Below are 72,089 nucleotides of genomic sequence, written 5' to 3'. Positions count from 1 at the left end.
GAGCTACCTCTGCAATAGGCGGCAGCAGCAGCAGCCAATTCAGTTTGGAAAATATGATGACAACATTTTTACATCCAATACCCCGACTTGACACACATCGTAGTCACCAAAGGGATGATCACCAGCGCCTAAACAACCAGGTTCACGCGTACCTGGACTGTGCCCTTTCTCCGTCAGAAATCCTGATCCCAGACCCCATGGACTTCAGAGTCAGCAGATTGGATCATTGGCAAGAACTGGCCCAGTTTGCAATGGGTGTACTGTCTTGTCCACCCTTCAGTGTAGCATCAGAGAGGGTATTCAGCGCGGCAGCGGGCTTCGTCACCCCTAAGCGAACAAGATTGTCCGCCAACAGCTTGGAAAATCTCTCGTTTCTGAAAATGAATCAAGCGTGGATCGGTGAGGATTTTAAAACCCCTGTGCCGGATGCCACTGATTAGATCTGACATTGCTGCTGCTGCCTGCTACTGCCGCCTTCTACTACGGGATTCTGTCCTGTCCACTCTTTTTTTAATGTGCGGCTGTTGTTGCTGCTACTACTTCTACCACCAATCCACCCCCAGTGCCGTCTGCTACCTACTACTACTACTTCTACCACCAATCCACCCCCAGTGCCGTCTGCTACCTACTACTACTACTACTATCCGTTGCCTACCTCTACTACCACCACCCATGCTGTCCGTTGCCTACCTCTACTACCACCACCCATGCTGTCCGTTGCCTACCTCTACTACCACCACCCATGCTGTCCGATGCCTACCTCTACTACCACCACCCATGCTGTCCGTTGCCTACCTCTACTACCACCACCCATGCTGTCCGTTGCCTACCTCTACTACCACCAATACACCTCCACTGCCGTCTGCTACAAGCAGGCTTGAGGCCAGCCCCACCACAGGGCTTTGTCTGTGACTGTCCAGTCTGTTAATGTGCTGCTACTACTACTACTACTACTACTACTACCCGTGCTGTCCGTTGGCTACCTCTACTACCACCAATACACCTCCAGTGCCGTCTGCTACAAGCAGGCCTGCCCCACCACAGGGCTTTGTCTGTGACTGTCCAGTCTGTTAATGTGCTACTACTACTACCACCACCACCCATGCTGTCCGTTGCCTACCTCTACTACCACTAATACACCTCCACTGCCGTCTGCTACAAGCAGGCCTGAGGCCAGCCCCACCACAGGGCTTTGTCTGTGACTGTCCAGTCTGTTAATGTGCTGCTACTACTACCACCACCCTTGCTGTCCATTGGCTACCTCTACTACCACCAATACACCTCCAGTGCCGTCTGCTACAAGAAGGCCTGCCCCACCACAGGGCTTTGTCCTGTGACTGTCCAGTCTGTTAATGTGCTGCTACTACTACCACCACCACCCTTGCTGTCTGTTGGCTACCTCTACTACCACCAATACACCTCCAGTGCCGTCTGCTACAAGCAGGCCTGCCCCACCACAGGGCTTTGTATGTGACTGTCCAGTCTGTTAATGTGCTGCTACTAATACCACTACCACTACCACCACCCGTGCTCTCCGTTGGCTACCTCTACTACCACCAATACACCTCCACTGCCGTCTGCTACAAGCAGGCCTGGAGGGCTTGTGAAAAGCCATTGCTTGTTGCTTTTACATCCATGTATGGATGAACCCCGGCAGGCATCTGCCACCATAAAGGGTAACTTTTTGGAGGGCTTGTCAAAAGCCATTGCTTCTTCTTTTACCACCTTATATGTATGAACCCTGGCAGGCATCTGCCGCCAAAAATGGTTAATTTTTGTACCTTTTTTAACAATGCATTAAGCATACAACATGCACAAGTGCAGTGGTTTCTGTTAGTTATTACCGTGTCCCATACGTTTTCCTATAGCCATACATGTTGGCGTAACTTTGACACTAACTTTGCCTTAAAGACAGCTCAAAAGTACTTGGATACACTCATGGGTGACCTAAGAGTGTTATACAGGGCTTCTAGGGCTTTTAAACAGTGTTATACACGATTTTTAGGGGCTTTCTTGAATTACAGGTTCGGTCAGAACTAGTTCGGTCCGAATCGAACTTTTTCGTGAAATTCGGCGAACCAGCCGAACCGAACTTTTCATAAGTTCGCTCATCTCTAGTCAGGGAATTTAGCGTTAGGGATCTATAACTGTAGTTAGCTTTAGTGTCAGGGAAGCTCAGAATAATCTAGTTAGGTTTAGTGTCAGGCACCAGTCACCGTAGTTAGGCTTAGTGTCAGGGAAGCTCGGAATAACTTAGTTAGCTTTAGGGCTGATTCAGACGAACATGACGTTTTAGCGCACGAAAAAACCGCAGCGTTTTGCGTGCGCAAAAAGCACTTGTCAGCTCCGTGTGCCCTTTTCATATGGATGTGCGGCTGCGTGCTTTTCGCGCAGCCGCCATCTTTATGACACTCCGTTTGGATGTTTGTAAACAGAAAAGCACGTGGTGCTTTTCTGTTTACATTCATTCTTTTACTGTTATTGCGCGAATAACGCTTGTCCCACGGAAGTGCTTCCGTGGGGCATGCGTGATTTTCACGCACCCATTGACTTCAATGGGTGCGTGATGCGCAAAAAACGGTGACACATAGAACATGTCGCGAGTTTTACGCAGCGGACTAACGCTGCGCAAAACTCATGGACTGTCTGCACTGCCCCATAGACTTCTCTAGGTTCGTGCGAGTCGCGTGAAAACCACGCGGCCGGCACGGACGCAAAACACGTTCGTCTGAATCAGCCCTTAGTGTCAGGGAATCGTTGCTGTAGTTAGGCTTAGCGTTAGGGAAGTTAAAAAAAAATCTAGTTAGGTTTAGTGTTAGGAACCCTTGCCCTAGTTAGCTTTAGTGTTAGGGAAGTCCATTCTCTAAAAAAAAAAACAAAAAAAAAAAAGTTTTGGTAGCATCCGATTGATTTTAGTTAGGGATTTTTATTTTTTTTGCTGTATACATAATACACGTGTCGAAGCACACAATTTACACGTGTCACACAAATAATAAAAGATGTCCCAAAGGTAATTTTCTGCCGAAGAGGCCCATGCATTTCTTGCCTCCGACACAGACTCGTCAGATGGTGAGACTTTTTTATTTTATTTGTCAACCTCCTCATCTAGTGATGAAGAGAAGTGACCCCAACGCAGGTGAAGCCCCCGAGCGAAGTGACCCCATATGGACCCCCACACCAGACAATTTTGAGCCTCAAATCCCCGAGTACACGGGCAGTCCAGGGAACAAATTTAACACGGTAGGGCTCAGTGAGATGGACTTTTTCAAGTTCTTTTTCACTGATGACTTTATAGAGCTAATGGTCTCCCAGACAAATTTATATGCCCAACAATATATTACTAAGAACTCCACATCATTTTATGCCCAATCCCACAGGTGGACCCCTGTAGACGCAGCAGAGTTGGGCAAGTTCTGAGGACTTCACCTGAACATGGGGCTTCTGAAAAAGCCATCCATTAGGACCTACTGGAACACAGACATCTTATACCACACCCCGATGTACCGCATGGCCATGTCCAGGATGCGTTATGAGGCAATACTTTGCTTCTTACATTATGCTGATAATGAGCCGTGCCCACCCCCAGATGACTCCAGTTTTGACAGTTTGTATAAACTGAGACCCCTATTAGACCATTTCAGTGCCCGGTTTGCCAAAGCATACACCACCGAGACGTGTATTTCTATTGATGAGTCCTTGGTACATTTTAAAGGGAGGCTTTAATTCCGCCAGTACCTACCGAGTAAGAGGGCAAGGTATGGCAAGAAGATGTATAAGCTGTGCGAGAGTGCATCAGGGTATACTTACAAATTTAGGGATATATGAAGGGAAGAACACCAGTATTCAGCCCCCAGAATGCCCCCCCCCCCCTTACTGGGAGTTAATGCAAAAATTGTGTGGGAGTTGGTGCACCCACTGCTGGACCAGGGTTACCACCTCTAGCTGGATAATTTTTATACCAGCGTCCCACTCTTCAAGTGCCTCGCTTCCAGAAGTACTGCGGCATGTGGAACTGCTAGAAAAAATCTGAGAGGCCTCCCTAAGATTCTGCAGGGCAAACACTCAGAAGGGGTGAGAGCAGGGCAAAATCTAGCAGCAAAATATTGTGTGTCAAGTACAAGGACAAGAGAGATGTCCTTGTATTGACAACAATAAATAGCCATACCAGTACCCATGTACCTGTACGAGGTACCAGTACAGAGACCCCCAAACCAGATTGCATCCTGGACTATAATAGGTACATGGGAAGGGTGGACTTGTCAGATCAAGTCCTGAAACCCTACAGAGCCATGTGGAAAACGAGGGTGTGGTATAAGCAGCTGGCCGTGCACATCATACAGATGGCATTGTACAATGCGTACGTGCTACATCGATGTCCAGGCCAGAGGGGAACTTTCCTGGAATTTCAAGAGGTGGTTATCAAAAACCTAATCATTAGGGACCAGGAAGGGGGGGCACCCAGTACTTCTGGAAGCGAGGCCACACGCATCGTACCAGGGCAACACTTTCCAGGAGAAGTTCCCCAAACTGGCAAGAAGGGAAAGAATCAAAAGAGGTGCAGAGTCTGTTCAAAGAGAGGGATAAGGAAGGACACAATATACCAATGTGACACGTGTCCCGAAAAGCCAGGGCTCTGTATGAAAGAGTGTTTTAAAATTTATCATACATCCCCTGATTTTTAATTTACCCCAGCTTTATTAACCCTGATGCACGCCGCACAGCTTATCCCCCTCATCTTTCCCTTCTGAGCCCTGCCATGTGCCCAGGCAGCTGACAACAGCCACGTGTAGGGTATTGCCGTACCCAGGAGAACCCACATTACAATTTATGGGGTGTATATCTCCGGTGACGCATGCTGGGCACAATATATTGGACACAGAAATGGCACACATATATTACACTACCGTTCAAAAGTTTGGGGTCACCCAGACAATTTTGTGTTTTCCATGAAAACTCACACTTATATTTATCAAATGAGTTGCAAATTGACTAGAAAATATAGTCAAGACATTGACAAGGTTAGAAATAATGATTTTTATTTGAAATAATAATTTTCTCCTTCAAACTTTGCTTTCGTCAAAGAATGCTCCATTTGCAGCAATTACAGCATTGCAGACCTTTGGCATTCTAGCTGTTAATTTGCTTAGGTAATCGGGAGAAATTTCACCCCATGCTTCCAGAAGCCCCTCCCACAAGTTGGATTGGCTTGATGGGCACTTCTTGCGTACCATACGGTCAAGCTGCTCCCACAACAGCTCTATGGGGTTGAGATCTGGTGACTGCGCTGGCGACTCCATTACAGATAGAATACCAGCTGCCTACTTCTTCGCTAAATAGTTCTTGCATAATTTGGAGGTGTGCTTTGGGTCATTGTCCTGTTGTAGGATGAAATTGGCTCCAATCAAGCGCTGTCCACAGGGTATGGCATGGCAAAATGGAGTGATAGCCTTCCTTATTCAAAATCCCTTTTACCTTGTACAAATCTCCCACTTTACCAGCACCAAAGCAACCCCAGACCATCACATTACCTCCACCATGCTTGACAGATGGCGTCAGGCACTCTTCCAGCATCTTTTCAGTTGTTCTGCGTCTCACAAATGTTCTTCTGTGTGATCCAAACACCTCAAACTTCGATTCGTCTGTCCATAACACTTTTTTCCAATCTTCCTCTGTCCAATGTCTGTGTGCTTTTGCCCATATTAATCGTTTCCTTTTATTAGCCAGTCTCAGATATGGCTTTTTCTTTGCCACTCTGCCCTGAAGGCCAGCATCCCGGAGTCGCCTCTTCACTGTAGACGTTGACACTGGCGTTTTGCGGGTACTATTTAATGAAGCTGCCAGTTGAGGACCTGTGAGCCGTCTATTTCTCAAACTAGAGACTCTAATGTACTGGTCTTGTTGCTCAGTTGTGCAGCGGGGCCTCCCACTTCTCTTTCTACTCTGGTTAGAGCCTGTGTGTGCTGTCTTCTGAAGGGAGTAGAACACACCGTTGTAGGAAATCTTCTTGGCAATTTCTCGCATGGAATAGCCTTCATTTCTAAGAACAAGAATAGACTGTCGAGTTTCACATGAAAGCTCTCTTTTTCTAGCCATTTTGAGAGTTTAATCGAACCCACAAATGTAATGCTCCAGATTCTCAACTAGCTCAAAACAAGGTCAGTTTTATAGCTCCTCTAAACAGCAAAACGGTTTACAGCGGTGCTAACATAATTGCACAAGGATTTTCAAGTGTTTCCTAATCATCAATTAGCCTTCTAACAGTTAGCAAACACAATGTACCATTAGAACACTGGAGTGATGGTTGCTGGAAATGGGCCTCTATACACCTATGTAGATATTGCATTAAAAACCAGACATTTGCAGCTAGAATAGTCATTTAGCAAATTAACAATGTATCGAGTGTATTTCTGATTAATTTAATGTTATCTTCATTGAAAAAAACTGTGCTTTTCTTTAAAAAATAAGGACATTTCTAAGTGACCCTAAACTTTTGAACGGTAGTGTGTGTATATATATATATATATATATATATATATATATATATATATATAAAATTACACATTTCACACTGCACCATCTGCTGCGTATTACCTTTTAGACAATACCTGTGGGCTCAAAATGCTCACTGCACCTCTAGATGAATGCCTTAAGGGGTGTAGTTTCCAACATGGGGTCACTTCTGGTGGGTTTCCATTGCTTTGATACATCTGGGGCTCTACAAATGGGACATGGCACCCGAAAACCAATCCAGCAAAGTCTGGATTCCAAAGAACACATAGCGCTCACAGTAAAATGACCATTAACCCCCCACTCACAGTAAAATAACCATCAGCCCCCCACTCACATTATGACCATCAGCCCCCCAGTAAAGAGACCATAAGCCCCCTCCAGTAAAGTGACCATCAGCCTCAGTCCCCCCCTAAAATAACCATCTGCCCCTCTAGTAAAGTGACCATCACAGACAGAAAGTGTGCTTACTCCTGGGGAAGGAATAAATAATGAGGTATAAGAACAACTCCCAGCATGTCCAGACTGTTATGTGATATCAATGGACATTACAGGGAGGAGATATAAGAGGAGAGAACCGCACCTCCCAGCATGTCTAGGATATTATGTGATATCAGAGAAAGTTTACAGGAGGAGGAGTTAGAAGAGGAGAGAACTACAACTCCCAGCATGTCCAAGCTGTTATTATGGGATATCAGAGGACCCTTTCCTTTTCCCGTCCCTTCCCTTTTTCCCGTCCCTTGGTTGAACTTGATGGCCATGTGACTTTTTTCAGCCGTACTAACTATGTAATTACAGGGAGGAGGTATAAGTGGAGAGAACTACAACTCTGAGCATGCTCAAATAAATTATGTGAAAAAACTGTGGGGTCTAAATGCTCACAACTAGAGATGAGCGAACTTATGAAAAGTTCGGTTCGGCTAGTTCGCCGAATTTCACGAAAAAGTTCGATTCGGACCGAACTAGTTCTGACCGAACCTGTAATTTCCGTGCGCTGAGCATGGTACTGTTCAGGGTGCTGAAAGAGTTAATGGGCTGCACTAACTCTTTCAGCAACCTTGACAGTACATGCTCGGTGCACGGAAAATACAATTTAAATGTAATAAAAAAATAAATAAAATACGTTCATACTTACATTCCTCCTGTCCGGCCTCCAGCGATGACGTTTCATCCATGTCGCCGCTGCAGCCAATCACAGGCTGTAGTGGCGGTCACGAACGTCAGGATGACGTCAGAAGGCCAGTCTCCAGGGAAGACGCTTCAACCCACGTGACCGCCTCTGCAGCCAATCACAGGCTGCAGCGGCCTCTGCAGCCAATCACACGCTCCTCTCCTGAAATACTCTGTGCTGCGCTGCCTTAAACTCTGTGGACAGGTCAGGATCCTGTTTCTTTTAAATGCTGCTGGGGAACCTGCTCGATCCACTATATAAGGCTGCGCTACAGTGCAGCATTTAAAAGAAACAGGATCCTGACCTGTCCACAGAGTTTAAGGCAGCACCGAGTATTTCAGGAGATGAGCACGGCCGGCCACGGGCAGCCGGTCGTTTTTCCGAGCCGCGCTTCCATTATAAAGTATAGGAGCACGGCCCGTAAAATAAAAAAAATAGAACATGTTCTATCTTTTTAACGGCACGGGCACCTTCCCGTGAGAAAATGGGAAGGTACCCGTGGCTAACAGAAGTCTATGGGCCCGCTATTTCGGGTCGTAATTACGACCCGTAATAACGGGTGTTTATACGGTCGTGTGCATGAGGCCCCGTAATGACGGGTGACTACATGTGTGCACCCGTCATTACGGCAGCGTTGCTAGGCGACGTCAGTAAATAGTCACTGTCCAGGGTGCTGAAAGAGTTAACTGATCGGCAGTAACTGTTTCAGCACCCTGGACAGTGAATTCCGATCAGAATATACATCAACCTGTAAAAAAAAAAAAAAAGATGTTCATACTTACCGAGAACTTTCTGCTTCCTCCAGTCCGGTCTCCTGGCCGTTGCCTTGGTGACGCGTCCCTCTCGACATCCGGCCCGACTTTCCTGGGTGCCATTACAGCCCATGTGACCGCTGCAGCCAATCACAGGCTGCAGAGGCCTCTGCAGCCAATCACAGGCTGACGCGTCAGAAAAGAAGGTCGGACTGGAGGAAGAAGAGGGACTCGTCACCAAGACAACGACCGGGTACGTATGAAATGCTTTTTATTTTATTTTTAATCAGCAGCCTCTTTTCTCTATCAGTGATTGATAGAGACAAGTGGCTGCCGATTTGTATAATATTTTTGACCGGGTTCGGTCAAAACGGGTTCGGCCGAACCCGGTGAAGTTCGGATTCGCTGCGAACGGAACTTTTCCTGATGTTCGGACCGAAACCAGGTTCGGTTGTCCCAGTTCGCTCATCTCTAGTCACAACACCCATAAATGAATTCCTTGAGGGGTGTAGTTTCCAAAATGGCGTCACTTCTAGTGGGTTTCCATTGCTTCGATACCTCTGGGGCTCTGCAATTGTGACATGGCACCCGAAAACCAATCCAGCAAAATCTGGATTCCAAAGAACATAGCGCTTTTTTCCTTCTGAGCCCTCCCATGGGCCCAAACGGAAGTTTATCACCACAAATGGGGTATTGCCGCACTAAGGACAAATTGGGCAACAAAATGGGGTGTTTTATTCCTTGTGAAAATAAGAAATTTTGAGCTAAAACTACATATTACTGGAAAAAATTATATTTTTTTTTAATTCACAGCCCAAATCAAATACGCGCTGTAAAAAAACTGTGGGGTCAAAATGGTAAAAACAACCATAAATGAATTCCTTGAGGAGTGCAGTTTCCAAAATGGGGTCACTATTGGGGGATTCCTACTGTTTTGGCACCTCAACACCTCTTCAAACCTTGCATGCTGCCTAAAATATATTCTAATAAAAAAAAGAGGCCTCAAAATGCACTAGGTGCTTCTTTGATTCTGAGGCTTGTTTTTTAGTCCACGAGCACACTAGATCCACATGTGGGAGGACTGATCGGGGGGGCGTGGCCTAGCGGTGAATGTGAGAGGACGTGTGTGACCGGAGCTCCTGCTGTATTCATCCTATAAAGTCCATATATCCCGTAAAATTCGGGGAAAACAGCTTCCCCAGGGTCCTACCAGAGTCTAGAGGTGGAGGAACACGAGTGCCCGTCCAGAATGACGCGCTCAAAGAAGCAGAAGTCGCCGCCAGCGAGTCCCGGGTCCCGCGCTCAAGATGGCGCCGAGGAGAAGGAGGGCCGCAATAGAGGCCTCCGGCAGGAAGTAGTGGAGAAGCTGGAGAGGTTCGCCCGCACGCCGAGAGCAGGGGGGGCGGCTGCACAGCAGCGAAAGTCGGCTGGAGATCAGGCAGCTGGAGGCTCATCTTATGGATCCAGGTACTCTCCTTTGGCGGGGGACATGAGAAGTGAGGAGGAGGAGATGAGTGGCGCCATGCAGGATCAGCCAGGTGCTGGAGGGAAAAGTGGAGCAAGGAAGGAGGAACCCTCCTTAAAAGGACATTTTGGCAGCGGTGAAGCAAAATTCTATGGTCCTTAATACCTTAGCAAGCCAGATGGGTGGATTGAAGGAGGACATTTTGCTGCTCAGGAACGATCTGCAAAAAGTAGCGGAACGCACCACTGCTGTGGAGGGGAGAGTCTCAGACATGGAGGATGCGATTCCTCACATAAAGCAGGATGTACAAGCACACTCGCAGGCAGTGGCGACATTGTTGGCTAAGACAGACGACATGGAAAATCGGCTGAGACGGAATAACGTTCGCCTAGTGGGGGTTCCAGAAAGAGTGGAGGGAGCGAATCCGGATGATTTCTTTGAAAAGTGGCTGATAGACACATTTGGCAGAGAGGAATTGACCCCTTTATTTGCGGTGGAGAGAGCGCACAGGGTGCCGACCAGACCCGGCCCTCCGGGAAGGCCGCCGAGACCGGTGCTGATAAAGATTTTACATTACAAGGATAGAGACAAGATCCTGAGGAAAGCTAGACAACGTCAAGACATCTCCTTTAATGGGGTGAAAGTGTCCTTTTTCCCGGATTTCTCTATGGAAGTACAACGGAAAAGATCACAGTTTATGGATATAAAGAGACGCCTAAGGGCGTTACAAGTGCAATATTCAATGATGTATCCTGCCCGCCTGAGAGTGGTGGCGTTGGGGACAACTTCCTTTTTCGAGACACCGAGAGAAGCGGTTAGATGGTTGGATAGCCATGAAAGTCAGCTGAGACACGGCGCTGATCCGGAACAGACCGGCTGATAAAAGGAGGATGGAATCCGGGACTGAACCAGGTGTCGTAAAAAATTGCAAGATATGGCATTGAGGGTTCCTGGTCATGTTTGGACTTGGAGGGCATGGTTGCGGTGAACGCGGAAGACCGGAAGAGGAGGAATGTGTTTATGGACATTGAGGGGTACCGATATGTTGAAGGGATGGTTGATTATTTGTAAGAAAAAGGCAGCGGGAGGGATGGTCAGTTACGCGGGAAACGTGAATAACGAGTTATGGTATTGTTGAATGTACGGTGGGCGGAGTTGACCTGCCGACGCTTGTTATGGGTAATGGCAGATACGTTCTGTCGCCCCAACCCTTGGAAAGGGGTAGGTTTACAGGGGAGGTTACAGGGGGGGGAGGGGAGGGAGGGAAAGAGGACCCAGCCGGTCGGATATGTAAAATTACGAGAACAGGATAGGATGTGTTGGGATATGTTGAGGGATGATGGGATCACTTAATTGTTTGTCCTGGAATGTACGGGGCCTGCGGGAAGCCAGAAAACGACAGGCGGTATTTGATTTTATTAGGAAGCAGGAGTCGAGGGTGATAGGACTACAGGAGACACATATGACTAGGGATTCAGTCTCCATGATGCATAGGGCCTGGGTAGGCCATAGCTTTCATTCTTACCATACTACATATTCAAGGGGGGTGAGTCTTCTCATACATAGGGCGGTGCCATTTATATGTCACGACTCCTTCCAGGATGGGGAGGGGCGGTATGTGGGGGTACACTGTACGATGTATCATTGGAATTGTGTGTTGGTGGTGTTGTATGTCCCCCCTCCATTTTCTAGCGGATGTATCAAGAAAGTGGTGGAGGAACTGGCTAGATACCCGGAGGTGCCGTTGCTAGTGATGGGGGATTTTAACGCGGTATTGAATACTAATATGGATAAATTCGGCATGACAGGGGGAGGTTTAACAGCGTTTGGCCATCTTGTTGCTGAAATGGGTTGGCGGGACATATGGAGGGATAAACATCCAAATAGCTTTCAGTATTCTTGTGCGTCTTCCACGTATCAGTCTTTATCCAGGATAGACCTAATCTTGTGCTCACCGGCAGCGGTACCCTTTGTAGCCCAGATAGAATATTTGCAAAGAGCGTTATCGGATCATTCTCCTTTGTTAATGAAGGTAGAGACGGAGGGGAGGACAGGGCGGGGGCAAGGGTGCTGGAAACTCAATGCCTTTTGGCTGAAGTTGATAGATCATAAACAAATTTTAGACCTCATAAAGGAATACTTTCAGTTCAACTCAGGAACGGTACCGCAAGAGATACTGTGGGACGCGATGAAGGCGTGGCTGAGAGGGGTGTTCATCCAGCACATTTCGGCAGTAAAAACACGGTCTAGACAATTAGGGGAAGCGCTGTTGGAAAGGGTAACAGAGACAGAAAGGCTACATATAGCAGATAACACACCAGACACACTGAAGCATTGGGTGGAGGCGCAGCGGTTGTTAAAACAGCATCAGTTGGAGAGGGCAGATAACAAAAGGATGTTTTTAAAACGCCAATATTATGAGGAGGGGGAAACCACTGGACGGCTGCTGGCAAGGATGGTGCAGGCTCAGAGGGAGAATAATTACATACACACTATTAAGGGGGAGGGGGGGGAAGTCGGAGACGGATACAGGACAGATTTTGAAAGTTTTTCAGCAGTTTTACTCAGATTTGTATGCCTCTAGGGCGGAGCACACACCTCAACAGCTGGAAGAGTATATAGGGGAGATAGACCTTCCCAGGTTGGGAGGGGAGGAGAGAGGGACATTGGAGGAGCCCATATCTCTGGAGGAGCTCCAGGCAGCCATAGGGATACTAGCCAGTGAAAAGGCGCCGGATGGTCTTCCGGTGGAAGTTTTTAAGGAATATGGGGAGGAGCTCGCACCGCAGTTATTGGCCACTCTTTTGGATAGTTTTGATAGGGGGCGGCTTCCGGAAACAATGTACGAAGCAACTATAGTAGTTCTGCCTAAAGAGGGGAAAGATCCCCAGCTCCCGGGCTCCTATAGACCAGTTACTCTACTGACGGCGGATATTAAAATCATAGCAAAAGTATTGGCGCTTCGACTAGCTAAGGTAGTGGCTGGGGTGGTACATGGAGATCAGGCCGGCTTTATGCCATCCAAATCGACGGCGGTGAATCTGAGACGGCTGTTCTTGAATTTACAAGTTCGGCCGGATAATCATGGGGGGAGAGCCATTCTGTCTTTAGACGCGGCTAAAGCATTCGATTGCGTGGAATGGAAATATTTGTGGTCAGTTCTGGAGAAAATGGGATTTGGCCCTAATTACATAAAATGGGTAAAGTTGTTATACGTAGCCCCGACAGCAAAGATAAGGGTGAATGGGGTGTTCTGCTGCTGCAGAATCAACTGAAGCCTCTGGTGCCGATGTGTCCGACACGATGCAGGACCTGTGAGTGACGTCACAGCAGTGATCAGGCAGAAGCTGGGCGTTCTGAAGAGAAGTGGATGATACTTCTCGTCAGAGCGCCCAGCTAGTAAAAGTATTAAAAACGCCCCGATGTACGCACATAATACACGCCCACTTGGACTTTTAAACACACCCACTTGGACTTTTGCAAGCCTCATTTGCATAACTACAAAAATGGTCATAACTTGGCCAAAAATGCTCGTTTTTTAAAAATAAAAACGTTACTGAAATCTACATTGCAGCGCCTATCTGCTGCAATAGCAGATAGGGGTTGCAAAATCTGGTGACAGAGCCTCTTTAACTGAATCAAACACCCTCGTAGCGTAGCTTTCATAGCGTTCCAGACCATACCTATGTCCGCCGTACCCACATTTTCCAAGAAATAGTCTCCCAACACCTTAGAGATAACAGAAACATCAATAATAGTTAACCAAAAAGCATTCAACCGCCATAGTATTCTATGAGTAGTAGGACCTTGAGATATTGCGATAGCCAACAAGAGGGGAGAATGATCAGAAAGCTCCCTAGATAAGAATTCAATAGTCATAACCGCTCTGACTACAGTTTCAGGGCCCAGACCAAGATCTATACGGGACAGGCAGTTATGTGAGTTTGAAAAACATGAATAATACCTATCGTGTGTATGCTTCAGTCGCCACAGATCTAACAACTGTACCTCCTGAAGGAAAGATCAGAAATTTGTCCCAATAAGAATGTACATAATTATTAAAATCTCCCAGCAAGACAAACAGTATACCTGGCCTAGAACCAGTGAAATTTAAAAACTGTCTAAGCATATCGTAATTAAAGGGCGGCAGAATATAAACTCCAACAAATATATATTGTATAGAATATATAGTGCAATGAAGACAGACATATCTCCCCTCATCATCAATATCCGCCTGAAGACACTGGAAAGGTATCAGACGATGTATCATTAGGCTGACACCCCTCGAATAACTGGTGTGTACAGAGTGATATTCATGGCCCATCCATGCACGGTGTATAGTGGAAAGTTTTTCCCTGGAGAGGTGAGTTTCTTGCAGACATAATATAACAGGAAAATGTGACTTAATATATTCAAAGATAGCTGTATGCTTAATAGGATCCCCCAGGCCCCGCACATTCCAGGATATAATCTTGATATTAAGAGCCATAATGCGTACATAGATTAATAAAACAGGAGAACAATAGTATTTTCACACAGTTATGATATATACCCATAACATCAGAACAAAGATGCATACTCTGGAAGAACCCCAAAAAAATACCCCGCTCCCCCGCCGCCCATACCAAAACAACTAACACATGCCAAAAGACTTGCTTTAGCCAAAGCAAGTTAGGGCACCAGTCCTCCTTGAAACTGGACAACATGAGTCGGATAAATCAACCGTCAGCGTCCTGTAATTACTCCTGGATTCAAAGGAAAGTCAGTCAAATCAACGTATAAGAAGCATGTGTGTTTCAGAGCAACCGGCTCCCTGGAGAGAACAGTTTACAAAGAGGGTAGAGCCCATTCCGCCATCTATCCATCGGCATCTCGAATATGACGCTCACTGCGATCCAACCATCTCACGGCATCTTTAGAGTTTTCAAAAAAGTGCGTTTCCCCCATGGCGACCACTCGGAGTTTCGCTGGATACAGCATTGCATACGGGATTTGGAGAGTATGCAATCTCCTCTTCACCTCTTGAAATAACATACGCTTCTTTTGGTCATCCGCTGAGAAATTCGGAAAAAATGCTAGACGATTGCCATCAACAGAGATATCTTTCATATCTCTGGCCGCTCTCAAAATGGCATCTCTGTTACGGTAATGTAGAAGCTTGACAAGCATGGTCCGCGGCTGTGATCCCGGCGGTAATGGTCTCAGAGGGACCCTGTGAGCATGTTCTACAGCATACAAAGGGGACAAAATTGTATCTCCAAAAGTAGTTTTCAGCCATGACTCAATGTATTCAGTCGGAGCATCACCCTCTGTACGTCCAGGCAGCCCCACTAATCTGACATTATTTCGTCGGAGTCTGTTCTCCAAGTCGTCTGCAGATTCAAAATGGCGCGATCATGCTTTGAGATATCACTTTGCATTGGTAAAATGGCATCCTCAATCTCACTAACACGACCTTCTACAGCCGACATCCTGTCTGATACTTTTTGCAAATCATGCCGGATAAGCCCCACATCTTCACGTACACCTCCCAACTGCAGTGGCATGGAGGACAGTGTGGCATTGCATTTTGTAATGGCCATAAATACATCGCAGATGGAGGGTTCGCCCTTCTCCAGCACAGGCAGTACAATAGGGGGTAACCTACCTCAGGCTGAGAACCCACGTGCACCAACTGCCCGTAACCTGTGGCATCTACGCTCACCTCATCCGTCCCTTCCAGCACTGGAATCTGCAGAGACTTAGGAGTCATAGCCGTCTGTACTTGTTTGCTTGCGGCAGCAGAGGGAGTTCTGGCATAGCCTGCCAGCTCAGAGGCCGCAGCACGTGCGGCTGCAGGCGGGGCTCCGGCGACATCTTGGCTGTCCCTCTCCACCGCCGAGTCTTTATTATGGCGAGTCATGGCCGCAGGATCAGCACAACAAAGAGACCTGCTCTCAAGGATGATCCTCCCGGTAAGTGTGGCAGGCTGTTGCAAATTAATCCAGGAGAAAGCTCCGAAACAGGATGAATGAAGTTCTATCAGGAGCTAAATCGTATATTTACATTTCTATTGACCTCGGACACCTTCCCGTATATTTACGGGACGGTGTCGAGGCCGTAGAAAGCCCCCGTGAAAGATAGGACATGTCCTATCTTTTGCTTTTTATGGACTGTGCTCCCATATTTTGTGTGGGAGCACGGGCCGAAAATGCGGGTGACTGTCCGCGGCTGGCCAGGCCCGTAATCGCGGACCGCGATTACGGGCACGGCCGTGTGCATGGGGCCTTAATGTGTAACCCCACGTTATCTTGCAGAGATGGCACAAATTAGGACTTACTTCCTTGAAACACCTAGTAAACATAGAGAAAAAAGATGCTTACTCCTTACTACGTTTGAAAAGTCCAGATCTCCCCATTGTCTCCTTTAGTTACCTGCAATTCAAGATAGTTCTGTAACAATTACTTGAACGGGAACGGAATCCTTGCCTGTTACATTGTTTCTCTAGACAAAACTCCCCTAAAGGCCAAATAATGCGTAATTACCAATTTATCCATGTGTCGCTTGACTACTCCCAAACCCAGACCCCTTTAACTAAATGGCAGTCTGGTGACAAGACACTTACATACGCTATATTAGCAGCTCTGGAGTAGGCTCATAATTTCCTTCCTTCGGCTCGCTTCCTGGAAACGAAACTTAAAATTGCCCATGGATCTTAGCTAACCCCGCTTATAGGCCATCTAGATAGGCATCTATTCCACCTTTCATTGTTTCAAACGTCATGCTCCAGATGTCAATCTTTAAAATTGTTTATGGTCCTACCCGCACATTCACAATTTTTGGTCCTGCATACAATTATTTACCACCGAACACCTTACAAATTTTGTTCATAATACAGTACTATGGGCAGTCTTTGGATATTTAGACTGAGACACATAGATGTTCCCCCAGAGCACAAACTATTCCACTACATGGCGGCAGCAGCAGCAGGGGCAAAGGCCATTATGCAACCTGGCTTCATACTCAAGCTCCGCCTTTTAAATAGTTTCTTAATAAACTTTCTTATTTGTTAAAAATGGACTGGATGGCAGCATCTCTCCAGAAGGAACACTAGATCAAATAATTTTTTGATACATCGGAAACTTTTATTTCACAGCTTCCACATAATATCCAATTAGAAATAAAACATTAGTCCACAATTTGGTTTCAAGAAATGGTGCTCCCTTACGCCCTTGTGATGGGTTGTCAGGGTCCCAGATTTTCTCGGTGTTGGCGGGATTCATGCATCTATCCTTTTTTGTCATCACCTGCGTTGGAATCGAGGTGGATTGCAGGGTGACGTGGATGGTGCGGAGCAGTTGGATGGTCCCCCGCTTGTGTCTCTGTCCTTGCCAGCGCTATGTGTCACATGACAGGAGGATATTATTGCCTGATTGAACAGTTCAGATGATAAGATATACATACACTGTAATTATACAGCGAACTCAATAGTTGTTTTGTTTCACCCTCCACTCCATATCGGCCTTATCATTTTTGTTTAACAGACCCTGATATGTAACAACTGAGACAGGCGATGGAATGTCAGAGGGGGCTGCCATCCTGTTTCTAACCGCTATTAAATGTGGCATCTAAGGGATTAAACTACCGGGATCCCGCTCGTTACACTGAAGTGTCGGCTGTTACATACAGGCGACACTCATTCTATGGAGCGGGCACAGTCCGTGAGCCTGATCCATACCCCCTCACCCTCCGCCGTATACACGTCAGATGTCGGGAAGGGGTTAAAGGGCTTGTATGGTGTGAAGAGAAAAACAACAGAAATAACAGACATTTTGGTAGAAGACTACAGAAGAATGCCACAGTTCTTTGTTGACGCAAGTCCCAGCCAAGCTCTTTTCTTTAATTTCTGCCGGTTTTTCTTAAGACAATGTTACATTATGTTCCTGTGACTTGGAGATTGGATCCTTAGGCCACAACTGATTTGGCATTGACTAGACTAGGGTGCGGCATCTAAGGGATCCCTTGTCTTCAATCCTACAAGATGGTTTTGACTTTGCTGCAGGGTGATTTCCAGGCAGCAGTCCCCAGAAGTCACCAGTTGGCCGCAGGACGCAGCAGTGACAACAGGACAGGAATGTAGTTTGAAATAGAGCCAGGGATCGTCACCAGAGGTCAGACTACAGAATATTGTAGACAAACCAGAGGATGAGGCAGGAGCGTGGTCAGGAACAAGGCGGAGGGCTGGATCAGGATCACGATAACTAAGTATTCAATAGCAACACACAGGAACAAATGTATGGAATGTACTTCAGGAACAGCAACTGGAAACCAGAATACATGAACGAGGCAGCTTGAGGCAATACCACAACAACAGGAGACGGACAGGTCTGGAACAATAGCTATACATTGCCGACACCGGCCATAAGTGAGAAACCCGTCTGGGTTTAAATAGCAAACCTTGATGACATCTTTAGAAGCAGCCCAGTAGAGAGTATCATGTTGCATAGCCACAGAGCACAAAACAGAAAGAGTTAAACACAGCTTTGCTACAGCAGCAGGGTGTGATCTACAGGCAGAAGGACACAGGAACCTGGAAAATGTTGTAACAGAAAACAGGTGCAAGTAACTTTGTAACTCATCTTCTGCATACCTGTCCAGTTTACTTAAATGAGGGGCTTAGCTCAGTAGTCATGGTAACCATCTGAATTGAAGATTATCAAGGACCGATTTGTTGTCATCATAGCAGGATGTAGCATGGACTGAAAAAGGAAAAATGTTTTATAAACTTAATAATCATAATCTTTTATATTATGTTTATTTCATTAGAGACTTTTTTGAAGATTGAAACAAAAACCTTACATAAAACCAAACTACGATGTGATCAGAGCGGAGGTGAAGTTGAGGCCATAGTTATGTGCAACCCAATTGATTTAAATGCTTCATTGTTTTAAATAGTTAAAGTCGGCTTCTCCAGACTTAGGCTATGTTCACACGGGGTATTTTGCAGAGTTTTTTGACGCGGAAACCGCGTCGCAAAACTCGGCAAAAACGGCCCGAGAACGCCTCCCATTGATTTCAATGGGAGGCGTCGGCGTCTTTTTCCCGCGAGCAGTAAAGCTGCCTCGCGGGAAAAAGCGACATGCCCTATCTTCGGGCGCTTCCGCCTCTGACCTCCCATTGACTTCAATGGGAGGCAGGAGAAAGCGTATTTCTCGCTGTTTTATGCCCGCGGCGTTCAATGGCCGCGGGCGAAAAACGGCGCGATAATCGCCCCGAAAATCGGCGTGCAGGTAGAGGAATATCTGCCTCAAAGTTCCAAACGGAATTTTGAGGCAGATATTCCTCCCCCAAAATACTCTGTGTGAACATAGCCTTAGGAGGCTGAAGACAGACAGTAGACTTGTATTAAAGAGTTACTGCGCTTTTACTTTCGACTGAGCGCTTCTGCCCCTTTGTTTCAGCCGTGTGTGTGTATCTTAAATGGGTTTTCCACTATCTGAAAACTGATGACCTATCCACCGGATAGTTAATCAGTATATGATCGGTACGTGTCAGACAGCGGGACCCCGCACCGATCCACAACTCCGGCTGCCGCCGAGCCCCAGACGATGTTGACAGACTATTCAAGTGAATAGGAGCACAGCTGCAGTTCCACTATGCAGTGGTCGCAGCCATCTGCTTCCGGCTCCAACTATTGCATCCCGTTCGGACATGCACCGATCATATACTGATGACCTATCCGGTGGCTAGGTCATCCGTTTTCAGAAAGTGGACAACCCCTTTAAGATTTGTAGCAGTACAGATAGCGCATGTTCACGTTCACACTGCTTAATTTTTGGCGTTTTACAGGGCATAAAACGGATGCATTATGCTCCGAAATACACCTCAAACACGCCTGCAAACAGCTTTCCATTGATTTAATAATAAAAAGCCGTGTCGTTCATTGAGCCGTAATTTTATGCCACTGTTTCAAAAATATATGCCTCGTAAAAAAGAAGTGAAGTCACTTCTTCAGGTATTTTTGAAGCAGATTTTTAACATATCCAATGGATAATGCAAAAAAACGTTTTGTTTCTTTGAAAAACACTTAGAAACCACTAGGAAAATCTGCTTCATCATGTCTGGTTTTCAGAGGCTGACTTTTCTTGAAATCAGCCTTGTATTTTTCACACATAAGCCGTATAAACATACCCTAAGGCCAAGTTCACACTACCGTTACTATAAGTTTACCTCTCTTCCGTCAGAGGAAGAGAGGATTGACACATTAAACAGAAAGCAACAATTCCGTTAGAATTACTATTGATTTCAATGGTAATTCTTTTAGATCAGTTGCTTTCCGTATTTTTGAACGGAAACAAAAGTTCTGCCAGTAGCCAAATAGCTTTATTCTAGTTAACAATGGGGCTCTCAAAGCCCAGACTTCCTCTGATGAAAACTTCTGACATGATACCTGTCAGAGGTGTAGTTTAACCCCTTGAGGGGAATGTATCATGTTAAAATCATTACTGGAATATTCCAGTTTTCACACTAGCTACTAGAACTTACAAATAAGGACACATCATGTTATATGCAGCTCACTTGTCAACTTCACTGTTTACACTGGGCAGGCTCAGGGGACTTAGGCTACATTCCCACGAGCATGTCCGATTTCCATGCGCAAAAAATAATGCGTTATACACGCGTGAGTTTCTCCGTTGTGCTTTCGTGTGTGCGTATGACACGTGTTTTATAGGCGCGCAAAAAACAGGAGGATCTTTTGTCACAATTTTGGTCCCAACCCTCTGGGAACACCCACAGGAAGTCACATGGTCAGAAATCACCATTTTCTATTGCTGTCACAGCAGAGAACTTTCTCTGATTCCTGTGCTTGGTCTGCTTGGATTTAGACTACTTCTTTCATTGGAACAGGACATCCAAAGCTGTGGACTATGTTCTTATAATGTGGCTGATCTCTCGCACATATGGAGAGCGACGACAGAGAGTGGAGGAAGAACCCAGGAAGAGAAGGAGGCTTTAGGTTTATCCCATTGTCTCCCAACGTGCTTCCAAAGGGCACTTCCACACCCTGTACGAGGACCTGCGGCTGCATCGGGCGAAATTTCATTCCTTCTGTCGGATGTCAGCCGCAACATTTGATCGGCTGCTGAAGGAGCTGCGTTCTGGACTAACTTTCCAGAATACGAAAATGCGATGCATAGCTTCACTCGAGGAACGGCTCATCGTTACCCTGAGATAACAATACATACTGGGACTTCCGGGGGCGGGGCATAGTGGATGGCCGCTTTTACTTTGAGCTCCCTTACGGCCAGCCGAATCCATGCGGTGTCGCCGCCATCCTGCTTCATACCTGGGCATCAGCACCTCTCTGGATTACAGAGTCAGGTGCATCAGAGGAGCTCGCCATTTCTACTCCCCGGAGCCTCGGGCGGTGTAACGCTGAAACTGACCCAGCCGCCGCTGCTGCTGCCACCACCATCTTGGAGGACACACGCGGGCTGACAGGAACACCGGGGCCTGCGACGCAGAGGTAAGGGAAAGCCTTCACCCCACCCCACCCGGCTAGTGGAGGTCCTCTGTCCTGCTCCCCGTTACAGCCTTGTTGCTGCCCACCAGACAGCTACAGAGGCGGTCACAGTAGCTGCCTAGGCCTGCATTCACAGCGTGTTACTCCAGTCTCCTGCCTGGAGTATATACTCCTCAGGGCTGTAGGCCACAAGATCAGATCCTCTGAGCTCCCTGTGGTGGAGCAGAGGGAACTACACCATAAGAAAGCCCACTCTGAGTCCTGGACATTTTGGGCCACATATAGTGGAAGCGGGGTCCCGCCATAAAGCGACACACGCACGGAGACTGGACAGGCCTGTGACTATTTAAAAACGTGGGACGCTGTTGCACCTAGGGATGTCACGATACCAGAATTTGGACTTCGATACCGATACTTCGTTTAGTATTGAGATTTCGATACCAATTCGATACTTTGCCAACAGTAATAAAAAAAGTTCTTCCATTTTCTGACGTGAGGCGCGTGGTTTGATGATGAATTTAACCTCCATGTGCCTCACATTAATAGTAATTAACCCCATCATGTTTCAGTCATAATGGGTTAATATGTAAGGTACATGATGGGGTTAAGTACTATTAATGTGAGGCACATGGAGGTTAAATTCATCACACCTCGTGCCTCACAAGAACTGATCGAAAGCAGTTTTTATTTTTTTACAGCGTACACATCATAAATGATGCAAAAAAATTGTTGCACAGGTTATTACGGCCGAGCCAATACCGAATATGTGTATATTTTATGTATTGAGACTTATTTTAATGTTTATTGTAAAAAAGGTGTATGTGTATTTTTTTTAATTTAACATTACTTTATGTTTTTACTTTATTTTTTAAACTTTAATGTACTGGCATAGATCTATATTACAGTACATTAGCCTGTGTACTGATAGTACACAGGCAGTTGTTAGGACATACCCAAGTATGCCCTAACAACAGGAAATATGGTAAGACAGCCCTGGGGTCCTTCAATGGACCCTGGGCTGTGTGCCCATATATGGCATGTCCCTCAATCGCGTCACAGGAATTCCCTGTGACGCGATCCAAGGGGCATCCCCCTTCTCACTTTCCCCTGAATGCTGCAGTCCGCTGTGATCGCAGCATTCAGGGGTATAACGGCGGCGATGGATACTCTGATCTCCGCCAGCAGGGCTGCGGCTGTGTAATAGTCATTGCCCCGCTCCTGACAGGAAGTGCGTGCGTGGTCAGCCTGAGGAGATGCGGCTGGCGCTGCACTAATGAGCGGCGGTTCAGGCAATAAAGACAGAACATGGGGGGTCTTTGGTAGTGCGTCCGCCATGTTGTTTTCAGTGCCGCCACTCATTAGTGCAGTGCCGGCCGCATCACCTCATGCTGACCCCGCACACTTGTTATCAGGACTCAGGAGCGGGGCAATGGCTATCACGCAGCCGCAGCCTCGCTCTCATACATTCATGTGTTACTGTACTGAGCTGTGTGGCCGCACAGCCAAGTATCGAAATACCTGAAATAACGGTATAGAACCGTTTGGGGATGCAGAGTATCAAAACAGTATCAAATATTTAGGAGTCCAAATCTCACGAGACCCTGCTAAACTCTACAGACTTAATATCACACGTTCTATAGAGGAATTAGAAAAGATTCTCTCAAATTGGAAGCACTTCACCTTTTCATACCTAGGGAAGGCCAATCTACTTAAGATCGTCTCCTGTATATTTTCGACCCATGTTATGCGCCCTTTCCTAGTCAAGGTTTAGACGACGGAGGCACATTTTCAGTTATAGGCTAACCAGGGCTCGTTGCTATGTGGAGTGTGCCTTCGGTATTCTGTCAAATAAATGGAGCGTGTTAATGTCGACAATCCAGATGGATGCAGACAATGTAAATCAAGTCATCAAAGCCTGTGGCATCCTGCACAACTTCACACGGACTGATGTACGACTCAACAGGTGATGGTGACGTGGAACATCACATGGCCACTGGAAAAATTGACTTTGAACGACACAACGCAAAGAAGAATAGGAACATCTGGCCACAGGATCCAGGAATTCTTTGCAGATTATTTCATGAGCCCTGAGGGTGCAGTGCCCTGGCAGCAGGACTCTATCTGCTAGAGATGCCGTGTGTGAAGTTTTATATTGTTATTCCTGTTAGGTACATTTTTTTTAGTTTTGATTGGTTAGTGAAGGGACTTGCAAGACAATGAAACCATGACGTGGGTTGCGGGCGTTCATAAATAGATCAAAATATTTATTGTAGCAAACTCAGTTGACATCTTTAACTCTGATGATAAAAAAACAGTACAGCAAGACACATGCCCCCATTAAGAGCATTTCCGCATAATACATATTGGCAAACAACTATATATACTATAGTCACATTGGTGTACAAATATTTACCAGAGTAAGCAAGTTCCTAGCGATCTTCAGTGAAATCAGACAGGGGTCTTGACACTTGAAATGCACTGTAGAGATCAGTAGGGAGACAAGCACCCAAAAAACCCCAATCCAACCGACAATCTATACGACATACTAATGATCAAGTATGATCATTTACTTGTATTTCATGGGGGCTGATTTCTTCCACCACTATGGTCTACTGGAGAACCACTGATGACAAACGGATCTGAAAAATACCAAGTGAGAAAATCCTTTCCTGCACTCACCTCAACTGAATGGGAAACTGCACTGCACTTCTTATACTTCACTGCTCTTGTCATTATCCTCTCATAGATCTGTAAAGAGTTCCAACTAAAGACAGTCTCCATCGACACCTGAATATCAAATGATGTCACTAACATTCCCACGTCAGGACCATTCCACCATAGTATAGGATAAATATAGTAGGCTAATATAGTGCTCATACGTCTCTGGATGGGGGTTCTGTAGTAAACTCAGTTGCCATCTTTACCTCTGATGATAAAAAAACAGTACAGCAAGACACATCCCCCCATTAAGGGCATTTCCGCATAATACATATTGGCAAACAACTATATATACTGTAGTCAAATTGGTGTACAAATATTTACCAGAGTAAGCAAGTTCCTAGCGATCTTCAGTGAAATCAGACAGGGGTCTTGACACTTGAAATGCACTGTAGAGATCAGTAGGGAGACAAGCACCCGAAAACCCCAATCCAACCGACAATCTATACGACATACTGATGATCAAGTATGATAATTTACTTGTATTTCATGGGGGCTGATTTCTTCCACCACTATGGTCTACTGGAGAACCACTGATGACAAACGGATCTGAAAAATACCAAGTGAGAAAATCCTTTCCTGCACTCACCTCAACTGAATGGGAAACTGCACTGCACTTCTTATACTTCACTGCTCTTGCCATTATCCTCTCATAGATCTGTAAAGAGTTCCAACTAAAGACAGTCTCCATCGACACCTGAATATCAAATGATGTCACTAACACTATGGTCTACTGGAGAACCACGGATGACAAACGGATCTGAAAAATACCAAGTGAGAAAATCCTTTCCTGCACTCACCTCAACTGAATGGGAAACTGCAATGCACTTCTTATACTTCACTGCTCTTGCCATTATCCTCTCATAGATCTGTAAAGAGTTCCAACTAAAGACAGTCTCCATCGACACCTGAATATCAAATGATGTCACTAACATTCCCACGTCAGGACCATTCCACCATAGTATAGGATAAATATAGTAGGCTAATATAGTGCTCATACGTCTCTGGATGGGGGTTCTGTAGTAAACTCAGTTGCCATCTTTAATTCTGATGATAAAAAAACAGTACAGCAAGACACATCCCCCCATTAAGGGCATTTCAGCATAATACATATTGGCAAACAACTATATATACTGTAGTCAAATTGGTGTACAAATATTTACCAGAGTAAGCAAGTTCCTAGCGATCTTCAGTGAAATCAGACAGGGGTCTTGACACTTGAAATGCACTGTAGAGATCAGTAGGGAGACAAGCACCCGAAAACCCCAATCCAACCGACAATCTATACGACATACTGATGATCAAGTATGATAATTTACTTGTATTTCATGGGGGCTGATTTCTTCCACCACTATGGTCTACTGGAGAACCACGGATAACAAACGGATATGAAAAATACCAAGTGAGAAAATCCTTTCCTGCACTCACCTCAACTGAATGGGAAACTGCACTGCACTTCTTATACTTCACTGCTCTTGTCATTATCCTCTCATAGATCTGTAAAGAGTTCCCACTAAAGACAGTCTCCATCGACACCTAAATATCAAATGATGTCACTAACATTCCCACGTCAGGACCATTCCACCATAGTATAGGATAAATATAGTAGGCTAATATAGTGCTCATACGTCTCTGGATGGGGGTTCTGTAGTAAACTCAGTTGCCATCTTTAATTCTGATGATAAAAAAAACAGTACAGCAAGACACATCCCCCCATTAAGGGCATTTCAGCATAATACATATTGGCAAACAACTATATATACTGTAGTCAAATTGGTGTACAAATATTTACCAGAGTAAGCAAGTTCCTAGCGATCTTCAGTGAAATCAGACAGGGGTCTTGACACTTGAAATGCACTGTAGAGATCAGTAGGGAGACAAGCACCCGAAAACCCCAATCCAACCGACAATCTATACGACATACTAATGATCAAGTATGATAATTTACTTGTATTTCATGGAAGCTGATTTCTTCCACCACTATGGTCTACTGGAGAACCACTGATGACAAACGGATCTGAAAAATACCAAGTGAGAAAATCCTTTCCTGCACTCACCTCAACTGAATGGGAAACTGCACTGCACTTCTTATACTTCACTGCTCTTGCCATTATCCTCTCATAGATCTGTAAAGAGTTCCAACTAAAGACAGTCTCCATCGACACCTGAATATCAAATGATGTCACTAACATTCCCACGTCAGGACCATTCCTCCATAGTATAGGATAAATATAGTAGGCTAATATAGTGCTCATACGTCTCTGGATGGGGGTTCTGTAGTAAACTCAGTTGCCATCTTTACCTCTGATGATAAAAAAACAGTACAGCAAGACACATCCCCCCATTAAGGGCATTTCCGCATAATACATATTGGCAAACAACTATATATACTATAGTCAAATTGGTGTACAAATATTTACCAGAGTAAGCAAGTTCCTAGCGATCTTCAGTGAAATCAGACAGGGGTCTTGACACTTGAAATGCACTGTAGAGATCAGTAGGGAGACAAGCATCCGAAAACCCCAATCCAACCGACAATCTATACGACATACTGATGATCAAATATGATAATTTACTTGTATTTCATGGGGGCTGATTTCTTCCACCACTATGGTCTACTGGAGAACCACTGATGACAAACGGATCTGAAAAATACCAAGTGAGAAAATCCTTTCCTGCACTCACCTCAACTGAATGGGAAACTGCACTGCACTTCTTATACTTCACTGCTCTTGCCATTATCCTCTCATAGATCTGTAAAGAGTTCCAACTAAAGACAGTCTCCATCGACACCTGAATATCAAATGATGTCACTAACATTCCCACGTCAGGACCATTCCTCCATAGTATAGGATAAATATAGTAGGCTAATATAGTGCTCATACGTCTCTGGATGGGGGTTCTGTAGTAAACTCAGTTGCCATCTTTACCTCTGATGATAAAAAAACAGTACAGCAAGACACATCCCCCCATTAAGGGCATTTCCGCATAATACATATTGGCAAACAACTATATATACTATAGTCAAATTGGTGTACAAATATTTACCAGAGTAAGCAAGTTCCTAGCGATCTTCAGTGAAATCAGACAGGGGTCTTGACACTTGAAATGCACTGTAGAGATCAGTAGGGAGACAAGCATCCGAAAACCCCAATCCAACCGACAATCTATACGACATACTGATGATCAAATATGATAATTTACTTGTATTTCATGGGGGCTGATTTCTTCCACCACTATGGTCTACTGGAGAACCACTGATGACAAACGGATCTGAAAAATACCAAGTGAGAAAATCCTTTCCTGCACTCACCTCAACTGAATGGGAAACTGCACTGCACTTCTTATACTTCACTGCTCTTGTCATTATCCTCTCATAGATCTGTAAAGAGTTCCAACTAAAGACAGTCTCCATCGACACCTGAATATCAAATGATGTCACTAACATTCCCACGTCAGGACCATTCCACCATAGTATAGGATAAATATAGTAGGCTAATATAGTGCTCATACGTCTCTGGATGGGGGTTCTGTAGTAAACTCAGTTGCCATCTTTACCTCTGATGATAAAAAAACAGTACAGCAAGACACATCCCCCCATTAAGGGCATTTCCGCATAATACATATTGGCAAACAACTATATATACTGTAGTCAAATTGGTGTACAAATATTTACCAGAGTAAGCAAGTTCCTAGCGATCTTCAGTGAAATCAGACAGGGGTCTTGACACTTGAAATGCACTGTAGAGATCAGTAGGGAGACAAGCACCCGAAAACCCCAATCCAACCGACAATCTATACGACATACTGATGATCAAGTATGATAATTTACTTGTATTTCATGGGGGCTGATTTCTTCCACCACTATGGTCTACTGGAGAACCACTGATGACAAACGGATCTGAAAAATACCAAGTGAGAAAATCCTTTCCTGCACTCACCTCAACTGAATGGGAAACTGCACTGCACTTCTTATACTTCACTGCTCTTGCCATTATCCTCTCATAGATCTGTAAAGAGTTCCAACTAAAGACAGTCTCCATCGACACCTGAATATCAAATGATGTCACTAACACTATGGTCTACTGGAGAACCACGGATGACAAACGGATCTGAAAAATACCAAGTGAGAAAATCCTTTCCTGCACTCACCTCAACTGAATGGGAAACTGCAATGCACTTCTTATACTTCACTGCTCTTGCCATTATCCTCTCATAGATCTGTAAAGAGTTCCAACTAAAGACAGTCTCCATCGACACCTGAATATCAAATGATGTCACTAACATTCCCACGTCAGGACCATTCCACCATAGTATAGGATAAATATAGTAGGCTAATATAGTGCTCATACGTCTCTGGATGGGGGTTCTGTAGTAAACTCAGTTGCCATCTTTACCTCTGATGATAAAAAAACAGTACAGCAAGACACATCCCCCCATTAAGGGCATTTCCGCATAATACATATTGGCAAACAACTATATATACTGTAGTCAAATTGGTGTATAAATATTTACCAGAGTAAGCAAGTTCCTAGCGATCTTCAGTGAAATCAGACAGGGGTCTTGACACTTGAAATGCACTGTAGAGATCAGTAGGGAGACAAGCACCCGAAAACCCCAATCCAACCGACAATCTATACGACATACTAATGATCAAGTATGATAATTTACTTGTATTTCATGGGGGCTGATTTCTTCCACCACTATGGTCTACTGGAGAACCACTGATGACAAACGGATCTGAAAAATACCAAGTGAGAAAATCCTTTCCTGCACTCACCTCAACTGAATGGGAAACTGCACTGCACTTCTTATACTTCACTGCTCTTGTCATTATCCTCTCATAGATCTGTAAAGAGTTCCAACTAAAGACAGTCTCCATCGACACCGGAATATCAAATGATGTCACTAACATTCCCACTTCAGGACCATTCCACCATAGTATAGGATAAATATAGTAGGCTAATATAGTGCTCATACGTCTCTGGATGGGGGTTCTGTAGTAAACTCAGTTGCCATCTTTAATTCTGATGATAAAAAAACAGTACAGCAAGACACATCCCCCCATTAAGGGCATTTCAGCATAATACATATTGGCAAACAACTATATATACTGTAGTCAAATTGGTGTACAAATATTTACCAGAGTAAGCAAGTTCCTAGCGATCTTCAGTGAAATCAGACAGGGGTCTTGACACTTGAAATGCACTGTAGAGATCAGTAGGGAGACAAGCACCCGAAAACCCCAATCCAACCGACAATCTATACGACATACTGATGATCAAGTATGATAATTTACTTGTATTTCATGGGGGCTGATTTCTTCCACCACTATGGTCTACTGGAGAACCACGGATAACAAACGGATATGAAAAATACCAAGTGAGAAAATCCTTTCCTGCACTCACCTCAACTGAATGGGAAACTGCACTGCACTTCTTATACTTCACTGCTCTTGTCATTATCCTCTCATAGATCTGTAAAGAGTTCCCACTAAAGACAGTCTCCATCGACACCTAAATATCAAATGATGTCACTAACATTCCCACGTCAGGACCATTCCACCATAGTATAGGATAAATATAGTAGGCTAATATAGTGCTCATACGTCTCTGGATGGGGGTTCTGTAGTAAACTCAGTTGCCATCTTTAATTCTGATGATAAAAAAAACAGTACAGCAAGACACATCCCCCCATTAAGGGCATTTCAGCATAATACATATTGGCAAACAACTATATATACTGTAGTCAAATTGGTGTACAAATATTTACCAGAGTAAGCAAGTTCCTAGCGATCTTCAGTGAAATCAGACAGGGGTCTTGACACTTGAAATGCACTGTAGAGATCAGTAGGGAGACAAGCACCCGAAAACCCCAATCCAACCGACAATCTATACGACATACTAATGATCAAGTATGATAATTTACTTGTATTTCATGGAAGCTGATTTCTTCCACCACTATGGTCTACTGGAGAACCACTGATGACAAACGGATCTGAAAAATACCAAGTGAGAAAATCCTTTCCTGCACTCACCTCAACTGAATGGGAAACTGCACTGCACTTCTTATACTTCACTGCTCTTGCCATTATCCTCTCATAGATCTGTAAAGAGTTCCAACTAAAGACAGTCTCCATCGACACCTGAATATCAAATGATGTCACTAACATTCCCACGTCAGGACCATTCCTCCATAGTATAGGATAAATATAGTAGGCTAATATAGTGCTCATACGTCTCTGGATGGGGGTTCTGTAGTAAACTCAGTTGCCATCTTTACCTCTGATGATAAAAAAACAGTACAGCAAGACACATCCCCCCATTAAGGGCATTTCCGCATAATACATATTGGCAAACAACTATATATACTATAGTCAAATTGGTGTACAAATATTTACCAGAGTAAGCAAGTTCCTAGCGATCTTCAGTGAAATCAGACAGGGGTCTTGACACTTGAAATGCACTGTAGAGATCAGTAGGGAGACAAGCATCCGAAAACCCCAATCCAACCGACAATCTATACGACATACTGATGATCAAATATGATAATTTACTTGTATTTCATGGGGGCTGATTTCTTCCACCACTATGGTCTACTGGAGAACCACTGATGACAAACGGATCAGAAAAATACCAAGTGAGAAAATCCTTTCCTGCACTCACCTCAACTGAATGGGAAACTGCAATGCACTTCTTATACTTCACTGCTCTTGCCATTATCCTCTCATAGATCTGTAAAGAGTTCCAACTAAAGACAGTCTCCATCGACACCTGAATATCAAATGATGTCACTAACATTCCCACGTCAGGACCATTCCTCCATAGTATAGGATAAATATAGTAGGCTAATATAGTGCTCATACGTCTCTGGATGGGGGTTCTGTAGTAAACTCAGTTGCCATCTTTAATTCTGATGATAAAAAAACAGTACAGCAAGACACATCCCCCCATTAAGGGCATTTCCGCATAATACATATTGGCAAACAACTATATATACTATAGTCAAATTGGTGTACAAATATTTACCAGAGTAAGCAAGTTCCTAGCGATCTTCAGTGAAATCAGACAGGGGTCTTGACACTTGAAATGCACTGTAGAGATCAGTAGGGAGACAAGCATCCGAAAACCCCAATCCAACCGACAATCTATACGACATACTGATGATCAAATATGATAATTTACTTGTATTTCATGGGGGCTGATTTCTTCCACCACTATGGTCTACTGGAGAACCACTGATGACAAACGGATCTGAAAAATACCAAGTGAGAAAATCCTTTCCTGCACTCACCTCAACTGAATGGGAAACTGCACTGCACTTCTTATACTTCACTGCTCTTGCCATTATCCTCTCATAGATCTGTAAAGAGTTCCAACTAAAGACAGTCTCCATCGACACCTGAATATCAAATGATGTCACTAACATTCCCACGTCAGGACCATTCCTCCATAGTATAGGATAAATATAGTAGGCTAATATAGTGCTCATACGTCTCTGGATGGGGGTTCTGTAGTAAACTCAGTTGCCATCTTTACCTCTGATGATAAAAAAACAGTACAGCAAGACACATCCCCCCATTAAGGGCATTTCCGCATAATACATATTGGCAAACAACTATATATACTATAGTCAAATTGGTGTACAAATATTTACCAGAGTAAGCAAGTTCCTAGCGATCTTCAGTGAAATCAGACAGGGGTCTTGACACTTGAAATGCACTGTAGAGATCAGTAGGGAGACAAGCATCCGAAAACCCCAATCCAACCGACAATCTATACGACATACTGATGATCAAATATGATAATTTACTTGTATTTCATGGGGGCTGATTTCTTCCACCACTATGGTCTACTGGAGAACCACTGATGACAAACGGATCTGAAAAATACCAAGTGAGAAAATCCTTTCCTGCACTCACCTCAACTGAATGGGAAACTGCACTGCACTTCTTATACTTCACTGCTCTTGCCATTATCCTCTCATAGATCTGTAAAGAGTTCCAACTAAAGACAGTCTCCATCGACACCTGAATATCAAATGATGTCACTAACATTCCCACGTCAGGACCATTCCTCCATAGTATAGGATAAATATAGTAAGCTAATATAGTGCTCATACGTCTCTGGATGGGGGTTCTGTAGTAAAATCAGTTGCCATCTTTACCTCTGATGATAAAAAAAACAGTACAGCAAGACACATCCCCCCATTAAGGGCATTTCAGCAGAATACATATTGGCAAACAACTATATATACTATAGTCAAATTGGTGTATAAATATTTACCAGAGTAAGCAAGTTCCTAGCGATCTTCAGTGAAATCAGACAGGGGTCTTGACACTTGAAATGCACTGTAGAGATCAGTAGGGAGACAAGCACCCGAAAACCCCAATCCAACCGACAATCTATACGACATACTGATGATCAAGTATGATAATTTACTTGTATTTCATGGGGGCTGATTTCTTCCACCTCTATGGTCTACTGGAGAACCACTGATAACAAACGGATCTGAAAAATACCAAGTGAGAAAATCCTTTCCTGCACTCACCTCAACTGAATGGGAAACTGCACTGCACTTCTTATACTTCACTGCTCTTGCCATTATCCTCTCATAGATCTGTAAAGAGTTCCAACTAAAGACAGTCTCCATCGACACCTGAATATCAAATGATGTCACTAACATTCCCACGTCAGGACCATTCCACCATAGCATAGGATAAATATAGTAGGCTAATATAGTGCTCATACGTCTCTGGATGGGGGTTCTGTAGTAAACTCAGTTGCCATCTTTACCTCTGATGATAAAAAAACAGTACAGCAAGACACATCCCCCCATTAAGGGCATTTCAGCATAATACATATTGGCAAACAACTATATATACTGTAGTCAAATTGGTGTACAAATATTTACCAGAGTAAGCAAGTTCCTAGCGATCTTCAGTGAAATCAGACAGGGGTCTTGACACTTGAAATGCACTGTAGAGATCAGTAGGGAGACAAGCACCCGAAAACCCCAATCCAACCGACAATCTATACGACATACTGATGATCAAGTATGATAATTTACTTGTATTTCATGGGGGCTGATTTCTTCCACCACTATGGTCTACTGGAGAACCACGGATAACAAACGGATATGAAAAATACCAAGTGAGAAAATCCTTTCCTGCACTCACCTCAACTGAATGGGAAACTGCACTGCACTTCTTATACTTCACTGCTCTTGTCATTATCCTCTCATAGATCTGTAAAGAGTTCCCACTAAAGACAGTCTCCATCGACACCTGAATATCAAATGATGTCACTAACATTCCCACGTCAGGACCATTCCACCATAGTATAGGATAAATATAGTAGGCTAATATAGTGCTCATACGTCTCTGGATGGGGGTTCTGTAGTAAACTCAGTTGCCATCTTTAATTCTGATGATAAAAAAAACAGTACAGCAAGACACATCCCCCCATTAAGGGCATTTCAGCATAATACATATTGGCAAACAACTATATATACTGTAGTCAAATTGGTGTACAAATATTTACCAGAGTAAGTAAGTTCCTAGCGATCTTCAGTGAAATCACACAGGGGTCTTGACACTTGAAATGCACTGTAGAGATCAGTAGAGAGACAAGCACCCGAAAACCCCAATCCAACCGACAATCTATACGACATACTAATGATCAAGTATGATAATTTACTTGTATTTCATGGAAGCTGATTTCTTCCACCACTATGGTCTACTGGAGAACCACTGATGACAAACGGATCTGAAAAATACCAAGTGAGAAAATCCTTTCCTGCACTCACCTCAACTGAATGGGAAACTGCACTGCACTTCTTATACTTCACTGCTCTTGCCATTATCCTCTCATAGATCTGTAAAGAGTTCCAACTAAAGACAGTCTCCATCGACACCTGAATATCAAATGATGTCACTAACAGTCCCACGTCAGGACCATTCCACCATAGTATAGGATAAATATAGTAGGCTAATATAGTGCTCATACGTCTCTGGATGGGGGTTCTGTAGTAAACTCAGTTGCCATCTTTACCTCTGATGATAAAAAAACAGTACAGCAAGACACATCCCCCCATTAAGGGCATTTCCGCATAATACATATTGGCAAACAACTATATATACTATAGTCAAATTGGTGTATAAATATTTACCAGAGTAAGCAAGTTCCTAGCGATCTTCAGTGAAATCAGACAGGGGTCTTGACACTTGAAATGCACTGTAGAGATCAGTAGGGAGACAAGCACCCGAAAACCCCAATCCAACCGACAATCTATACGACATACTGATGATCAAGTATGATAATTTACTTGTATTTCATGGAAGCTGATTTCTTCCACCACTATGGTCTACTGGAGAACCACTGATGACAAACGGATCTGAAAAATACCAAGTGAGAAAATCCTTTCCTGCACTCACCTCAACTGAATGGGAAACTGCAATGCACTTCTTATACTTCACTGCTCTTGTCATTATCCTCTCATAGATCTGTAAAGAGTTCCAACTAAAGACAGTCTCCATCGACACCTGAATATCAAATGATGTCACTAACATTCCCACGTCAGGACCATTCCACCATAGTATAGGATAAATATAGTAGGCGAATATAGTGCTCATACGTCTCTGGATGGGGGTTCTGTAGTAAACTCAGTTGCCATCTTTAATTCTGATGATAAAAAAACAGTACAGCAAGACACATCCCCCCATTCAGGGCATTTCAGCAGAATACATATTGGCAAACAACTATATATACTGTAGTCAAATTGGTGTATAAATATTTACCAGAGTAAGCAAGTTCCTAGCGATCTTCAGTGAAATCAGACAGGGGTCTTGACACTTGAAATGCACTGTAGAGATCAGTAGGGAGACAAGCACCCGAAAACCCCAATCCAACCGACAATCTATACGACATACTGATGATCAAGTATGATCATTTACTTGTATTTCATGGGGGCTGATTTCTTCCACCACTATGGTCTACTGGAGAACCACTGATGACAAACGGATCTGAAAAATACCAAGTGAGAAAATCCTTTCCTGCACTCACCTCAACTGAATGGGAAACTGCACTGCACTTCTTATACTTCACTGCTCTTGTCATTATCCTCTCATAGATCTGTAAAGAGTTCCAACTAAAGACAGTCTCCATCGACACCGGAATATCAAATGATGTCACTAACATTCCCACTTCAGGACCATTCCACCATAGTATAGGATAAATATAGTAGGCTAATATGGTGCTCATACATCTGCACCTCTGCTACTTCTCTGGTTTTCACTTTACTCTCTTAGATATGATTTGTAGCCTTCATTGGAAAAATGTACATATCGACGTAGTTAAATGATGGGGTAGGTTAAATTATAGAAAATCTTCACGCTTTTGTAGATCTGTAAGTTTAGTTACGTAAGAGAACATTCTCCACAGCCCAACTCCAAGATTTCTTTAAAATGCACATGGTCGGCATGTTGTTTTATTATTATTATTGCCTTGACATTATAGGAACCAATTATTTTCAAAATATAATTTGAAAACTAGGAAATACAATCTTTAGAATCCAGGGGTCCTATGTGGGAAAAAATACAATTAATGAAGCAGAAAGAAAAAGCGTCAATAATGCCGATTCTATGTTGGAACAATTAGGGAATGGATTTATTAGTAAACTAGTTAGCCGCTCTGTATTCTCATAATGATTTGTAAAGGAAATATCTCTAACAAGTATGTAAAAATGTCAAATGTGGTTCTCTATTTTATGGTCTTTTACTAAAGGTTCTTTTTTGTGATCATTCTTAGAGCCGAGTAACAAACTTCCCGCAATAGGAGAAACAAAATAAATTCCCTGGAGAATTCGTAATATCAGTAATTGTACATCCATTTTGATTGTGTATTCTCAAATATGTATTTTTAAGTGCCGAGGCATAAATGATTGTATTCTTCAACAAAGGAGATGCTGCTTTCATTCTGGTAACTTCTGACAGGAAATATTCACATTACACATAGATCGGATTCCTGGGAAACTTCAGTGGAATAAGAGAAGTGTCATCTTTATGTGTAAAACCAACCCTATAGAAATTTGTTGCTTCCCAATAAGACTGTTTATTTACACAGCGCTCGCATATTCCGCAGTATCATACAATTCAACAGCTCTAAAAACCGTTACAAATGACTATAGATAAGAGATTAAAGCTCCACAGTATTAATGACCAATACCAATTTTAGACAATAAATCTGTCATTTTATGTAGAAAGTCTTGCGGCAGGTTGCACTCTGCTTTGATAGTAAACGGTTGTTCCTTATATTAGAACCACCACCCCCGCAACGTGTTGTGAAGAAATGAAAATGGTTGTGCAAATGACAAAACCTGTGTTACCCAGACACACTAAGATGACCAATAGTCTTCCAATCACTTCCAGAAACAGCACCACACCGGTCCCTGGGCTGAGTGACTATTGCAACATCATTTGACTGGTTGACATGGCTTCTGTAAGAAAGTAGCTATTTTTATATGGTCATACAACCTTCTATACATTCTTGTAGGCTTAAAGAGGCTCTGTTACCACATTATAAGTGCCCTATCTTGTACATGATGTGATCGGCGCTGTAATGTAGATTACAGCAGTGTTTTTTATTTAGGAAAAACGATCATTTTTGACAGAGTTATGACCTATATTAGCGTTATGCTAATGAGTTTCTTCTTAATGGACAACTGGGCGTGTTTTACTTTTTGACCAAGTGGGCGTTGTGGAGAGAAGTGTATGACGCTGACCAATCAGCTGTATCACTATGTGCAGCCACATAAACACACTATAACGTTACTGCAGTGGATATACATTACCTCCAGCCAGGACGTGATATGTATTCAGAATCCTGACACTTCTGTGAGTTACAGCACAGATCACACTGGGCTGTCATTTACAGCGTAATCTTACGCTTGCAGTGCTGTAAATGACAAACGTTAGCAAAGTGTCAGGATTCTGAAAAGACATCACATCCTGGTTGGTAGTGATGTCTATTAAGTTTCAGGACACTTGAGTAACGTTAATGTATATGTAAGTGACAGCACACACTGTGCTGTGTAAATGAATGGAGAGCAGTGTATGACCCCGATTGGTCAGCGTCATACACTCCTCTGTACAACGCCCACTTGTTCAAAAAGTAAAAACACGCCCAGTTCTTCATTAAGAAAATCATTTGCAAAAAGCTAAAATAGGTCATAACTATAAAAAAAAACATTGTTTTTCTAAATAAAAAACACTGCTGTGATCTAAATTACAGCGCCGATCACATCATGTAGGAGATAGGCCACTTATAATGTGGTGACAGAGCCTCTTTGAACACTTTTCTTGAATGGTTACAGTTGAAATCGAATAAAGGCTCATTAAAATGGCCCTGCTTTAGCTTCCTTACTAGGTCTCAAAACCAGTCAGACACACCAGCATGATAGATCCTTCAGCTGCTGTTAGTATGGATCATTCCAGTCAGGCCACACACAGCAGTACTGGGCCACCTGCATCAGCCACAGCCCGCGTGGCGTTACACTAAAATGAAGCCTAATTTCAAAGAGCCTGGATTACAGCATGAGGCTTTGATTTAGGGCCTGTTCACATCACCGTTCATTGCTGCAGAGGCTTCCGTCGGGTTAACCCCTCAGCAGAACGTCAGATGGAAACCTTAGCTTCCGTTTTCCTCCCCATTGAACTCAACAATGACTGAAACTTAGTTAATGGTTTCTATCGGTCACCCTTGTGACAGGGTTCCGCTGTTTTGACAGTACCTATCGCAGTCAACTGGTATGTATGGGGCCTAAGACTTGAGTAATGCATGTACAAAAATTAGACTAAAGCCATTCCAGATGGAAAATACTGACCTTCTAAAAGACCTTGACATTTTGATACAGCCGTTAACTAGAATATATCTTCTTCTGTACCCACTGCTGGCTTTGAGTATTTAAAAAAAAAAAAAAAAGGCATGTTACATTTAAAAAAAAATTGCTGCCAGTTTTGTTCGTGCAGTTTAGAACAGAAGCTGGAAACACTGAATAAGTCCCAATGCAGATGTAACTTTTTACGTTTTATCCCTACAAAACATACACACAGATTACCTCATGCTTACAGCAAAGTGTCGCTTGACTTAGAAGCAAAATGAAGAGCTGCCTCAGCCTGCGTGTAACCTGCATCTGGATTGGCTCTGAAACTTGGGAGACATACAAACCGTATGCGTCTTGTGATGTTCAGCTGTTGCACTCGTCACCTAGTTATAAAGCAGTCATTCAGCTGAGACACACCAGGAGGTGGTATGTTATTTCTAGAGTGGCAAGAAACACAGTATTCTTAGACATTTGTGTGTCAAACAGGGCAAATACCAGATATCTAGCCTTTTTATACCATCGTAGAAGGTTCCTTATGAAAGAACACCTAGAATTCGAATTTACACTCAAGATTAGAATAAGGACCTACAGGGTAGCATTGACATGGCTACAAATCGCACCAACATGCTGTCCGGTGCAGTCTCTAAATTGCTTAAAAGGACGGGTGTCGCAGAAAAAAAAAATTATATCAATTTGCTTTGTGTTTTATTCAAATACATATTATTTATTTGTGTTTTACTTTTAATTCACGATGGGGGCTGCCATATTTTCTTTCCATCTCTGTATGTGTCGATTAACGACACATACAGAGCTGGAATACGGGACATGCATCCCCATAGAGAATGTGAACGGGAGCCGTTCCATTCACTATGGTGTACACGGTCTGTGTGGGACCTGCGCATGCGCCGCTCCCACACAGTCCAAATGGAAGGTCTTCGGCCGAGCGATATCCGGCGCCATTTTCTTGTGGACCGGAAGCCACAGCCGGACAGTAAGAGACTACTTCCGGACATGTGTTCAGAAGAGGGCGCGGCAGCAGTGGCAGGTAAGTTGTCTGTGTTTTAGTGTGTGATTACCACTGTATGTAAGCCTACTACACGGTGTATTCGCTCAAAAAATGGCAGCACACAGTGTAGGTTTGAACATGCAATCCCCTCCTTTCTCCCAGCACTAGCCAGGATAAAGGAGGGGGGATTGTTTGAGGCCACTCGAGCAAGTGTGTCTTCTCAAATTTTGCAGCATAAAGCAATGAGGTTGCTTTACCACATGCCAATGCTGCAATTTTAGGAATTGCTCCCTCTAGTGACCAGCACATGGAAATGTTATAAATTAGAATCTAACTTCTAATTTTTTCAACAGGTCAGGAAATTATAACAATGTCTAATCATGTATTTACTAACTGTTTAACCAAAAAAAAAAAAAAAAAAATTCTAGCGACACATTCCCTTTAATGGCCAAACGTGTAGAATACCACTGGTTACTTGACAAATCGTGCCGCTCTGACTTATTAATGGCCACGTGACTTTGCAGGTAACCAGCCGTTTACGTTGCAGCACTGCACAGCCAGTAACACCACGCTGAAGTACGTCAGTGCAGCCACTTTCATGCTGCCTTACCTGAAGATGCATACACTTTATTAACACTTCCCTCCCAGTTAAACAGTCACAACTCCAGGGCATTTGGACCGACAGCTCAGGTCACACTCCCTCCACCATTCTTATTTAATAAGTGCAGGAGTCTACAGCTCATAATGGAAGCCACATTTCCCATACTGTATATTATTCTAAGTATAGCAGGACAAATACCTGCAGACTATTTACTCCATCCAAGGCGTAGCACATGACCATACCTTAGCAGCACTGAAAAGACACCATACCCAGACATCATACCCTTTGGTGGTCATCAATCTTACATGGAAAAGCTCCCCAATAGGCAAAACAGAGAACTTGGCTGTGTCAGAACGCCATTTCCAAGCATTGAGAGACCAAAGACAAGAAATTGTGTAACTGGTTAAAGTGGTTGTGGAATGTACACAAATAGCTAGTGAGAATAATCCAACTTGTGTTGAGTACGTGACATTGACAAATGTTAAAACCTTAAAATGAATAGTCCAGAGTTAAGGACTTGATTGACCTTGCGGTTAACACATCAAACTAGTCTATTCTGTCACTGACCAACTGGACAGCTTTGTCTTTCATTGTGGACTAACATTTCACCTTACGATAGAATTTACCTCATTGATGTTATGGCCGAGTTTCACAATCTGTCAATTCACTAACAAAAAGCTAAAACACAAAGAAATTAGAAAATTGTAAATCAAGATCTATTCCTTTTTGGGGGGCAAAACACAATAAATAAGGCTGGGAGAGTGATAATGTATGCAAATCAGATACTACATGCACACTAAAAATAAAAAAAGCATGATGTTCTCATCAGTGTAGGAATTGATGCGTGTAAATCATGCAGGCTTGTTGACCTGTTAGACTTATCTGCTAGATACGATGCGGACTTTAGTAGTATCACTTGACATCTCCTTCTTTGAGGGCATGTAACCTTACATTCAGGATCAGTAACCTGTCCAAGGAAATGAAACCAGAACAACTTTTAAACAGCCAACAGTCCCACTGGCAGACATTTGTCACATTTATTATTGGAACAAAAGGCCAGTGAGAAATACATATACAAGCCCTGTGTGTAAGAGGTTTTATCCGAGGGGAACCAAAGTGTAGTGGACTTTACACCAGCGGGAAGATGGAACCAGGATTGGTGGGTACCAACATGACCTACAGCGTGATCACTGCAAGGCTGCCTGAAAAATAGCACTGCGCGTTTGCACCAAACCTTTAAGAAAGACATTGAAACAATACATTTATTTATTTTTATTTCATTAAGAATTTACTTGCCAAAATGTTCAAAACACAGAAAATACATAGAATTTACAGCCACATATATACCAGGGAAAGACTTGTACACACAGGTTTAACATCCCAGACAGAAATATAAAATACACCCATATACGTTACAAGGTTTCTGGAGATTGGACATCTAAGAACTTGAAAGTCGGCCTCATATTTGGCAATTTTTTTAGAAAGTCAATTTGTGATATTTTAATGACGTCTTCCCATATGGGTGAAGACATTGAGGTAGCTTATATGCCCGTATGAATTTCATTCTGTCTAGTTTGGATAGTGGGGCAATGACGCGGCACAAGGGACCAACAGCCTCCTAAAGCCACGATCACCAACGTCTAGCAGATTACTCTTTTAAAGGAGCTCTGTATTTGACAGAGAGAACGATCAAAACTAGAGCCAAATAAATAAGGAGCTGCTAATACCAACCAGATCCAGCATTTTGGAAACCAGAGCACCCTCGCTGGTAATGGGCAACTCCCATGCAATAGTTTGGATATTTCTATCCTATTTAGGGGAGGGACAATACTTCATACCAACGTTTGCTTACCAGGTAGGTGCTTTATTTCGACAGCCTAAAAGCGTGGACGGCTCTCCTGCTTACCCATTACCTAAGAACGGGACACGGGTGCAGTATCTTCCCAGATGTGAATTCATGTTTGAGGAGTTACGTACTGGCAAAAAGTGAACATAAAAAATAAGAATCTGGTTACCAGACACCTGTACAGACAAACCCACTGTTGGTGCCTGACTTGTGGTGCTAGAGGGCAAGGATCACGAAAACAGGGCTCTATGACTGCATCCTAGAGAAAAAAAACTTCATTAACACAAGTAAAAATAGCTTGAATTGTTGATACACTTAATCCTAAAAAAAGCAGACTGCAAGAGCATATACAGTAGAGCTATATCATGTAGCATGACAACTCAGCTCATCTACCAAGTCTGTGACCCCTTTATAAGAGCCAGTAACACAATAAAACATTTTTAGCTTCATCAACGTAAAACACAAGGTTCATCTCGCTCAGATCCCTATGACACCCCCACGTCTCGACATTTATCCAGCCAGTTGCCCTCTAAGGCCTCGGACTGAACACGGTATATTAGTGTTACTTATCCCGGTGGACACATGGGAACTTTAGTACAAATTAAACTTCTGCAAGTCGCGATAGTCCCAGGAAATTCATCATAGATTGTCTGCTCTGAGAATCATCGTCACACCAACAGTTTTGATGCAGTCCCTAGTCAGTCTTTTGGGTTACGGGTGACCCCCAATAAAGTCTTTCGTTCTGATGTGGCTCCATCGATGCTTGTCCGTAGTATGCTGTAACAATTCTTCAGAGCACACACACAGGTAATATATTTGCCGGCCATTTACTAGCTTCCGTTTCAAGTCAAATTATAATAGTTAGGATTCCTAAAAATACCATTTTACCATGACAGACGTACAAAACCACATCCAAAAAAATATAAAAATGTCGGATGAGGCAGTCCTTCCTAGGCTAACAATTTAGCTCCGCCCAGTACAAGGAGAACTGAAAAAACAAGTCATTCGAGAGGCCAACAGCAGGCTGGGGCAGGAGATAACAATTCTCTATAGGTGGGTCCAGTGCAAGAACAGAATCAAGACTCATGCGCAGTAGAGGGCAGCAGAGAGCCCACATAGCAAAAACATCCAATAGCTTCGCACAGACGTTAACAGTTAACCCCGCCCACTACTAGGAGCACGCAGCCATTTTAGTGATCGTAACCACGCCCACTACTAGGCGAACGGCGGCCATTTTAGTGACCGTGTACTATACCCGGTATAAAGAGACCGTTGACGAGGCTAGTCCCCAATCTATATTTACTAGTTGTACTACGTCACAACCAAGCAAACCCGCTACAATAAGTGGCCTAGGTCAAAAGTGGTAAACAGTGAACACCGGACAATGTCCTTAACAAATCTGCCCATACACTAGCGGTTACAAACTGCGCCACCGTACGTGAACGCTAAACATGAATAAAACTCGCGCTACACATCAAGCTCCCCCTCCCCCAGATACAATGTATATACCTCTATGGAAACGCGGTGTCCCGATAACACTACAGATGGGTACAAAGAGCTCAACCCGCCACACAGTCTGGTAAAATGGTATTTTAACTAGTCAATAAAGCCTGTGAGAACAAATACCTTACATGACGGATACCGGGTATTGAAACTGAAGCCTGTAACTAGCCGAGAAATAGAAGTACAGATAACAAAAGCTGTAACATTGTAGAGCAGCAACAGCCACCTCTTCTCCCCAGCAAACACAAAGACGTCTGTGCAGCGAAAACAGGGCGAGGTTACTTATAATCTCGTTGTGACGTCAGCAGTGATTCGTCCTCAGTTCAGTATCCTTCCGCAGCCCCTATTCGTGGAGAACCTCATCTAGTCCCTATTTTTACTGTAAACAGCATACCTCCCAACCGTCCCGGATTCAGCTGTCAAAATAATTCTGAAGCAGAGAACCATCAGATCCCTGCTTCAGAATTGGTTCATAGCGGAGGAGCAGAGAGAGCTCCTCCGCTCCCCGGGCACAGTGTTACTTTGCGGGTGGATTGAGTGGCCGACTCACCAGTCACAGCCCCGCTTGTAGCTTTCCAGCGCTTAAAGGGAATGTGTTGCTAGCAAAAAATGTATTTTTTTTCTTTAGTTAAACAATTAGTGTGTAGGTGATTAAACATTGTTCTAATTTTTTTTATTTTTTTCACGAGTCAGGAAATATTATAAATTAGATTCTAATTTATAATATTTCCCAGTGCTGGTCACTAGATGGAGCAATTCCCAAAATTGCAGCATTGCATGTGGTAAAGCAACCACATTGCTTTATGCTGCAAAATTGGGAAAACCTCACTCGCTCTAGTGAGCTCTCAGAATCCCCCCCACCTTTATCCTGGCTAGTGCCGGGAGAAACGAGGGTTTTGAACGGTCTAACCTCCTACACTGTGTGTCGCCATTTTTTGACCTAACACACAGTGTAGAAGGTTTACATACACTAGTAAACACACACTGAAACACGAACATACATAGAAATCACTTACCTGCTCCAGTCGCCGCCGCTCCCTCCGGCCCGTCCGCTCCCTTTGCTGCCGCTGTTCCATGTGCACAAGTCCGGAAGCCGCGACCGGAAGTAGTAATCTTACTGTCCGGCCGCGACTTCCGGTCCACAGGAAAATGGCGCCGGACGGCGCACAGTTGAACATGGACTGTGTGGGAGTGGCGCATGCGCCGTTCCCACACAGACGGCGTACACCATAGTGGATGGAACGGGCCCCGTTCGCATTCACTATGGGACTGGAGCTGCCGTACTCCATGTCTGTATGTGTCGTTAATCGACTCATACAGAAATGGAGTAAAAAATGGCAGCCCCCATAGGGAAGAAAAAGTGTAAAAATAAAAAAAAGTAAAACACAAACACACAAATAAATATAAAAGTTTTTAATAAAAGACTAAAATCCAACTGATGTTAAAATATTTTTTTCCGTGACACTGTTCCTTTAATTAGCGGCAGCCAGTCTGACTGTGAGTCTCTGACCAGTCACCACCCCCGCTACAGTAGAGAGACGTTGCCGGCAGGTTAGAGTGATAGTGCCTGTCGTTATCCAATAAATCCTCAAGTACTACTGTTTCTCTGGTATTGAATATGTTGGCTTCTATACTGTAGTGGTCAGCTTGTCTGCCTTACATATGGAAGGTTGCTGGTTCACAGCCCAGCGGGAGTTGTATTTTTTTTTTTTTTTTAAATATATTATTAATATCTTTGTATTAGGCTTTGTTCACACTAGCATTAATATATACGTTTACCTCTCTTCCGTCAGAGGAAGAGAGGATCGATACGTTAAACGGAAAGCAACGGTTCCATTAGAATTACCATTGCTTTCAATGGTAATTCTTTTGTATCAGTTGCTTTCCGTTTGTCTCCATTCGCTAGGTTTCCGTTCTTTTGAACGGAAATAAAAGTTCGGCAGACTGCACTTTTGTTTCCTTTAAAAAAACGGAAACTAAGCGAACGGAGACAAACGGAAAGCAACTGATACAAAAGAATTACCATTGAAAGCAATGGTAATTCTAATGGAACCATTGCTTTCCGTTCAACGTTTCGATCCTCTCTTTCTCTGACGGAAGAGAGGTAAACGTATATATTAATGCTAGTGTGAAAGAAGCCTTAGGGCCTGTTCACATCAGCGCTGGCTTTCCTTTTCGGGGGTTCTGTCGGAGGTTTCCGTTGGGTGAACCCCGCAACGGAAAGTCAAACTGAAACCACAGCTTCCGTTTCAGTCACCATTGATATCAATGGTGATGGAAACATCGCTAATGGTTTCCGTTCGTCACCATTCCGGCAGGTTTCCGTTTTTCCGACGGAATCAATAGTGCAGTCGACTGAAAAGTAAGCTGTGATTTCAGTTTGACTTTCCGTTGCGGGGTTCACCCGACGGGAACCTCCGACGGACCCCGGAACGGAAAGCGAACGGTGATGTGAACAGGCCCTTACTTTAATAGTTTTTTAATTCAACTTCAGTCTTGCCCGTACTCTTCTTTCTTCTATCCCACTTGTGTAATCACTTATAAAAGGTGTTAGTTATGCTCTTTATTATCACTGAGGCCCCATGCACACGACCGTGCCTGTAATTACAATCTGTCATTACGGGCACGGCCGGCCACGGACGTTTGCGCACAGTCATCCGCATTTGCAGACCGTGCTCCCTTTATAAAGTATAGGACCATGGCCCATAAAATAAAAAAATAGGACATGTCCTATTTTTTACGGAAGGTTTCTACGGCCATAGAAATGAATGGGTCCGTAATTACGGACGAAATCTACGGTCGTGTGCATGGGGCCTTACTCTTGATTTTGGAATGTGTCCGTAACACTTTTGGTCTGTCCGTGATTTTTAGCTCAGTTGTCCAGAAATTTCTGAAGTGGAGGTTGGCAATGAACTAATTCTGAAGCAGGGAGCTGATAGTTTCCTGCTACAGAATTAGTGGCTACTCCTCGAGCGGAATCCCCGTTGCCGATGATCTGGACATTGACGTCAGTGGCTCCTCCTGGAGGACAGTAACATCAGGGCTTCCCTCTAGCAGCGGAATCCCCGGCCTATGCTCTCGCTGGGGATTCCGCTTCTAGAGGGAGTGTCAATGGCGCTGTCTACAGGGTGGGGGTAGCACTATCTACAGGAGGGTGGCACTATCAACATGGAAACTGTGGCACTATATAGGGGCACAATCTACATGGGCACAGTGGCACCATCGAGAGGGCACTGGCACTTTATATATGGGCACTGGCACTAGGGGCAGCATTGGGGTATTATACTGTATAAGGGCAGCTAGGGGGCATTATACTGTATGAAGCAGCTATGGGGTCATTATACTGTATGTGGAGGCTATTGAGGCATTATGCTGTACGGGGGCTTTAAGCTGCATGGGGCAGCTATGGGGCTTTATAATGTATGGGGCAGTTATCGGGCATTATACTGTATGGGGTAGCTATGGGGGCATTATACTGTATGGGGGCATCTGTATGGGCATTTTACTGTATGGGGCAGCTATGGGGGCATTATGCTGCATGGGGCAGCTATGGGGCATTATGTTGTATGGGGGAATTTGTTTGGGCATTATACGGCATGTGGGCCTCTGTGTGGGCATTATACAGCATGTGAGAATCTATGTTGGCATTATACTGTATGGGGGCATTTGTGTTGGCCTTATACTGTATGGGGGCATTATACTGTATGGGGGCATTATACTGTATGGGGCAGCAAGAGGGCAACATACTGTGGCACTACCTACATGGGCACTGTGTCCCTATCTACAAGGGCACTGGAACTAGGGGCAGCTAAGGCGGCATTATACTGTATGGGGCAGCTATGGGGGAAGCTATGGGGGCGTTATGCTGTATGGGGAAATTTGTTTGGGCATTATACTGCATGGGAGCATCTGTATGGGCATTATACTGCATGGGAGAATATGTGTGGGCTTTATACTGTATGGGGCCATCTGTGTTGGATTTATACTGTATGGGTGCATCTATGGGGCATTATACTGTATGGTGGCAGCTAGAGGGCATTATACTGTGTAGGGGCAGCTATTTGTTATTATACTGTGTGGGAGGCACCATGGGAGCATGATACTGTGTGAGCTGAATCGGGTGTGTATGGGCGGGGATTGGGTGGGATTAGAGGCGTGGCTTAAAAGAAAAAAAATTGTCCCTCTTTGTGATACTTGAAAGTTGGGACGTATGGTAAACAGGACAATTTAACCTCGCGGCGAGCTCATATTACAACATGTAAATATGATTTTAAGAAACATTTTTATACAAGTGGCATAGCTATCACACGCTGCATGTAACTAACGAAACTACAGCATAAGTATTAATACAGACTGAAATGCAGATAACATAAATATCAATTTTAGGCATCCCTCCTAAGGTGTTCAGTCATAGAAATAGGTGACGATCGTATGCGGGGCTATTTGTTATTGAAGCAGTGTACTGATAAATCAGAAACATTATATAAAATGGCTCATCGCTTTGGTGCAGTGACTCGGTTAATGTATGTAGTTCCGTTAAAAGTCAGTTCAGACCGGATGAATCTGGTTAGTACGTGACTAATAACTGCGCATGATCTGCGGCTGACGAATTACCATGAGAATCAAACTAGTCAGAGATACATGTCTGATTATATAACAAGATGTTTTGCAGCGGAAAAATACTTATAGATTTACATATATTAGGACATCTATAAATACGCTATACCTAGTTCACACAGAGTTTTTTGACAGGCAAAAAAATAATCTGATTTTTAATTGTTAATTGTCAGTGTTTGAACCGAAAGCAAAAACCGCAGCAAAAAAAGCCCAAAACAAGTGGCACGGGGTTTTTTTCTGCTTGCCATAGATTTCAATGCATTAAGGCCCTCTTTAGGCTTAGTTCATATCTGCGTCGGGGTTCCGTTCATGGGTTCCGTCAGACCTTTCCAACAGGGGAACCCATGAACGGAAACCGTAGTTTTCCGTTTGCATTACCATTGATTTCAATGGTAACGCTTCTGTTGCTACTGGTTTCCATTTGTCTCCGTTCCTGTAAGGTTTCCGGTTTTTCAGGGGAATAAATAGCGTAGTCGACTATGCTATTGATTCCGCCAAAAAAAACGGAAGCCTCACGAAACGGAGACAAACTGAAACCATTAGCAATGGAAGCGTTACCATTGAAATCAATGGTAATGCAAATGGAAATCTACGGTTTCTGTTCATGGGTTCCCCTGACGGAACTCCGACGCAGATGTGAACGATGCCTTACAGGAATTTTGAGGCACATTTTGGCCTGCCTGCACTGCACTTTACTGACGCGGTATTCGCAGTGTTTTTCGCCCGTGGCCATTGAGGACTGCGGGCAAAAAATGCAGCGAAGAATGCTTTTTCTGCCTCCCATTGATTTCGATGGGAGGTCAGAGACGGAACCGCGGCAAGAAAGAACATGGCACTTTTTTCTCCGCGAGCCAATAGCCACCCCGAAAAAAAACGCCTCTGCCTCACCTTCAAATCAATGGGCTGCGGTTTCAAATGTTTTTTGGCACTGATTCCGACAGTTTCCGCGTCAAAATCAGCACCAAAAAACTCAGTGTGAACTGGGCCTAACTGCCGGGGTCGGGTGGCGCTGTAGAACCCTGTGATCGCGGTGTTACTATAAAGCGGTCACAAAGAAGACCCTGGAGAACTGCTACTCCATTAACCCCCTAGATGCCGGATGCTACCTCTGTCAACCCATCGGCAACGCGCGACGTGATTGCGGGGTGCCGATGGGTTGTAAAGGCAGCCGGGGACCTAACAAAGGCTCTCAGGCTGCCATAGCTATATGCTTATAATATGACAGGCAATAATGCTTTGGTATACTGGGTATACCAAAGCATTATGAAAGCGATCAGCAGATCGCATGGTGAAAACAAAACGATTTTAATAAAGTTTTAAAAAAAAGTAAATCAAATAAAAGAGTATTTTTTTTTTTTCATACAAAGGAATTTTGTTTCCCATAGGTGGTAAAAAAAGAAAAAAAGACATATATGATATCGCTGCAATCGTAAGCACCCATGTAATAAAGTTGAAAAGTTATTTAAACTGCAGGGTAAACTGCGTAAAAAAAAACTCAAAAAAAACTATGGAAAAATTAGCATTCATTTGTATTCCCCCTTTAAAAAAAATGTATAAAAGTTAATCAACAATGTATCTCTACCCGAAAATGTTTCTAATAAAAAATATAAGTCATCACATGAAAAACAAGCCCACATACAGCCTAAGTAATGGAAAATAGTAAAATGATGTCTCTCTTAATGCGGAGATGCAAAAATGAAAATATTCTGCCAAAATAGGCTCGATAATGAAGAGGGTAAACCCTCCGGTAATGAAGTGGTTAAGCGTTGAGCTAAGAGGTACTTTTTTTTTTCTCATGTAAAAAATAAACAGACGTCACACGGGATGGTGTAACAAGAAGCAGCAGGATGTTTATCCTGTAGTATCCCCGTTGCCATAGTCCTGCATTGTACACAAAAACTCATCCGTCAGGATTCAGTTGTTCAACAAGAAGACAGAAAATAAGACACTCTCCATTTGTCTGTCCTGTAAAACGAACAAATCCTGATGTAAAAAAAATCAAAACGGACACTTTTTAACATGATGGAAATCCAATTGAAATCAATGGATCTGTTAACGGATCCATTTTTATTTTAGAAAACATTAAAACAAATCCAACAAGATAACCAAACGTGATGTGAGCCTGGGCTTAGCCAAATTCTTATATGGGACTTAGGGTATGTTCACACGGCCAAATTTCAGACGTATACGAGGCGTATTATGCCTCGTTTTACGTCTTAAAATAGGGCTCCAATACGTCGGCAAACATCTGCCCATTCATTTGAATGGGTTTGCCGACGTACTGTGCAGACGACCTGTTATTTACGAGTCGTCGTTTGACAGCTGTCAAACGACGACACGTAAAAATACAGCCTCGTCAAAAGAAGTGCAGGACACTTCTTTGGACGTTTTTGGAACTGTTTTCTCATAGACTCCAATGAAAACAGCTAAAAAAACGGACGTAAAAAACGCCGCGAAAACGGCGCGAAAAACGCCGCGAAAAATGCGAGTTGGTCAAAAAACTTCTGAAAAGCAGGGTCTGTTTTCCCTTGAAAACAGCTCTGGATTTTCAGACGTTTTTGTTGACTACGTGTGAACATACCCTTACTCTATCTCTGTATGACTCTGATTTCAATCAGAATTCGACAGAGAAAACTTTGTGGTATGCTCCATTGTATAATATATTATGGAGGTATTCTCCGCTAGAAAAAATGTCTTCTAGGGGAGAATATCTCCATAACACGGCGCTGTATGGAGGCGCCATACAGTGGAACAAAGAGTGTCTATGGCTCAGTCTGGGACTCTGTGTGCAGGAGGCCTCTATCATCTGACGACAACCGATCCACAAGATCCAATGACAATCTAATGTTCATAGGGACAGCCCAACAGTTTTCCAAAGTCTCCTGTTGGGGAATCAAGTATCTGACAGATAAAATTTTAACCTTTTAAATGCTATGATTCATGTAAATCAGACAGTAAATAAAATGATTATATGTATCTCCGTAAAACAGTGGCGTAATGCTCTGTAGTATGCAGTGTGAAGGACGGTTTATTTGCTTATATTCTCTGTATGAAATTACAGTGTGAATTATCAAGCAGGATGCCGAATTACTAAGGCCCCATGCACACGACAGCAAAAAACCTCCGTTTTTGCGGACCGCAATTGCGGTCCGCAAAAACGGAGCCATTCACTTTCATTGAACACTGACACCTTTCCGTAGCACTACGGAAGGGTGTCAGTGCCGTGGAAATGTTCCGGGAATTATGGAACATGTCCGTTCTTTCGCATTTTGCGGGCCGTGCTCCCATACTTTGTATGGGAGCACGGCCCGAAAATGCGGCTGTCAGTCAGCGGCCGGCCGTGCCCGCAATCGCGGGCCGTGATTGCGGGCACGGTCGTGTGCATGGGGCCTAAGATATGTATTATGTGAAAGTGATGATGATAATGTTTAAATGATTTAGTTTCGTGCAGCAGCCATCTTGTCTGGAGTTCCCATCTTGGTTCTTTTGTAGTGAATAGAAAAGTCATTGTTCTTTTAATACAAGTAATGTTAATTTCGTATGTTTTATCTTTGACCTTGGTTCCCATGTGAAGTTGGTAGAGAATGGGCAGGGAGGGAGATGGGAGGGTGGCAAGTATGCGTGAGGGACGGTCTCCCCCATCTCCACGAGAACATTCTGTCCAAAAGAGATAAGGCCAACTGCAAACCTAATGTGTGAAGAATTATAATGATGTATCTGGGATGTATTTTATTGTATGCTTTTTACTGAATAACAAATATTGTCACATTGTCTCTGATTGGTTAACCTCAAGCCTACACCCCTTCTGAATTTCAGTTTAACAGTTTGAGTTTGGTAATAAATCCTTCAGAGGAGTATTTTTGAACATATCAGCATGTCTGTGTGTTTTCTTCTCCTCTCTCGATATATATTGGTGAAATATCCTAATTAGGATACTGACTAATGGAGTCTGGCCTTGAGAGTCTGTTTGGAGTCGTATGAATTTCAGTCTAATATATTCTGAGCGATGGATTTCCACGACAGCAGCCACAGGTCCTCCTTGTGCCTCGATACACGCTCTGGATAGTGCATGATGCATAAAAAAAAATTCATAAACACAACTGAGTCATCCAGAGAAGTTATTACTGTCATGAAAAAAAATAGTTCACACCTTACTCGTCACTTAATACTATAAAAAAATCCAAGTTTAGTTAATAATGACATGATTTACAGGATTTTTATTTTTCCTGTCATCATCCCTTTTGTTAATTCCTATTACTCACTGAATAGTTTTCTTCTTGAAGTAAACATGCCAAGGTAACATCAGCACAATGTATTGTGTGGTAATCTACGCAAACAAAATGGTCCGGTACAAAACAATGCAGTTTTAAAACAGATAGTGAACAATAGACCTTTATAACTTATACAGTAATTACCACATATCCAAAAACAGCTCCACCATCTCCTCCTTTAGTTCCGGCAGGGAGGGTACAACTATTCAGTTGTCAACAAACTTTAGGAGGCCACAAGACTCAGAAAAGGATAATGAGAATAAAGATAGAGGAAGGAAAATATAAATGTAAATCAAACCAATCATAAACAAAGGTGAAAAAGACAACAGGCGAGAAATCCAGCTGGACCACCAGGTCACTATAGACGTCACTACATCAGCACATACACAAAGTGTGCCAGGGGGCAAAGCAAATCAGTGGCTCAAGAATGGTAAAAAATGGTAAGGTGAGTATATTGAAAACTATTATTTTCAGCCTGAACAACTTTATTTATCCACCCCCCCCTCCCCCCCCCCAGGAAAAACACTTCTAAGACAACAGTGTGGTAACGTAGTAAATCCTGAACAGTGTAAGGCCCCATCTACATATCACTTTTTTGGCCCAAGTATAAAGTATACGCTGGGAAACGTAGACTGTGACGGATGCCTAATAGTTGACGCATACATCATGAACTCTCATGCTTCATTTCATTACGTATAGGTTAAACGGGTTCCATTATAGCCTATGGCCACTGTTAGGAATCCATCACTCATAGGCAATTATGGTAACCATTTAAATGATACCATTATGAAAAGCATTTGAAAATCCCACGACATATATGTTAAACCGATGCCTGTGACGTACGTTATACAGTGGCATACGTCACCCATAGGCCTCCGTAGGCTCTTATGCTTTTTTGCGGGAACCCGTTGTATGGAATAGTGTAGTCTACTAGGCTATTCCATACTTGAAAAAAATGGTATACCAATGTATACAGGCCTGATAGATTGCAATAGGACAATCTTTTGGCCTCTGTCAGGGTAATGGACCCCGATAGACATGTTTAGCATGTAAGCTAAGGGCTTTCCTGGTATACATGTGGTGGCCCGTGGGTGGCGGGGGATGCAGGAACCCAAACTGGTGGATACTGGGCTCTCTGTCTTGTGTCACGGTGGTATTTTGCCTTGCAGGCCTTCCCACCTCCCAGGGACACACACACACAGTGATGAGGGGGTTGCACAAGATGATGATGATGACTGTTGTTTCCCCCGGGGCACTCCCTTGGTGGCTGACTCCTGTCTGGTGTTATTTGGGGTGCCCTTGGTGTAGAGTGCAAATAGAAGACAGGAGACGGTGGTGGCAGTTAATCAGGAGAGCTTGCATGCACACTTTTACTTTTCAAGATGGAGATTGTACAATACAAATATGTCATCCAAATTCAGCTCAATCAGTGTAGCCCAATGCTAAATGCAGGAGTGCTATTATCTCTCTACTCACAGTCTCTCTTTCTGGACTCTTCTGGCTCCTTGAGCTGTTATTCCAATAAATCTCTTTAGGCCTGTCTTTCTCTGTAATCCGAAAATGGCTGAACTCAGGAGCACCTTCACTGTGCTTCCTGCTGCATCCACTCCTAGCTCACCACTGCCCTCACTCACTCTAACCACTCCCTAATTAACTCCTCCCAGCTTCTGTTACATTATAGAAAACCACTCCGCATAGGCTGAAACACAATGTCATAACATTTCTGGACCTGTAGATGGCAGCATAACACAACACATGAAGACAAACATAGTTTTCATAGTAGTGCTCCTGTGGGACACTACATACACCCCCTCTTTAAATAAAGCCGTCCTCGGCGTCCGACTCTCCAGGCGGCAGGTTAACCTAAAACAAAGGTTAATCACAATTGCAATAATAAACTAAGAGTCCATACAGTCTCTGAGGAATGTGAGGATATAATGCTGAACAGGGAAAATGTCCAAGAGTCCTTGTCATATGAACTGGGGAAAATGAAGGGCTTGTTACCCAATTGGGATGCAAACAATACAGTCTCTGGTGAAGGATAATCCAAAAATGAAGTCTCAGATTCAACAGTTCAATCTTGATATCGAGCTGGCATCTTACCTCGGGTAGCTCTATCAGATCTCCTCAGGGGCTCCTCTATAGCAATTTCAGGGTCCCTGGATTCCTCTGGACCAGGCCGGAACTCGGATGACGAGGTCACTTGGTACTCGCCGGGATCAAGAACAGTTCTTGGAACAAAAATAGACAGCCAAGGTTGGAACAGCCAATCAAGAGGGGACATACTAGTTGTTGGCGGTAGCGGTTCAGCTGCAGGAGATTTCTCAGTTGTCTGTGGTTCTGCTGGTACCTCTTCCTTTAGGCAGAGCTTGAGACGATTACGGTGGACGACTTGGGAATCTCGGCCTTCGCGCACAATCTCATAGACATCAGTCCCAGGGTGCGGGATGGACTTAATTGTGTATGGTTCTTTCTGCCACTTGCTGTCCAACTTACTTGAACGATGGTTGTTTTTCAGCCACACACGGTCTCCAATTTGGAAGGGTTCTGCTTCGGCCTTTTGATCAAAACCTGCTTGTTGCCTTTGACGAGCATCTTCCATCCTTCTTTCCACAATCTCGTTGGCTTCAGCCAGGCGACGCTGGTGATCACTCACCCACTCTGTGTTTGGCAGGGGGTTGATAGTATCTGGAACTTCGACATCCATGGCCAAGTCCGAAGGCAATTTGCCCTGACGGCCAAACAGGAGATAGTAAGGAGTGTACCCTGTGGAGCAGTGCACAGTGTTGTTATACAGGTACACCAATTCTGGCAGGAGAGTCGGCCAATCAGCCCTCTTCTGGGCCGGAACAGTTCTTAACATCCCAATAAGAGTCTGGTTCATCTTTTCACATAAGCCATTACCTTGTGGATGATAAGCGGTAGTTCTCAGCTTCTGACAGCCATAGAGGGAACACAACTCGTGGAACAGTTGAGACTCAAATGCGGAACCACGATCAGTCAGGATCTTGTCCGGACAGCCATAGGGGAGTACGAAATTCTTCCAAAAGATGGCAGCGGTGGTCTTGGCAGTCAGGTCTTTCACTGGCATAGCTACCACGAACTTCGTATAGTGGTCAATTATAGTTATAGCATAAGTATACCCAGTGCGGCTTGGTTCAAACTTGACATGGTCAATGGCTACCAGTTCCAGCGGTCTATGACTGATGATGGGGTGAAGTGGGGCTCTCTGGTCATGACGCTCTCCTCGGCTCTGAGCACAGTTGGGACATTCTCGGCACCACTTCTCTATGTCGTCTCTCATGCCAATCCAGTAAAATCGTCGGCGTATGGTATCTTCCGTTTTATGAACCCCAAAGTGTCCCGATCTGTCATGGTAGGCTTCCAAGATGGATTTGGAATCTCGCCGGGGTACCACAATTTGATGTAGACGCTCACCCGTTACTGGATCCAGGGCAGTCCTCTGTAGTAGACCTCTGGACACGAAAAGTCGATTCCTCAGTCTCCATAGACAAATTAATTCCTGATCAGCTTGACCTCTACGTATTCGGTCCGGAGTCCTCTTCTGAAGAAGGGAAGTCTGCAATTCCTGTAGGTTTCTACTCTCCCGTTGGAATCTAGCCCACTGTCTGGAATCTTGGGAGCAGTCAGGAACATTTGGTTGCGGATGTTCGTTTCGCTTCCTCTGAGCGATCACCGAATTCTGGGTTGCAAACTGGGCATAGAATGTAGGCATCTCTACCTCTTCCCATTCATCATTACATCGGACCGGTTCTTCACCCACAGGCAAACGGGATAAGGCATCGGCATTCACGTTGGACGCACCAGTCCGGTACTTGATCACAAACTGATAATTCGCCAGTCTGGATGCCCATCGCTGTTCAAGAGCTCCCAGTCGCGCTGTATCCAAGTGGGCCAGCGGATTATTATCCGTGAAGACGATGAAGGGTGTTGCAGCCAGGTAATCTTTAAATTTTTCGGTCACTGCCCACACAAGGGCCAGGAATTCCAGCTTAAAGGAACTATAATTCTGGTCGTTCCGTTCAGCGCCTCGAAGACCTCTGCTGGCATAAGCGATGACTCTCTCTTTCTGGTCCTGTACCTGCGACAGGACGGCCCCCAATCCCTTCTGGCTGGCATCAGTATACAGCCTAAAGGGTTGGTTGTAGTCAGGATATCCCAGGATAGGTGGTTCGGTTAACAGCTGCTTCAGCTTCTGGAAAGCGGCTTCATGGGCTTCAGCCCACTCAATCGGGATCCTTCTCTTCATAGCTTCCTTGGAGTGACCTCTCAACAATCCCTGGAGGGGTTCTGCAATCTGGGCAAAGTGTGGGATGAACCGTCTATAATACCCTGCAAATCCCAAGAAACTTCTCACCTCCTTGACTGTGGTAGGGGCTGGCCAGCTCTTTACTGCTGCTACTTTGCCTGGATCAGGAACCACTCCTTCTGCACTCACGACATGGCCTAAGTAATGGACTTCCGGCTTCAGGAGATGACACTTGGAGGGTTTCACTTTCAGGCCATATTTGATGAGGGTTTTGAGGACTTCTGCCAGGTGCTGTAGGTGTTCCTCATAAGTCTTTGAGTAGATGATTACGTCGTCCAGGTACAAGAGGACAGTCTCGAAGTTTTGGTGACCCAGGCAGCGTTCCATCAGCCTCTGGAAGGTTCCTGGGGCATTGCATAGCCCAAAGGGCATACAATTAAACTCGAACAACCCCATGGGAGTAGTGAAAGCAGTCTTTTCCCTATCTTCGGGAGCCATAGGTACCTGCCAATACCCGCTGGTCAAATCCAGAGTTGAGAAGTAGGCAGCAGACCCCAAAGCAGTCAGGGATTCTTCAATGCGTGGCAGGGGATACGCATCCTTGTGAGTGATATTATTGATTTTGCGGTAGTCCACGCAGAATCTAATGTTGCCATCCTTCTTTTTCACCAGGACTAGGGGTGCAGCCCATGGACTGTAGCTCTCCCGAATCACATCTGCGTCCTTCATTTCCCGAATCATTTTCTTCACTGGCTGGTACATGGCTGGTGGAAGGGGACGGTACCTTTCTTTGATGGGTGGATGGACGCCTGTAGGGATGGTGTGCTCAATGATAGTAGCCTTCCCAAAATCCATAGGATGTTTACTGAAGGCTTGTTGATTGTCTTTGGCCACCATCAGGGCTCCTTCGATCTCCTCTTCGGTAGTATTAGCATCGCCAACATGGATCTCGGTCCACCAGGGTTTTGTTGTCATCTCAGGGGTAACTTGATTCTGGGTAGCTTGCTGGAACACTGTAGTCTCAGGGCTCCAGACATCTTGGAAGAAGACCTGTGAGAGCTTAGCAACTGGACGGTATTTACTCAGTACCACAGCCGTATCACCAATGTTCAGGAGGCGAATAGGTACCCTCCCATTAGAAACAGTCACTAGACTTCTGGCTGCTAGCACGGTCGGATGATCTTCCAGAAGAAGAGGTTCCACAAGGGCCTGGTAATCTTGACCTTGCAAACCTGGACGAGCTCGACACCACAGAATGGTTTCCGTCTCTGGTTCCAGAGTCACTGGTTGTGAGTCCATGATGCGGGCACGGCAGATCTCACCCTTTTCATTCGTGAACCTCTGTTGGGCATTCAAGAGACGGATAGCATGCTGAATTGCATTTTGATTGGAGACAGGGACTGTAGAAAGTGCTCGGTGTAGGGCATCTAGCATCTCTTCATAGCAATTCCTAAGAACATTCATGCCCAGCACCACTGGTGGAAAGTCATCATCCCAGACGTTCACTACAATTACGCCTTGCTGGGGCAGTTCAGTTTCTCCCATCTGGATCGTGGGTTCCCAGTAGCCCCGATGGGGTATCGATTGTCCATTACTGGCTACAATGTTAAGCCACGTGTCTGGGGGTTGTATCAGCTGGTCGAGGTCCCAGTACTTCTCAAACCAACTTCTCTGCAGAGTGGTGACTTGAGAGCCAGTGTCCAGTAAGGCCGACAGTGGGATCCCATTTAGGTGGATCGTAATCACTGGACACTGCCCAATGTACCGGGGAATCCATTCTGGTGTTGTGGGACCTATTGGTCTTCCTCCCGAGGGGCGGTCCTCTGCCTCGGGGGATTGTCGTTTAACTGACGACATTCTCTTTCAATATGGCCAGCTCTTTGACACCTACGACAAATGGGTCTTCCGGTGGTATCAAATCTGTCAGAAGAGCGTCTACCCCAATTCCGGTAACTTCCCCCTTCTGATCGGTTACTGAACCTGTTGCTGGAGTAGCGGCGGCTTTCGTTCTGGCGTTGCTCCATATCTTCCATTTTCTGGCACATTTTACTGAGGCTCTTGGTGAGGACAGCAATTTGGTCCCTCAGTTCACCAACTGGATCTTGAGCTTGCATGTGAGCACACTGAGCTAGTGCAACTTGACTTCCCGCTGCTGTAGGATGATCTACTTGCGACTCCATAGGAGTCTCTATGGAATAGGGGAAAACTTTGGCTTGAACCGCTGCGGCTTCAGTCCCCAGGATTCTAATTGCGAGCTCTTTAAAGTCCAAGAAGATACAGCTTGGGTTCTGGGAGGCCAACATTCTGAGCTGACTTTTAAGAGCTTCAGATGCAGCTCCTTCAACAAACTGCTCCCTTAAGGCCTTGTCAGCCTCTGCAGCCTCTAAGGGTTCTACTTGCATAATTGCCCGCTGGGCCTCCTGCAGGGATAAAGCAAAGTCTCTCAATGACTCACCGGGCTGCTGCTTCTTTCCAAAGAACCTCATCTTGAGCTCTGCCACAGTCCTTACTTCAAATGTGGCACGCAATCGGTCCAGTATCTGTTCCACTGTTTTTTTCTCTGTTCTGGGCCAGGATTTCACTTCTCTTAATGCTGCGCCCTCTAGTTGTCCTATCAATATCTCAACCCTCTGGTCTGTTGAGACAGGATACAAACGGAACATGGACAGCATCTTCTCTTTGAATTCCCTCAGGGAATGAACTTCGCCTTTGTAGCGAGGAAGCCATGGTGCTCCAAAGTAATAGGGCATAGTGAGTGACATCACTTGTGCTGTTGGAGGTGACCCACTGGGGCTTGGAGAGCCGTTATCTCCGTCATCAGACATTTTCTGCAATAAGTCCTACAGTAACCCCTAGCAACGGGTGTTCAATTTCAGGCTATGCACTAAGCCTCTTTTCCGGATATCTTTTCCGGTGTCTCTACACTGTTAACTGCCACTTTTTACTTTAAATCTCATTTACTGGCCTATTCAGGCACTCACCAGCTTTCTCTTAGCTGCTCCGCTGTTTTCGCGGGTTCTGTTGCGCAGTTCCTTGCCACTTCCAATATGGCGGCGACTTGGCGGGAAACTTTTATTCCGGCTGTAGCGAAATGTCTGTAACTCTGCTCCGGCTGTGGCGCATCAGCGCTGACTTAGTTCATAAGGCACAGAGGCCATAGAGATCCTGTTCGTGACGCCAAAATTATATGTGGTGGCCCGTGGGTGGCGGGGGATGCAGGAACCCAAACTGGTGGATACTGGGCTCTCTGTCTTGTGTCACGGTGGTATTTTGCCTTGCAGGCCTTCCCACCTCCCAGGGACACACACACACAGTGATGAGGGGGTTGCACAAGATGATGATGATGACTGTTGTTTCCCCCGGGGCACTCCCTTGGTGGCTGACTCCTGTCTGGTGTTATTTGGGGTGCCCTTGGTGTAGAGTGCAAATAGAAGACAGGAGACGGTGGTGGCAGTTAATCAGGAGAGCTTGCATGCACACTTTTACTTTTCAAGATGGAGATTGTACAATACAAATATGTCATCCAAATTCAGCTCAATCAGTGTAGCCCAATGCTAAATGCAGGAGTGCTATTATCTCTCTACTCACAGTCTCTCTTTCTGGACTCTTCTGGCTCCTTGAGCTGTTATTCCAATAAATCTCTTTAGGCCTGTCTTTCTCTGTAATCCGAAAATGGCTGAACTCAGGAGCACCTTCACTGTGCTTCCTGCTGCATCCACTCCTAGCTCACCACTGCCCTCACTCACTCTAACCACTCCCTAATTAACTCCTCCCAGCTTCTGTTACATTATAGAAAACCACTCCGCATAGGCTGAAACACAATGTCATAACATTTCTGGACCTGTAGATGGCAGCATAACACAACACATGAAGACAAACATAGTTTTCATAGTAGTGCTCCTGTGGGACACTACATACACGCTAAATGTACATCACAAACAGGGCATGGACAGGGCCTAAAAGACTAGCAGTAACATTGTTGTGCACAATAAACACAACACAAAGAAAGGGAGACCACACGGAGCAGCTATAATGATGGGGGTAAGGAAACAGACAAGTGAGCCCTAATCTACCCGCCACTCAGTCTCTGCCTACTTGCAACGACCCTCCCTAGGCGACGGGGTACAACTGGGCGACGGTCCCTACGCTCAATAAGTGCACGACAGACAAACAGACAAGGATAAACAGAAGCAAGGGAAAAGGGGCAGTTGCCCACGGCAACACCGTGAGCAACAAGAGAGGTGAATGAGCCGAGTCAAACCAGGAGTGTACGAGGTACCAAACGCAGAGCAGGAGAGTAGTGAAAAAGCCGAGTCAAACCAGGAGTGTACGAGGTACCAAACGCAGAGCAGGAGAGTAGTCAGTAAGCCAGGGTCAATATGAAGCAGGGTCAAATAGTACAAGAAGCTGCAGCAGGGCCAGGAAACAAAACGAGAAGAATCACAAGCAAGGAGGAACAGGAAAGACAGGTATAAATAGACAGAGGGCGGGAGCTAGCTCCGTCTGGCCAGGCTGTGATAGGCTCTCCCACTCCTAAGCCTGCCATCCTGAGTGGTGGAAGATGGAGTCAGTCTCACAGACATAGAAGCAGGTGCAGACTGATTACCTATGGGCGTGGACACAGAAGCTGTGCCTGGCAGATCCTTAACAGTACCCCCCCTTTTATGAGGGGCCACCGGACCCTTTTTAGATGGACCTAGTTTATTGGGGAAACGAAGGTGGAACCTCCTGACCAATACCCCAGCGTGAACATCCCGGGCGGGTACCCAAGTCCTCTCCTCAGGCCCATATCCTCTCCAATGGACCAGGTACTGAAGGGAGCCTTGGACCATCTTGCTGTCCACAATCTTGGCCACCTCGAATTCTACCCCCTCAGGGGTGAGAACGGGGACAGGAGGTTTCCTCGAGGGAGCCAAGGACGGGGAGCAGCGTTTAAGGAGGGAGGCATGAAACACGTCGTGTACTCGAAAAGATGGGGGCAACTCCAGTCGGAAGGAGACAGGATTGAGGACTTCAATGACCTTGTACGGCCCTATAAACCGGGGAGCAAACTTCTTGGACGGGACTTTAAGGCGCAAGTTTTTTGTATGCTCTGGGACACCTCTAGGTTCTTCTGAACCTGGGCCCAGACTGTGCACAGTTCCCGATGAACGACCTCTACCTCGGGATTGTTGGAACTACCAGGTGAAACGGAGGAGAACCGTGGATTAAACCCAAAATTACAGAAAAAGGGGGAGACCCCTGACGAGTTACTGACCCGGTTATTAAGGGAAAATTCGGCGAGGGGAATAAATGAGACCCAATCATATTGACAGTCAGAGATAAAACACCTTAAATATTGTTCTAGAGATTGATTAGTCCTCTCAGTTTGGCCATTAGTTTCAGGATGGAAGGCAGAGTAGAAGGACAGATCAATCTCCAACTTTTTACAGAAGGCTCTCCAAAACAAAGAAACAAATTGTACCCCTCTGTCAGAAACAATATTGACAGGGACCCCATGGAGACGCAGGATGTGTTTGACAAACAAGGTAGCTAACGTCTTAGCATTGGGTAGTTTTTTGAGGGGCACAAAGTGGCACATCTTACTGAAGCGGTCTACTACAACCCACACCACCGACTTGCCTTGAGATGGAGGCAAATCGGTGATAAAATCCATGGAGATATGGGTCCAAGTTCTCTGGGGAATGGGCAAAGAACATAGTAAGCCCGCTGGTCGGGACCTGGGAGTCTTGGACCTAGCACAAACCTCACAAGCGGCGACGTAGGCCTTAACGTCTTTAGGCAACCCAGGCCACCAATAGTTTCTGGCAATGAGGTGCTTGGTACCCAGGATGCCTGGATGACCAGATAGTGCGGAGTCATGATTTTCCCTAAGTACCCTTAGCCGGAATTGCAGGGGAACAAACAGCTTGTTCTCAGGAAGGTTCCCGTGGGCTGAACCTTGATCAGCCGCAATTTCGGAGACTAAATGAGAATCAATAGAGGAAATGATTATACCTGGAGGCAAAATACAAGCAGGATCTTCCTCCGAAGGAGGGCTGGCCAAGAAGCTACGCGACAGTGCATCAGCCTTAATATTTTTAGACCCAGCCCTATAGGTAACCAAAAAATTTAATCTGGTAAAAAATAACGCCCATCGAGCTTGTCTCGGGTTTAGTCTGCGGGCAGATTCTAGGAAAACCAGATTCTTGTGGTCGGTAAGGACCGTTACCTGGTGCCTGGCCCCCTCCAGGAAGTGGCGCCACTCTTCAAATGCCCCTTTAATGGCTAAGAGTTCGCGGTTGCCAATATCATAGTTACTCTCAGTGGGCGAAAACTTCCTGGAGAAGTAGGCACAGGGACGGAGATGGGTGAGGGACCTAGTACCCTGGGACAAGATAGCCCCCACTCCCACCTCGGACGCATCAACCTCCACGATAAATGGCTCCATTTGGTTGGGCTGAACCAACATCGGGGCCGAGATAAAGCACTTCTTAAGGACCTCAAAAGCCTGGACAGCCTCTGGAGGCCAGCGGAGGAGATCAGCACCCTTGAGAGTGAGGTCCGTAAGAGGCTCAGCGATGACCGAGAAGTTAGCAATAAATCTCCTGTAATAATTAGCGAACCCCAAGAAGAACTGTAACGCCTTCAGGGAGGCAGGTTGGACCCATTCCGCCACAGCCTGGACCTTGGCGGGGTCCATGCGGAATTCATGAGGAGTGAGGATTTGACCCAAAAATGGTATCTCCTGCACCCCAAACACACATTTTTTGGTCTTCGCAAACAGTTTGTTTTCCCAAAGGACCTGGAGCACCTTCCTGACATGCTCAATGTGGGAGGACCAGTCCTTGGAAAACACAAGTATATCATCAAGGTACACTACAAGAAATACCCCCAGGTAATCTCTTAAAATCTAATTTATGAAATTCTGGAAGACCGCGGGAGCATTACACAACCCAAAGGGCATGACGAGGTATTCGAAATGACCTTCGGGCGTGTTAAACGCAGTCTTCCACTCATCCCCCTCTTTGATGCGGATAAGGTTATGAGAACCATTGGGCCCCCTGAACCTGATTAAAGAGATCAGGAATCAAAGGAAGGGGATACTGGTTCCTTACAGTGACCTTATTCAAGTTACGGTAGTCAATGCATGGCCTAAGACCACCATCCTTCTTCCCTACGAAGAAGAAGCCAGCACCTACCAGAGAAGTAGAGGGGTGAATGTAACCCTTGGCCAGGCATTCCTGGATATACTCTCTCATGGCTTCACGTTCGGGACAAGAGAGATTAAATATCCTACCCTTAGGGAGCTTAGCTCCTGGTACCAAATCGATAGCACAATCGTATTCTCTATGAGGAGGTAACACTTCGGAGGCCTCCTTAGAGAAAACATCAGCGAAGTCCTGAACAAACTCAGGTATAGTTTTCACCTCCTCAGGGGGAGAAATAGAATTAACAGAAAAACATGACGTCAAACATTCATTACCCCATTTGGTAAGATCCCCAGTATTCTAGTCAAACGTGGGATTATGCAACTGCAACCAGGGAAGGCCTAAAACCAAATCGGACGATAATCCCTGCATCAACAGTACAGAGCACTGCTCCAAATGCATGGAGCCAACAAGGAGTTCAAAAACAGGGGTATGCTGTGTAAAATAAACATTAGCAAGAGGAGTGGAGTCGATACCCACTACCGGGATAGGTTTAGGCAAATCAATCAAAGGCATAGCTAGAGACATAGCAAATTCCACAGACATGATATTAGCAGACGACCCTGAATCCACGAAGGCACTTCCGGTAGCAGACCTACCACCAAAAGAGACCTGAAAGGGAAGCAAGATTTTATTATGTTTCATATTTACGGGAAATACCTGTGCGCGCAAGTGACCTCCCCGATGATCACTTAGGCGCGGATGTTTTCCGGCTGCTTATTCTTACGCCTAGGACAGGTGTTCACTTAATGCTTGTCATCCCCTCAATAGAAGCAGAGACCATTCTTCCTGCGGAACTCTCTACGTTGTTGGGGGGACACGGAGGCCCCGAGTTGCATAGGTACCTCCGAGTCTTCCGTGGAAGAACGAAGCAACGGAACCTCGGGAGGCATCATGGAGGAGTCAGAGGAGAAAACACAAAAACGTTCACGTTGTCGTTCCCTGAGACGTCGGTCAAGTCGTACCGCTAAAGCCATAACCTGGTCTAAGGAGTCAGAAGAGGGATAGCTAACTAGCAGGTCTTTCAGGGCGTTCGACAGACCCAACCTAAACTGGCACCTCAAGGCAGGGTCATTCCACCGAGAAGCTACGCACCACTTCCTAAAGTCAGAGCAATACTCCTCAACAGGTCTCTTACCCTGACGTAAGGTCACCAGCTGACTCTCGGCAAAGGCAGTCCTGTCAGTCTCGTCATAAATGAGCCCGAGAGCAGAAAAGAAAAGATCAATGGAGGAAAGTTCAGGGGCATCAGGAGCCAAGGAGAAGGCCCATTCTTGGGGCCCTTCCCGGAGCCGGGACATAATTATACCCACCCGCTGGCTCTCAGAACCTGAGGAGTGGGGCTTTAAACGAAAATAGAGCCTACAACTCTCCCGAAAGGAGAGAAAAGTCTTCCGGTCCCCTGAGAACTGGTCAGGCAACTTGAAGTGGGGTTCAAGAGGTGAGGTGAGGGGCACTACCATGGTAGCATCAGGCTGGTTGACCCTCTGAGCCAGGACCTGGACCTGTAGGGAGAGACCCTGCATTTGCTGAACCAGGGTCTCAAGGGGGTCCATAGTAGTGTGAGGGACCAGGGTAGAGTAGGTATATGGGCTTGTGATTATGTAATGATGGGTGTAAGGAAACAGACAAGTGAGCCCTAATCTACCCGCCACTCAGTCCCTGCCTACTTGCAACGACCCGCCCTAGGCGACGGGGTACAACTGGGGGACGGTCCCTACGCTCAATAAGTGCACGACAGACAAACAGACAAGGGTACACAGAAGCAAGGGAAAAGGGGCAGTTGCCCACGGCAACACCGTGAGCAACAAGAGAGGTGAACGAGCCGAGTCAAACCAGGAGTGTACGAGGTACCAAACGCAGAGCAGGAGAGTAGTGAACAAGCCGAGTCAAACCAGGAGTGTACGAGGTACCAAACGCAGAGCAGGAGAGTAGTCAGTAAGCCAGGGTCAATATGAAGCAGGGTCAAATGGTACAAGAAGCTGCAGCAGGGCCAGGAAACAAAACGAGAAGAATCACAAGCAAGGAGGAACAGGAAAGACAGGTATAAATAGACAGAGGGCGGGAGCTAGCTCCGTCTGGCCAGGCTGTGATAGGCTCTCCCACTCCTAAGCCTGCCATCCTGAGTGGTGGAAGATGGAGTCAGTCTCACAGACATAGAAGCAGGTGCAGACTGATTACCTATGGGCGTGGATACAGAAGCTGTGCCTGGCAGATCCTTAACAGCAGCATTGACGCGTTGTTGTGGGTAATACCACTGTTTACATGCAGAACCGTGCGACCATTAATGAATACACCCGTTAACGAATATAGCCGTTTTCCTGCAACAATACGCTGCCATTAACAAGCAATTTTACAGCCGTGCCGAACAGGGCCGCTCCGTGGGGCCTTACCCAAAATGTTAGCACACAAATATATTATTATCCCACAGATGTGGAGTTTTTGAATCTTCAGGACCATTCTTAGGACTTGTTCATATTGCGTTTTAGCCCTTCGTTTAGCGTGTACATCTGGAAATCTCCCAACGTACACACTAAACATATCCATAGGGCTCCATTAACCCAACAGAGGCCAAAAAATTGTCCTTTTGGCCTCCGTCGGGAGGGGGTGTACATCGCTATACATTTTTTTTGAAGGATGGAATAATGTAATAGACTTCGCTATTCCATCCTGATGGACCTCACAAGAGAACAATATACCGCCCGGTATACATTTTATTTTTTTATCATGAGAGCCTATGTGCGACAATAGCCACTGTATGGCATCAATCAGAGGTATAACTCAGGGGGATTCCCCAGGGCTGAAGTACTTGGGAAGAGTATTAGGTAGGGCTCAGCACGGGGATTCCGGCCCTTGGGAAGCCTGTGACATCACTGTCTCCCAATGTCTGCTGTAGTTGGGAGCCTATTATTCCCAGGGCAAGTGCACCCATAGATGTCTGGCAGAAGCTAATCCATATTCCCAGTACAAAAAAAGGATTGACTGTATCTTGAATGCAACTTAACTTGCTCTCTTCAAAGAAAACATACCACTGCATCTAAGGTTGTTTCAGATGGGGGAAAATAGCATTAAGCCAAACAATCATTCAGCCATGATCTACAGTTTCTTATGGCTATGGACAGCTTGAAGGGGTTTTCCCACTGAGCACATTTATCACCTATCCACAGAATAGGTGATAAATGTGTTACCGCTGGGGGCCTCATAAACATTGAACAGAGCGTCAGCGCGCAGGAGCATCCGTTGCTCCATTCAAAATTTTCCTCAAACCGATCGTGGGGTGAGGAGGAATAGGGGTCAGGTGTCTGTTCTAGTGATTAGTGGGGGTCCCAGTGGCGGGGCCATTAGCAATCATACATTTATCACCTGTGATAAATGAGCTTAGCGGGAAAACCTGTTTAACATGTTTGCAAAAAAGTCTGCTGACAAGACTTATATTGACTCGTGTTTGATTCATGTTTTTATGCCTTTAGAAGTTCCTTTTTTTCCCTGCATCTAAAAAATTAACTCACTCCACTCTAAAATCTTCAGAACAAGTGTCTGTAGCAACTTTGGGCCCCCTGTATCAAATTTATGTAGGGCAAATGGGCTTGATAGGCTCTGTTTACACTAACATTTGAAATGTGTTTCTATAGGATTGAAATGGGAAGCTTAAAAGGATTGTACAGGATTAGAAAACGTGGCTGTTTTGCTCCAAAAACAGCGCCACACCTGCAATATCAGACAAAACCCATGGATAGGTGCGGCACTGTTTCTGGAAGAAAGCAGACACTTTTTTCTAATCCTTTACAATCATTTCCACTTTGCCATAAATGTCTAATAGTTGCAGGCCCTAGCTCGACCCCCTGTCCTGCCAGGTAAGGCGATCGCTACATCCAGGTGGAGAATGAATGGAAAGGTCGTCACATTCGGCTGTTTCCATAACGCCCATATGAATCAATAAACAGAGTTACACACATGCGTGGCTCTCCATTCATTCTCCGCTTAATGTGGCAGGAACCCGTCTCACCAGGCAAGCCGTGGGTGGGCTTATCCCCTTTCTGGAGATAGGTGCGTGTCCTTAAGCTGTGACCCGCATCTATCAGACATTTAAAGAGACTCTGTCACCACAATATAAGTGCCCTGTCTCCTACATAAGGAGATGGGCGCTGTAATGTAGGTGACAGCAGTGCTTTTTATTTAAAAAAACGATCTTTTTTCACAACGTTAGGAGCGATTATGGTTTATGATAATGAGCTTTCTTAATGCCCAAGTGGGCGTACTTTTACTTTCGACCAAGTGGGCGTTGTACAGAGGAGTTCATGACGCTGACCAATCGGCATCATGCACTCCTCTCCATTCATTTACACTGCACTAGCGATATAGTTATATCACTATGTGCAGCCTCATACACAAGCCCTAACATTACTACAGTGTCCTGATAATGAATACACATGACCATCCAGCCTGGACGTCATGTGTACTCAGAATCCTGACACTTCTGACTCTTTTTTTGTGAGATTCCGGCAAGTGAAACCAAATCTCGTTTAGCTCCGTGATCTCGCGAGATTTCGTATCCGTTGCTGTAAATCTCACAGAAAAGATTCAGAAGTGTCAGGATTCTGAGTACAGATGACGTCCAGGCTGGATTTCATGTGTATTCAATATCAGGACACTGTAGTAATGTTAGGGCTTGTGTATGTAGCTGCACATAGTGATATAACTATATCGCTAGTGCAGTGTAAATGAATGGAGAGGAGTGCATGATGCCAATTGGTCAGCGTCATGCACTCCTCTGTACAACGCCCACTTGGTCGAAAGTAAAAGTACGCCCACTTGGGCATTAACCCCTTAGTGACCAACAGTACGCCTTTTTACGTTCCTCACTAATGGGCTTTAGGCTAAGGCGACGCCTTTTCACGTGATCGCTTTAGCCTAAAGTAGCGACGAAACGAAAGATCAGAGCTCCGTTCTCTCAGCTACCGGCGGTAGCTGAGAGTTCGGAGCAACGACCAGAGACCATAACGAGTGGTCTCTGGTCACATGATCGCCGTGAATCGTTATTTCACGGCGTTCACGCTAAAGCGGCAGATCATCGCCATTTCTCTCTCCTCTCATGGAATAACTCCTTAGAGAGGAAAGAGAACGGGTAATTAGTGTTCCCCCACCCCTCCCACGTCCGATCCTCCCACGTCCGACCCTCCCCCGATACCCCCCCCCAAAATGGCGCACGCATGCGCAGTGCATAGCTCCGTTCTCTCAGCTACCGGAGGTAGCTGAGTGTTCGGAGCAGTGATCAGAGACCATCACGAGTGGTCTCTGGACATGTGATCGCCGTGAATCGTTATAACGATTCACGGCGTTCACGGTAAAGCATCAGATTGTTGCCATTTCTCTCTCCTCTCATGGAATAACTCCTTAGAGAGGAGAGAGAACGGGTAATTAGTGTGGCCCCCCTCCCACGTCCGATCCACCCCCCCGTCCGATTCCCCTTCATGTCCGATTCCCCCCCCCTGGTCCGACCCCCCACCCTTCGTCCGATTCCCCCCCGCAAATGGCGCCCGCATGCGCAGTGCAAAGCTTACCTATGTTGGTAGCTGGCACAGCAACAGTCAGGGACCGTTGTGACTGGTCCCTGATCAGGTGATCTCTGTGATAAAACCTATCACAGAGATCACTGACAGTTATTTTCATAACACAGCCAGGACATGGGCTGTGTTTCTCTCTCCTCCCATTGTAGTTGTTCTGAGAGGAGAGAGAGATCAGTCTGCGTCCTGTTCTGTGAAGAAAGAAAAGTGAAAAAAAATCATCGTTCTAATATATACATATACAGTGAAGGAAATAAGTATTTGATCCCTTGCTGATTTTGTAAGTTTGGCCACTGTCAAAGTCATGAACAGTCTAGAATTTTTAGGCTAGGTTAATTTTAACAGTGAGAGATAGATTATATAAAAAAAACAACAGAAAATCACATAATCAAAATTATATATATTTATTTGCATTGTGCACAGAGAAATAAGTATTTGATCCCCTACCAACCATTAAGAGTTCAGCCTCCTCCAGACCAGTTACACGCTCCAAATCAACTTGGTGCCTGCATTAAAGACAGCTGTCTTACATGGTCACCTGTATAAAAGACTCCTGTCCACAGACTCAATTAATCAGTCTGACTCTAACCTCTACAACATGGGCAAGACCAAAGAGCTTTCTAAGGATGTCAGGGACAAGATCATAGACCTGCACAAGGCTGGAATGGGCTACAAAACCATAAGTAAGATGCTAGGTGACAAGGAGACAACTGTTGGTGCAATAGTAAGAAAATGGAAGACATACAAAATGACTGTCAATCGACATCGATCTGGGGCTCCATGCAAAATCTCATCTCGTGGGGTATCCTTGATCCTGAGGAAGGTGAGAGCTCAGCCGAAAACTACACGGGGGGAACTTGTTAATGATCTCAAGGCAGCTGGGACCACAGTCACCAAGAAAACCATTGGTAACGCATTACGCCGTAATGGATTAAAATCCTGCAGTGCCCGCAAGGTCCCCCTGCTCAAGAAGGCACATGTACAGGCCCGTCTGAAGTTTGCAAATGAACATCTGGATGATTCTGAGAGTGATTGGGAGAAGGTGCTGTGGTCAGATGAGACTAAAATTGAGCTCTTCGGCATTAACTCAACTCGCCGTGTTTGGAGGAAGAGAAATGCTGCCTATGACCCAAAGAACACCGTCCCCACTGTCAAGCATGGAGGTGGAAACATTACGTTTTGGGGGTGTTTCTCTGCTAAGGGCACAGGACTACTTCACCGCCTCAATGGGAGAATGGATGGAGCCATGTACCGTCAAATCCTGAGTGACAACCTCCTTCCCTCCACCAGGACATTAAAAATGGCTCGTGGCTGGGTCTTCCAGCACGACAATGACCCAAAACATACAGCCAAGGCAACAAAGGAGTGGCTCAAAAAGAAGCACATTAAGGTCATGGAGTGGCCTAGCCAGTCTCCAGACCTTAATCCCATCGAAAACTTATGGAGGGAGCTGAAGATCCGAGTTGCCAAACGACAGCCTCGAAATCTTAATGATTTACAGATGATCTGCAAAGAGGAGTGGGCCAAAATTCCATCTAACATGTGTGCAAACCTCATCATCAACTACAGAAAAACGTCTGACTGCTGTGCTTGCCAACAAGGGTTTTGCCACCAAGTATTAAGTCTTGTTTGCCAAAGGGATCAAATACTTATTTCTCTGTGCACAATGCAAATAAATATATATAATTTTGACAATGTGATTTTCTTTTTTTTTTTTTTATATAATCTATCTCTCACTGGTAAAATTAACCTAGCCTAAAAATTCTAGACTGTTCATGTCTTTGACCATGGGCAAACTTACAAAATCAGCAAGGGATCAAATACTTATTTCCTTCACTGTATATATATATATATAATATATAATATATAAAATCTATATTAGCGTCAGCGCTAGTTTAGCGTTAGTGCTAGTTTAGCGTTAGTTCTAGTTTAGCGTTAGTGCTAGTTTAGCGTTACTTTAGGGTTAGGGCTAGTTTAGCGTTCGTGTCTAGGGCCATTAGAATTTATTTTACGTCGGTTATATAAAAAAATATATATATAAAAAAGTAATAATTTGTGTCGTTTTTAGGTTTTTAGGTTTACTTTAGGGTTAGGACTTATAGGGCATATATATATATATATATATATATATATATATATATACACATATCTATAAATATGTCTCAGCGTATGTATAGCGCGGAGCAAGCCTACGTCTTGCTATGTTCCGACACTTCTGAAAGCGAAACAGACACCGCTTCAGAATTTGTTCCCGACAGTGACAGTGACAATTCTAGTTCTACCGCTGAACCCCATAGTCCTATGGTGGTAGATACGTCAGTCGCTGTAGAGGTGTCAAGTGCAGGGCCGAGTGTTGCAGTCCCTCCCGTGATGTGGGATCCTGCACTATCATTTTCCCCCCAAGTACTCCAATTTGAAGCGACCCCAGGAATTAGTGTTGACGTCCAAAATTTTACCCCCTATAATTTATTTAATTTATTTATATGTGATAAGGTCCTAGACTTGATAGTCCAGCAGACTAATCTGTATGCTAGGCAGTTTGTTCTACAAAAGCCTGCGTCTATGTACTCCAGAATGTGGAGCCCCACAAGTGTCCCAGAAATAAAAAAAAATTTAGGCATTGCCCTCAATATGGGTTTGGTTAAAAAAAACCTCTGTCCGGTCCTACTGGACTTCTAGTGCTGCCCACCCTACTCCTGTATTTGCAGCAGTGATGTCCAGAAACCGCTATGAGGCCCTAATGCAATTCATGCATTTTACTGACAACTCCCAAGTCCCCCCAAGAAGTGACCCAGCCTATGATCGGCTTAATAAATTAAGGCCATTAATCACCCTTCTAAGTGATTTATTTCTAAAGTTGTATACCCCTGATAAAAATTTGTCTGTAGATGAATCGCTCATGAGCTTCAAAGGGCGTCTTTCCTTTCGTCAATTCATCCCTTCCAAACGAGCCAGATATGGGGTGAAATTGTACAAAGTGTGCGAGAGCACAACGGGTTACACCTGCGGTTTCAAAATATATGAAGGCATGGACTGCCAAATTCATACCCCAGGCTGCCCAGAAACTATTGGCACCTCTGGCAAAATTGTGTGGAACCTAATGGAGCCATTTCTGCACAAGGGGTACCACGTCTATACAGACAATTTTTATACAAGCGTTGCCCTTTATAAAGCCCTCCATGCTGCAAATACAGGGGCCTGTGGGACAGTATGGAAGAACAGAG

At 44.8% G+C, this 72,089-nt stretch overlaps 1 long non-coding RNA gene across 19 annotated transcripts; it reads right to left on the bottom strand.

Moving 5' to 3' along the window:
- Nucleotides 1-16,997: 16,997 nt before the first annotated feature.
- Nucleotides 16,998-43,233, bottom strand: LOC142760548 (uncharacterized). Of its 19 annotated transcripts, none has more exons than XR_012883311.1 (7): nt 40,231-43,233; nt 37,998-38,380; nt 24,441-35,696; nt 23,812-24,324; nt 23,089-23,239; nt 18,525-18,633; nt 16,998-17,303 (listed from the first exon to the last, which is right to left on the bottom strand). It is a non-coding gene; the product is annotated as an uncharacterized LOC142760548 (long non-coding RNA). The 19 variants fall into 19 exon arrangements; XR_012883309.1 differs by having other exon boundaries at nt 23,812-25,791; nt 25,909-35,696; XR_012883315.1 differs by having other exon boundaries at nt 23,812-26,420; nt 26,537-35,696.
- Between the last annotated feature and the right edge of the window lie 28,856 nt (nt 43,234-72,089).

Source organism: Rhinoderma darwinii, chromosome 1 (genome assembly GCF_050947455.1).
Source record: "Rhinoderma darwinii isolate aRhiDar2 chromosome 1, aRhiDar2.hap1, whole genome shotgun sequence".
Taxonomy (NCBI): Eukaryota; Metazoa; Chordata; class Amphibia; order Anura; family Rhinodermatidae; genus Rhinoderma; species Rhinoderma darwinii.
The sequence above is the reverse complement of the archived record's forward strand: the minus strand, read 5'-3'. Positions and strand labels throughout refer to the sequence as shown.